The sequence below is a fragment of the Camelus bactrianus genome, chromosome 5 (assembly GCF_048773025.1).
Source record: "Camelus bactrianus isolate YW-2024 breed Bactrian camel chromosome 5, ASM4877302v1, whole genome shotgun sequence".
NCBI classification, from domain to species: Eukaryota; Metazoa; Chordata; class Mammalia; order Artiodactyla; family Camelidae; genus Camelus; species Camelus bactrianus.
The window spans coordinates 101,918,114-101,990,202 of NC_133543.1; the positions used below are offsets into that span (position 1 = coordinate 101,918,114).

Consider the following 72,089-nt stretch of genomic DNA (forward strand, 5'->3'; position numbering starts at 1 on the left):
TTAAACTTCACCTTTTGGAGGAAGAAGTGGTAAAGAATTTGTGGATGTACTTAAAAACTATCACATATACACGTATTCGTTTTTCAACAAGCACATCTATATGGAAGTGCATGGACTGAGAAACCAAGCAGACCTGCTTTGATTCCAAGTTTCCCTTCATATTTGTCTTAGGATCTTAAACAAGGCTATTATCTTCCCTATATTTCCATTTTTATCTGTAAATAGCAAATGAGGATACCTCATCCCAAGAAACACTAGAGATTAGATGAAATTTTGCATGGGATACATGCTTAATACAATGTGTCTGCTCTTATGTGAGGCAGACTGGGTGCCTCCAGCCTCACCTCCCTCCACCGTGCTGGGCACCGTGGACTCCAGCCACGCGGAATGGCTCTGTGCTCCCTCAGACAGGGGCTGCTCCCACACACACTTCTGCCTGCAGCGCCCTGCCTCCTTAATAATTATTCTTGCTGTTATTAATAATCAAAATTACTATCCTGTATAATCCCACGAAGAACTTTAAACATCAAAAGAGCTTATATATTCAATAGTACTAGCACAGAAAACCAAAACAAAAAAGGGGAAACTTCCTGTTTCCAGTTTCCTGCAGAGACAGGTTTTGGTGGAGAATTGTTGTTCCTGGATATGTGTTCTCAGCTCTGGGAGGCTGAGCTGGTCACTGACTTCTCCTGACACTATTGGATCTGGCTCTGGTTCTGCACCTGGAAAGGGATTGTTCTGAAGATGAAATCTATGGACACATGCAAATCTGCAGAAGATGCAGGTATAAAGGTACGTGAAGAAGTCCTCAGGGTAAAGCGGGTGACTCCTGAGCCACCCTGAGAAAGGGAATGAGAGTAAAAGATGCTGGGTCTTACAAATAGAAGGCTACTGAATTCCTTTTGATACCTGTGTGATGACAAAGAAGAGAGGAGCCGTGAGGTGGCAATTCTGATGCCAATTCCAGGGTGGGTTTTATCTGCACACCACCAAGCCATTCTCCAGCACTGGCTGGGGGTCCTACTGTTTAACTCAATTCTGACACTACCTGGGGATGACATCAGATCCCACAGGTTAAGAGCTCAGTCTCACAAGACATACCGCCCCCCAACTTCAGACACCAGTCTCAAGTACAAGTTGTCAACTGTGCTTCTGACCCACTGCTGTAGATTGGAGCTTCCCACCACACCCTCCTCGGGTTTGATTAACTTGTTACAGCAGCTCACAGAACTCGGGGAAACATCTTATTTACTAGATTGCTGATTTATTATAAAAGGATATAATTCAGGAAGAGCCAGCTGGTGGAGGTGTGGAGGACAAGGTATGAGGAAGCAGTGAGAAACTTCTGTGACCTCTCCTAGAGCCACTCTCCGGGAGGTTTCATTACACAGGCATGACTGATCAAATCATTGGCTATTGGCAGTTGAACTCAACCTCCAGCCCCTCGCCCCTCCCCAGAGAGCTGGAAGTTCCAACCCTCTAAACTACAGGGTTGGCTCTCCTGGCAATGAGCCCCATCATTAGTGGTGACCTAGGGGCTTTCCAAAAGTTACCTCATTAACATAACAAAAAGTTATAGGAGCTCTGTGCCCAGATCTGGATAAAGACCAAATACATATTTCTTGCTAGAAGTCACAACATCATAGAGTCTTATCTTTAAGGAGTCCAACAGGAAAACAAATACGAGAATCTCCACTTGCAACTCACACCCTATTATAGCCTTAAAATTTCAACATGATTACGAAATTTCCATACAGCCTTTCCTCTCCAGACTAACAGTCAAAAAGTCAGGCATTAGGGACCCTTTTATGTGAACGGAGTCTCTTTTACTTGATTATAATTATTTCTATTATCGTCTCATACCATGTTGCATTTTAAAGAATACATATTTTTTGCCTAGTGATTCACTTTTCTGCATACGTATTTGTGTGGTAATTTCCTTACTTACTCTTCCCCTCCCACGGTTTCTAGTGGTAAAATCCTACCAGTAATTTCACCACAGAGGAGCAGCCCCTTCCAGAAAGCTTCCTCCAGCACCTCTGTCCTGACAGAGTGACTCCCATCCACTATTTACATAATCAAACAAGCAACAGCTCCTCACGGACACCAGGCCCATGGGCAGAAACGTGACAAGGAAACACGGGCCACTGCAGGTTACTGACCCCAGACGTTGCCCCTTCTCCATTGAGAGGATGACACAGGCCGTCTCTGACTTCCAGCAACACCTCCATTCTAATGCGTGTCGTGCCCTTGACTGGGAACTTGGGACCTATCGACAGAGGGATTTGCTGTGGCTTTGCACAAAATCTCGGCAGCCTACTTTGCTCAATGTAGTCTCATTTCTGTAAGGATTGGGCAGAGTGGAGGGAAAGCCAATAATCACATCATCGTGCAGCTGCCGTTACAGGGAAATTCCTGCACCACGAGCACCGCTCACGCCCAGGCCTTGGAAGGCGCAGGGCTTCAGTGCCATTTGGAGGCAACCGGAGGCCCCTTTGCTGGGAGCTGTGGATGCGTGAGGCCACAGAGTTTATCAGCAGTAGAGGCAGAGAACTCAACCTCAAGCAGTGGCTCCAGACTGCCCCATCCCACAGCCACCGCGAGACCCAGGTGGGCGTCTTTCTGAAGGCACCCAGAGCCCAGTCCCGCCTCGTGATTCTGCTCCACGCAGTCTCTCTAAGGTGGCCCTGTGTGCTCCCCAGCTGTGAATAACCCTTCCAATCCGCCTCAGGTTGGGGAGGGCTGGGATGCAGAGCTCAGGGGTGGACAAGTTCCTGCTTTTTGGGGGGTACCAGGCTGACACTTGGTCCAGAAAGGCTTGGAAAATAAGTGCCTTCGAAATACAGTGGTTAAGCATAATCCACAGAAGTGGTGGTGGGGAGGATGTGTGCTCCAGAATGGCACAAGGGAATTTTTACATAATAGCAACCATATGTCCTAAAAGAATGGGAATGGTTTTCCCTTTTTTTTGCACAAGGACCTTGGAAATGGCTTCAGGAAATTAGCTTCAACCCCCTGATTAAGTTAAACTAAACGTGTCAGAAAGGCAGATGAAGTGAAAATGTGCCTTCGAGCGTCCTGTAGCTTCTGACATTCCTGCTCATTAACCACATTAAATTGAGAGACATATTGTACATAGACAAAGAAAACATCAGAGCGTCCTGGGTGAAATTAAATCCTTCAAAGATCAGGTTGTTCATTTTTCATAGAGGAGCTCTCTAGGTAGACCTGAAATTCAATCTCATGCTGACTGAATTATTTGAAAGAAAAGTACCCACAAAAAAGAATACACATTGTTTACTGGCATTTGATCTTAATTTTCAGTATTGCGGGGTATATTATTAAACCACCGATCTGCTCACCTTACAGAAGCGTCACGTGAAGGCTGGTTTCCAGCATCATTTTCAACACTCACTAATAAGAACTGTAATTGTGTCTTTTAAAATCCCCCTCCTCCTGAAACCTTGACCTTGAAATGAGTAACAACGACCGTGTTGACTTCAGACCCCTGCCATCACGTGACTGCTACACACACTTCCAACTTCCTGAGCATTTCTTTGTCAATTGGCATCAGATAATGGGCACTTAAAGTGAAGCCATTTCCTCTCCATTTTCTTACCTCATTACTCTGATGAGTGTGGAGTGACACCACTTGAACTTTACTTTATGATCAGGGTCAAGGAAATACTGGCATGCTCGTGTGACATCTCTTCCCTCTGTCCTTTCTTTCCAAACCGTAGACTCAGTGCTGAGCGATTCCTAAGACGCTTTTTCACGGGACAGGAAAAATCTTTCTTCTCAAAGAGGACAAAAGCAATTCTGGAGAGGCAGGGCCGTGACTCCAAGCACACTGTTGAAGAGTGACATCAGAATCTGATGGTTCTGGGGCAACTGGCAACCTGAGATTGCACAGACAGCCCTGAACCCTCAAGTCTCAAAATGGAGTGATAATTTGTTTTTTGAAGGCTCTGTGGGAATCTGAGCAGGCATCTCATCAGCAGACACACCGTGTAGAAGGGACTTCCCTGGAGGCCGAATTATGCTTTAAAGAGAGCCCTCCCTTACAATGATGGGGAAAGACTTGTGTTTGGGGAGCTGCCTTTTTTTGTTGGGGGCGGGCAGGAGGTATCTTAAAGACATGAGATGATTTACGGAGTGCTGCTGACCTTCCTCAATCAGAAACTTGGACGTACGCTCCGTGTGTCTATGAAGGGGTCTGTTTCCATCTTTGCTGACTCTTCCCTGGGTGCAGCTCCCGTAAGGGAGAGCCCCGCCCCCCAACCCTCCTACAGCCTCTCTGAAACCCAAGGACCTCCCTCCTCTGTCTGTGTTGATTCATCTGTTTCTCTGCTGTCATGAGACACATATTCCCTCTTTTGTGACATTAAACGTTGGGTTATTGAACTTCTCTGCTACCTCCTTGGGGTAAAAAATGAGTGCTTACATCCGAGATGGGCGTATATTTAAACACGAGCACTGAGCTACCAGAACAGCCACAGCAAACAAAAACAAGCCTGATGCTCTTTCCAGGGTAAGTGATGGAGAGAAACTCGCTGGCAAATCAAAACCGACTGTTTTCCAACTCATTCCAAACTCATTCAGTTTCCACTTAATGACAATTTTATTTGTGAACGTAATGTAGACAGTTAGATATTTTCCCTCTGGTAATGACTTAAAATTTGAAGATAAGTGGTATGTTCTGTTTTCATAATAGTATTTTGACTGATATTTTAAGCAAAAATGTCACATTTCTCAACCCTTCCTCACTATCCAGGTAACTTTGAGATTATAGCATTCTTGGTAGCACAGATTTTCCCTTCGTCCTCTCCAATTATAATCTTTGATACTATGTTTCAGACTTAAACAGTCGTTTCTAAGTTGGTATTAATTCTGTCTGGGCATTCTTGCTGCATAACCATGAAGGGAGAATTGTCTTGGGTAGGTCCCCTGAGCAGTGCCCTCAGTAACTATTTGGTGCTGAGGATTATTCAGTTCACCTGTCCGTGGAAAAGGCGTTCCCAAGTTCATCTTTGCATTGTCCCCGACTCTCACTATTGACTCATCACCGTGGCCTGGTAGAGTTTCTGATGTTTGGACAGTGATTTGTGGATTAGAGAGAAGTCACATGGATGGCCACCTTCTGTCTTGATTGCCAAGTGGTTGATTATTCTAATTTTGCACTGGAGGAAACCAAAGCTCAGTGAAAAGTGGTGTCTTGCCCAAGTGCATGCAGCTAAGTAAGACAGAACTAGAATGCACGGCTCTGTGTCAGTCTGGGCTCCTTCCAGGGGGCCACCCAGGACTCTGTATCTTGATGACATTTACGGTGGGATGACCACTTATACCTTTGAAGCCCTCCCAGAGCCTGGCTGATGCTTGGTTAAGTGTTACTGAAGGACCTTAAGAAAGGGCGAGAAGAAGACGGTGACATACATGTGAGACTACCATCACACTGTTAATTAAGACAGGCACTGGAGACTCCCGGTGTCGGGGTTCTCAACAGGGATAATACTGGGCTTCCAGAACTTTCTTCCTCTCACCGTGAGAAAGATTGTCAAAAATATGCTCATGGGTCCTTAAGCTTATTCTAGTCAGTTATGCAAGAACTTTGAACCCTGGCTATTAACAACTGATGTCCAAAGAATGACCTAAGCACCAGAAATCTAAGTACATTTTTCAATTTCTGTTCTCTCAAGAATAAGGAAGTAATGATTTATAATTGTCCAACAACATTCTTTTCTCCAAACTGAAAAGCCCTAAGTTTGTTTTTCACTCATAAAATGAAGACAAACATGATTACACCATTTATCTTGTTTTCCAAACACTTGACCATTCTGTTGGCCCCTCTGTGAGCTGGTTTTACAACAGCATCCTTAAATTTTGGAGACTAAAACATGGACATGGTTTCATAATGATGGCTAATAAACATGCCAAATACCATAATCTACAACATTGTTTTCATGTTAATGTGTGGTGCTCCTTTACTCCTTCTTTCCATAACACTAGTCCATAACACTGACTCATACTTCGTTACTGGTCAGGAGCTAACTCCAGATCTTTCTCAAGGGTAAACATGTTGGATGTGTTCCTCTCTTGATTCTTGATTTCTCCTCTAGTGGGTCACACTCTGTCATATCCTCATTGCATCGCTTCCTGATTGCAGTAGCACAACCACAGAGCAGCCTGGGCAAAGCCATTTCATTTTCCTTTGGATATTTTTGTGCACGATGCTCCAGGTAGTACGTGCAAAGAGCTGCTATGACAACTGTGGTGAGCCCGGTATTCTCTGGAGACAAAGTGTGACTGTCAAGAGGGCTCAGGAATGTACCCTGGAGCTGGCACCTGCAGCAGAGGGGGCGTGGGGGTATGAGGCAGGGCTGGCTCATCCTGTCGCCCAGCTTGTCTCCTTTGCCAGGTCACTTCCTGGCAGAGCAGGAACTTCTGAAGGGTTCTGCATAAGTGGAGGTCTCCTAGGCATGGACAGGGTGAGATCTGCCATTCACTTCCTCCCTAGATTGTTTGGCTTTCCATATCCTGTAATTGTGAGCTGGCAAATTTAACATTCTGTATTTTGGATGGTGGGAGCAAAGAACCCTATTTGGCCCAGAAAGATCCCACACTAGTCCATGTTATGCTTTTCCATATTTGTTCATTCATTCAGTTGTTCCTCCAACACGCTTTTGGAACTCCTGCTGCATGTGAAGCGTTATGCGAGGCTCCAGGCATGCAGAGAATCCTGCCTTGAGGAGCTCGTGGTCGGCGTGTTCCCCAGCAAGCTCTTCTACACTATAAAATGGAGCCAAGGCTAGAACCCCTCCCATAGGGTTGTTACGACAATTAAATCAATGTTTCTGTGAAGAACCTAGCACAATCACACTCAGGCAGAATCATCTGAAGTTCAGTAACCCGTCCTTACCCAGAATCACATATCTTGATCTTTTATTATTGAAAACAGAGCAAAAATAAAACTTTCTACCTATTTAATCTGGGTTGACTATTCCGCAAAAGATGACATTTTATCCCTGGTTGCTGTGATGATTAGATGAAGCTTTGAATTACAATGAGGTAGTGAAGATGCGAGTGTGTCTCTACAGACAGACCAGAGTCAACCCCACAGATGTGGCGTGTTGGGGGACACAGGCCCTCTCTATGGGTACGAGGACTCCATCATTTTCTGTGTCTCTCTGGGTCCAGGTTAATCAAGTAGAGGGGTGCTGTTGTTAGTGTTCCTGTTGTTTTGGTTTTTAATAATAAAAGACTCAGGTAAATGGTGGAAGGTCAGCAAGGCTCCCTAAAATGCAGACAATTTCTTCCTGAACCCACATTTTGAAGTTAGCAGGCCTTACTCTCTGCTCATAAAGCCACACTGAAAGCCATGTGCAGAAAGGAAAATTGTTGAAAAAGAGAATGTGGACACAGTTGTGAAACTTTTTTTTCCAAAATGGGGATCTGGGCATGAAAAAGAAAACATTGGGCCAGTCATGCATCCTGAGATCAGTCAGGACACATGGGACCTTCACCTCCTGCCAGTGTGGGGCGGCCGGCGTGGCCAGAGGTGTCCCTGAGCATCTGGCCCTTGGCAGCTGTCAGTGGGCCACTGTGAAATCAGATCCAAAGCCCAGGGCCGTTCTGGGAACAGGTGCCCATGCGGCACATGTTAACTACGTTTTGTGAGGGACGTGTGATCCCAGTGACTAGGTGGTCTGAAAGATGGAATTACTCTGGGGCCCTCAGAAATCAAAACGTCTGTCCACGTGGTCCCTCATTCTTCCTCCCTCCCTCCTCTCTCTCCTTTTCCCCTTCCTCCCTCTCTTCCTTCCTTCTTTTCATGCTTCATCTTCTTCTTCTTTTTTTTACATTCACTGGTTTACTCTTTTCATCCATTCACTGTAACATTCAGAGAAGATCCTTAAGCACTTACTATACCCATTGGGATACGAAAGACAATTTATCATCTCTCCAGCTAGAATTGGGGAGGATATTACAGGATTGTACAAAAAAAAAAAAACAAAAAACAGAAAGAAAGAAAAACCCGTGTATGTGCTTGTGCGCACGTGTGCTCACACGCAAGAAAAAATTGCTTAGTTGGAAGGGAAGGGATATATTCAGCTCGGTTGAAAGCAAGGATCAAAGGTCTCATAACTTGAAGCTGATAATGAGATACTGAAATCAACACGAAAAGAAAAACACCTTAACGGCAGGTCGATGTCTGCATTCTTTGTAAAGTGAGAGATTCTCTCTCTCAAGCAGGTCGACTCTATTCTCATGTCATAGGTTTACCTGCCAAGTGGGGCATTTTCAGTGCAATATCTATTCATAGATAGACGTGCATATGATGTTTCCAAATAATTTGAACCGTGCTTTTTATATGCACACCTGTCACTAGTCTAGAAATGGCTGATAGCAGACCCCGTGCAGAATTTAAGAGTAGACTTCCAGTGGTTCAGTATTTCCCCCAAATGCTCCAGAAAGTTTTGACCTTGAGGCTTTATTACAAACCCACGGCGTATAACCCACTGTTCTACATCACAGCCACTTTGCGACAAATAAGGGATGTTTCCAGGCATCCCCCCCGCCCCCGTCTCTTAACCTCAGCTCGTGGTCCCTGTAGATTTTTCATGCCAACCATGCTTGCCGCTGAAACCCGTCAAAGGGGCGGGCACTGGCGGTGGGGCTGTCTGAGCCTCGGCGGACGGATCTAACCCACGAGCAACTGTGGCCACCCAGGGCAAAACAGCAGTCGAGGGGCTGACTGCATAAACGAACTCAGAATGGAGACCTGTGACAGCCCCTTTAATTAGTGACGTTCAATCCCCCCCCCCCCCCCCCCCCCCATTTTCTGAGAACGTACTGGGTACCTGGAGGAGTTGCCTCAGGAATGCACTGACAGCTCATAAAAGGTGACCCTTCCTGTGACTCTCCTGCCTCTTCAAACAAACAAGTCTTCCGCTGGGACTGGCCCGAGTCTCCCGTCCTGCCCTTTGAACCTGTTACTGTGCACTTTTGCCTCGGAGGATGTCAGGCCAGGTTTCAGATTTCACAGGGCACGCACTGCCTTTTACTTTGGGGGAAAAAAAAACAAAAAACAAAAGCTCAAACATCAGACCTCTGTGTGAGACAAAGCAGGAGAACCACGGAGCCTGCTGTCTCCGGGCGGAGACGTCGGCGGAGCACGCGCTCGCGATGGACCGGACGCCGCGCGCAGGGATGCTGCTGGGTTTGGAGGCTGCAGGTGTCCGTGGAGGGGCGCGTGCGCACATGCCTTCAAAGGGGGCGAGAGGGCCGGCCGCGCCATCCCCCACTCTGCTGGTTCCTCCCTCCGCGCCATTCATGGGGAGATGCTATTTGCTACTATTGTGTTAACCAGCCAGGGGCTTCATTAGAAGAGTCAGATATTGACTGAGTTTATTAAGCCTTGAACGTGTTTGAGGATAGCGAGAGAGTGTCTTTTCTTGGGGTTGCTGCCCAGTAAAAACAAGCTGCAGTTAAAGCCTCCAGAAGCTGCCATCACTGAGAGAGACAGCCAGCCCCCGGGATGGAAGGAGGCAGGAGAAGCCCGGGGGGCCCTGGGGCAGGCAGAGACGGAGCAAGGCCAGAGGGAGACCCGGGGTCCCACCTGGAGGAAGCCCCCAGGAGAAAACGCTTTCTGACCACGGAGGTTCCTGTACAGAGACTCAGGCTCCAGCACAGCGAAGGGATGCATGGAGCTTCTTCCGACAGCTCTATTTTAGGAATTACTATGAGAAAGAAATACTAGCAGGACCTATAACAGGCATAACATTCCTAATTGTCCCTGAAAGCTCGTAGGCTAGAATGAATATTCTACAGTGTCTCAGAGCACAAAGCAGTGTCTTCCCTCCCCAGTCAAAATGCTTCCAGACACAGAGCAAGCGAATAGTTGCACGTGATGCCCTAGCCCGAAGCTGTCGCAAAAGGCTGCGGAAGCGGGTCCAGACAGCCTGGCCAGGAGCAGACCGACACCTGCACACCATCGAGGAGGCCCCTGCCCAGCCGAGGGCAGACCAGGTCTGCCAGCCCCGTCCCATCTTGTCTCCCGGTCACCTGGAGAGGAGACATCGAGGATGCAGAGACTAATGATGTGTCTTGAGCGGGGGCCTTGACCCGCTGTCCAGGCGGGTTTGCAGGGTCTCGGGCTGGAAGAACGCGGCTGCGGTCTGGCTCCCTTGCTGGGTCAGTGAGACCCACAGAGTCTGCGATCTGACCCAGGCGGCCCTGGGCTGAGCCCTCTGGTTTTCTTCTTTCCTTCTCAGGTGCAGTCCTGGAGGCCCCGGGGTCATCTTGCTGGCCCTCGTGGTACCATCTGAGGACAGCACAGGCTCACGAGGGCACCCCTCCCCTCCTTTGCAGCCTCCAGCTCTACACGATGAAGAACCAGCAGAGAGTTCTCTGCCCACCTCTCAAGACGGCAAAACCAGATGTTCAGCTAATTCAGTGGAAAAGGAATTCATCAAATCTGTCTTTTTGCTTCATGCAGATCAACCACTCAATTCACTTATCTATTTTGGTAGAAATTCACATAACATGATAACTGAGAAATGTCTTTTATCTGCTCTTTCATTAGGGGCTTTTAGCTCATCAGGATGGTGTTTGCGGAACCTGACAAAGTGATAAATTTTGCTTATTTTAATCCTTTCCTTTTTTCCACCAGAGGCTAATTGTTTGGTGTTCTTTGTTAAACTAACACTTTTGATGGGTTAAGAACCACTAAGGCCACTTAAACAAACAGACCATTCGTTCAGGTAAGAACAGAAAATTAACTTGCTGCATTGGGGCTGGTGTGTTAGTTGATTGACATTGAAAATGACATGTGGATTCATTTGGAGATTTTTTTAAATACCCACCCCACTGACAACTGTTCACATTCTTTTTTAGGTAGAAGAAATCGATTCTTTGGTATTTAATCTTCCTGAATTATGAAAGTAAGACCTCTAGAGTAATATTTTACCATCTTGCAAACGCACTGCTGACTCTCACTGATACAGTAGAATATAACACAATATTGACTTCATGTAATGTTTGCCATAAGTGAGCTCAATCTGTCTCTGTGTTTATCTTGCCCCATTTTGTTTCACAGGTTTAAAATCTAGATTAGACAAGCTTCATAAAACCCTTCAGGAAATATTTCATTTGTTTCTGTGCTCTATAAGTGTTATGTCATGGAACTTCTGAGTTTGCTTTAGCAATAATTTTATACTAAGAAAGGAGAATAATAATTTATGTTCAGAACAGTAAGTATAGGAGCAAAGTTAGAATAGTTTGGAATGAGGCGGTACTTGCTATGGGCTGGGCTTTTCAGAAGCCAAGTCTGCTGCAGGATTTGGAGCACAGGGTGTTTGTTACGGACTAAGAAATATGAAAGGAATGTGGGGGAGCTAAACTGAATAGAATGAACGGTACTGCGGGCCATTCGCTCAAACCTTGGCCAATCTGGCCTCATTCTTCCAGCAAGGATCTCAGTTAGTTACTGTACATCCTCATTTTTTTTCCCTTAACTCTTTTGCCTATTTTGAGACATTTGAAATCCCGTCTAAATTTTAAAACAGGCCACTGATTTAAAAACAAACCTGCTGATAAGTTGATTTGGATTTTTTCATAGCTGTAGAGTAGTCTGAGAGAATAGATGTCAACAATATTGAGTCTTAACAATTCATCCACACGTTATCTATTTATTTAAGTCTTTGTTAATTCCAAAAGTATTTTGTAATTTTCACTATATACCTCTGACACACAGCTCGTTAAATTTATTCCTAAGAGTTTTGTATTTTTGAAGCTATTGTCATTCTTATTATTTTTAAACTGTTAATTTCTGGTTGTTTGTTGCTAGAGTACAGAAATACAGTTGATTGCTGTATATTGATCTTCTGTTGCTCCATCTGGCCAATGTCATTCAATAGTTCCAATAGCATCTTCTTTTTTGTATGTATAGATCTCTTAGGATTTTCTATTGAATTATTTTTCATTACATACATGATTGCAGTCTACTTCTTCCATTTTGTCCTAAAATATTTTTTTCTTGTCATATTGCACTGGCTAGCACTTTCCGTACAGTGTTGAATAGAGGTGGTGAGAGTGGTATTCTTGTGTTGTTCCCCATCTTAGAAGAAATACATTCAAATTCACCATTAATATGAAGTTAGCTATAGATTTATTGTAGATGCTCTTTATTGAGTTGAGGACATTTCATTTTATTCCTAGTGTGCTAAGAGTTCTAAAATATGAATGGGGTTTAACTATTGTCAAATGCTTTTCCTACATTTATTTAGATTATCATATGGTCCTCTGTTTTTTATTGAAGTCTAGTCAGTTTATAATGTGTCAATTTCTGGTGTACAGCATCGTGTTTCAGTCTTATATATGGTCCTTCTCTTTTATTCTATTAACATAGTAAATTTCTTTGATTTTCTTGTATTCCTGTAATAAACTTCATTGAGTCATCATTTAATCTTTTGTATATATTGCTGGGTATTATTTCCTAATATGTTGTTAAGGATTTTGCATCCATGTTCATGAGAGGTAATGGTCTGTGATTTTCTTTTCTTGTAATACTCGTTGCATTTTGGCATAAGGTTAACGCTGGCTTCATAATGAGTTTGGAACTTTTCCATTCCCTCTCTATTTTCTTAAAGAATTTGTGTGGGATTGTATTAATTCTTTCTTACATATTTCATAGAATTTATCAGTGAGCTCACATAAGCCTGGTATTTTCCTTGGGGGAAACATTTAAGTTTTAAATTAAATTCCTTTATTTGATATAGGACTATTGAGACTTTTCTATTTCTTCTTGCATTCATTTTGTTAATTTTGCCCTTCATGGAATTTGTCTTTTTCATGTAGGTTAGGTATTTGTTGTCATAAAATTATTCAAATATTCTCATATTGGCCTTTTAATGTCTGTAGGGTCTGAAGTGATGCTCCTTCTTTCATTTCTGATATTGAGAATTTGTATCTTTTTTTCTTTTATTTACTTGATCAGTCAAACTAGAAATCATCAAAACGTTTCAATAAGCCAATCTTGGTTTTATTAATTTCCTCTATTGTTTGGCTGTTTTCTATTTCATTGAGCGTCACTCCTATGTTTTTCCCCCTCTACTTCCTTCAGATTTAAATTATTCTTCTTCTAGCTTCTAGCTTGAAAGATTCTGTCATTAATTTTAAGCCTTTCTATAAGCACTTAAAGGTAAAAATTTTCTTCTGTAACTGCTTTATCTGAATCCTAAAAATTTTGCTATGCTGCATTTTCATTTTAACTTAGTTCAAAATAAGTTACAATTTTTTCTTTGACTTATATATTCTTTAGAAGTGTTTTGTTTCATTTCAAATATTTGAGGACTTTTCAGATACATTTCTGGTATTGATTTATAAGTTAATTCCATTGTGGTTGAAAAACAAACAAAATACTGTGATTTCAATTGTCTAAAATTTATTGAGATTTATTTTATAACCAAGCATAGTGACTGTTTTGGTGAATGTTTCGTGCGCATCAGAATAGCATGTGTATCCTGCAGTTTTGGACTATAGTGCTCCGTAAAGGTCAATTAGGTCAACTTGGCTAATAGTGTTTTCCAAGTCCAGGGTATTACAATCGATTTTCTATTTGCTTTATCATTTACTGAGAGAGAGAGAAATGTTAAAATCTTCAAATATAATTATGAATATGTCCATTCCTCCTTTAAGTTTGTATAGTTTTTGCTTCATCTATGTTGAAGTTCTGTTATTAGGTACATGCATATTACTATTGTATGTCATCATGATAAAGTGTGTCCTTTATCATTATCATTTATCATTATGAAATGACTCTCTTTAATTCTGGTAGTATCTCTTGTTTCAAATTCTCCATTTTCCAGCTCTTTTGTGATTAGTGTTGCATGGCAAATCTATTTCCATTTTTTCACTTCAAACTTATCTGTGTCTTTATATTTAAGGCTATTTTATTGTTGTAGATGGCATACAAGTGCATTGTGTTTTCTCATTCAATCTGAATGATCTGTTTTTCGGTTGATGTGTTTAGATCAATACTGTCAAAAAGAACTTTCTGTGATGATGGAAATGTTCCCCGTCTACACTGACTAAGACAGTGGCACTAGCCACAGGTAGCTGTTGAACACTGAAGATGTTTCTAGCTTGCCTGAGGGTTGAAATTTTTATCTTATTTTATTATAATTAATTAAATTTAAATAGCCACATGTAGCTAGTTACTGCCATATGAAACAATGCACGTTTGGACAATTTACATTCAAGGCCCTTATTAGATATATTTGGGCTAAGCGTATTTTACTTCTATTTGTTTTCTGTTTGCTAATCTGATGTGTTCCTTTTTTTCCTCTTTACCTGTCTTCTTTAAAATTAATTTTGTATTGTTTATGAAGCCATTTTATATCTACCATCATATTACCGGCTTTTACTACTTTGTTTCTTTGGTTGCTCTAGTATTTAAAATATGTCTTTTTTAACATTTCACAGTCTATTTTCAAGGAATATTATATCATTCAAATATAACATAAGAACTTTACATCTAACCTTCCACCTTTTTGTTGTTGTTGTCATACATGTTAACCTCTACATATATTACATACAATAACACAAATCAGTGTTACTATTTTTGCTTTAAATGGTCAATTGTTGGTGAAAGGAATTTTAAAACTAAAAAAATTATATTTTTGCACATATTTACAGTTTCTTGTAAAATCTTGTACATCATCCCTTGTGCAGATAGATACAAGTTTCCAGCTGAAATTATTTTCCTTTGGTTTGCAGAATTTCCTTTAACATTTCTTGTGGGGAAGTTCTGCTGATGACAAAGTCTCTGTTTTTGTTTGGCTGATAAAGTTCTAAGATAAAGTCTATAAAATTCTAAGCTGAAAGGTTTTTTCTGACTTGTGTAGATTTTCACCCCCTGCCCTGGTTTTGTTGAGATATAAGTGACATACAGGACAGCTCAAGTTGAAGGTGTACAGCATAATGATTTGACTTTCATATATTGTGAAATGGTTACCACAATAAATTTAGTTAATTTATCATCTTATATAGATAGAAAAAAGAAAAAGAAAAAAAAAAGGATTTTTTCCCCTTGTTATGAAAACTCTCAGGACTTACTCTCTTTACTTTAAAGTACACCGCAGGGCAGTGTTAACTATAGTCATCATGTTACCCGTCACATCCCTAGAACTTGTTTATCTTGTAACCGGAAGTTGGTACCTTTTTACTGCCTTCCTCCGATTCCCCCTCCCCACCTCGCTTCCCACCTCTGATAAACACAGCTCTGATCTCTTTTTCTATGAGTTTCTTCTTTTGTTTTTGTTTTTAGACTCCACATATAAGTGAGATCATACAGTATTTGTCTTTTCTCTGACTTATTTCACTTAACATAATGCCCTCAGTATAGTTGCTGACAAAATGCCTTTGTTTCTTTGTCTGTAATGTACTTTTTCTCTTGAACCTCTGGCTACTTTTAAGATTTTTCTCTTTATCACTGGTTTTCAGAAATTTTACAGTGATGTGCTTTGGTGTGGTTTTCTTTGTGTTTATTCAGAATAGGGCTTATTGGACTACTTGGATCTGTGGGTTAGTTTTAATCAAATTTAAAATACTTCTGCCCATTTCCTCAAATATTATTTCTGATCCTTCTCTCTCTCTTTTCTGACTCTGATTATTCCATGTTAGGTGGCTTAATATTGTCTCACAGATCACTCGGAATCTGGTTATGGTTTTTCATGCAGTTTTTTCTGTATGCTTTGTGATGGGTAGTTCTGTTGCCATGTCTTCACGTGCACTGATCTCTTGCAATGTTTAATATTCTCTTAACCCAAGCCAATGAAAATTTATATTTTAGGGATATTTATCTGTAGAAATTCCATTTAATTCTTTTTGTATTTTTTATTTCTTTCTTCCTTAAATTTGTGTTTTCCCTTCAACCATTGAGCATATTACATATATACATGTATATTTCAAAGCATATATACATACATGCTTTGAAATTACTTTCTTCTCATTTTACCATCTTCAAAATATTCAAAATATTGATAATCTGGTTTTGTTTTTATTGACAGAGCTCTCTCTTTATACGTGTTACATCTTCCTGCTTTGTAATGTGTCTAGTAATTTTAAAATAGACATCCAAACATTGTCTTTTTTTTTTTTTTTTTTTTTTTAGTTTAGGGTTTTTTGTTTCTTTGTTGTTTTTAAGACTGTTAGGCTGTGCTCTGGCAGACAATTAAGTTATTTGTGCACTCATTTGCTAGTTTTGAAGTGTGTATTTAATCTTTTTTAGCGTTTTCTTCCAGGGCTAGTTTGGCCCGCTGCTGTGGCACGGCCCTTCTAAGGTCTCTATTGAAGACCCTGTGTGTTTGACAAGGTCTCTCTTCTCTGGCTGGCGGCAAGTCAAAAGGTTTCTGGCTCTGCTGTCTGAGAAACCCTGGGGTTGTTTGACTTACAGGTTCCTGGTGCCTTTTCTGCACCTGGAGGCTCTTCTTCTAGCCACATAGAGCTGCACTCTGTGCGTGTGCAGAGTGGTGTTCATCCAGTGACTTGAGGGGACACCTAGCAGGATCCTCAGGTCTTTCTCTGCATGGTTTCCCCCTCTCCAGCACTCGGCCTTGCAAAGTCCTCAGTTCCCTCAAGCCAGTGGTATGGCCTTGCTCCGGTAGGGGTTCTTCTCTCCGCACTACAGTCTGTAATTTGCCTCCTGGAAGTAAGTCTAGCAAATTTTGCATCCATCTCGTTTGTTTCCTGTCTCTCAGGGACCACAGTCTTTCACTTCCTGTTCTCCAAAATCTGAAAACAGTTGCTTAATATAGTCTGTCCAGTTTCACTTGCTGAGGCAGGAGGACAAGTCCCAGCTTCAGTGCCCCTCTGACAGCCGGATGCTGCGTTTGGTTTTTAATAAATAATTATAATCATCACTCACAAACTTTGTTCCTAATTTTTAAAATGTACCTAATTTCTTATATGGTTTCTATGCCATGTAGACTCTGATCATATTCTGAGTGACATTCTAATACGATCTCATCTGTTTTCCAGAGGACATGAAAATTACTTCCAACTTTTTCAGGATTATTATAAACATTTGGGGCTTATCTGTCCTCCTGACGTCCCTGTACATATCGTAGCTAATAATCCACCCCAACTTTTTCCGATGTGGATTCTGCGAGATAGAATTCCATTCCGAAGTCCGACGGGGAAGGGCTCATGGCTGAGTAAGTCTGGGAAATACTGCATGCTAGGTCCTCTTCTTGGTGAGGCTTAAGGTGCACTGGCTTGTTAAAGGCTTGGGGACTTTCGCATAAAGAAATTTTATTTATCTTTTTTGTTGTTACCTTAATTTTTTTGAACATTTTATGTAATTTTATTGTTATTCTCTTAACACCGAAAGCATGACTAATTTCAGTTTCAAGCGACAGAGCCTGGATGCGTGTGTCCTGTCAGGCCTCTGGTCTGCTCTTCCACTGAGGCCTGAGCTGAGGATCTGGACTGTAGTCGACGGCCCTTGGCAATTGTTGCCCACTCCTCAAGTCCTCCAGCCCTAGCTCCCACTCCAAGAGCAGGGATGCAGACTCCATAGGGGTGTCACCTGAGGCCCGGGAGTTGGTAGGCTCCTAAGGGAAGGAGATTGGGATGATATCAGAGGCCATAACGTCCCATGGAGGCTCCAAGGGCCCTGGGGATGTAAAGTTGCTAGAAAACACAATGCTTTGAGAAATTCCGAAGGCTTTGCTTCCCGCAGACCCAGGAGAGGTGCTGGTGGGGCCTGGGGTTATAAGGCTTGGAGCCCTGGGTCTCTGCCTGACCCCCTTAGAATTGTAGAGGACAGCACTCTAGGTTATAGGCTTACTCCAAAGACAGAGTTGCCTTGGGCTTTTGTATCTGCTCAAAGTGAAGATGTGGGTCTGCTCAGTAAGAACCCTGTCTCCATGGGCAGGGCCTGCTCGTCCTTGCTTGTTCCAGGCCGCCTGGCCATTCAGTCACCCTCCACTTGGAAAACCACTCTTGTCCTGCACGGGAGATGTTTGGAAGGCCGATAGACGAAGACAGAGAGGTGAACAAGGCAGCTACAGCTGTCCTGAAGAGTTGGTGAGGGCCAGAACTAAGCCGCTGCAGATGGAAAGAAAGCCAACAGTTCAAGGAATTTTCATAGAAACTCAGCACCAGATCCAGCCCGTCTAACTCTTCCATTCCCCTCTAGTGGGCCTCAGTAAACTATCTGTCATTCATCAAAAGCACTGTGCCAGGGGAGGAGGGGGCAGCGGGTAGAGAATAGAGAGTGTGCTTAGCATGCACAGGTCCTGGGTTCAATCCCCAGTACCTCCAGTAAAAATAAATTAATAAATCAATAATTAAAAGAAAAAAGCATTGTGCTGTCCTGACTCCCCACCCTGGCTAATGCCATCCTTTCAGCCTTTGACCATCTCTTCTTCCATGAGGGCTTCCCTAAGGCTTATGCCGAGCCTGGCACTTCTGTTTCCTGGCCAACACACTTTTTTCCAAATCGGTGAATAAAACCCAAATGACTAAGTGAAAAAAGGCAGACAGAGAAAGATGACTACTGGATGACATCACTTACCTGCAGAATGTAAAAAATGCAACCAACTAATAAATAGAAGAAAAAGGAAGCAGACTCACAGACAGAGAACAAACCAGCGGTTACCAGCGGGGAGGGGGCGGGGCGGTATAGGGGAGACGGGGCAGGAGGTGCGAACTTCCGGGTGTGAGAGAGGCTCAAGTGTGCATGTACGACACGGAGAGTATCGCCAATATTTTGTAATAACTGTAAATGGAAAATAACCTTTCAAAATTGTATACAAATTTAAAATTTTTAATTTAAAGATTTTTAAAATAAATGTTAAAAAAAAAAGAGTACATGAACTCTACCTGCAGATGAACAGTCCATCCCCTGGCAGTGAGCTGGGTGTGGCCAGGGAGTCCTACTGACAGTGCAGTGAGTGACCACTTCATGCTCTGCCCTGCGCCATCCCATGTTTGCCTCTCTTGCCAACCTCATCAGTTTGTTCTGTCCCACAGCTCTGTGTCGGTAAGCCTCACACAGAGGCACTTAATAAATATTTGTTTCATGAATATGGCGGCAAGCAAATCAACCTCCAGCCAGCAGTTCAGAAATCAACTGATAACAAGGTTTCTCACCTGGAGATGACCAGCCGGTGGACTATTACGAGGCAGGCGGGGTGCTCTGTGACGAGCCCCTCCCCTGAGCCACTCCTCCCGTGCCCAGGGTGCTGGTGGGGGCACTTGGGGGAGGAGGCACAGTGCTGGGAGGCCGGTGGTGACCGCCAGGCTCGAGCTGTCCTGACGCCACATCACGGGCTCCGAGCCCTCTCATTTTACTGGCTCTGTAATAAATGTGTAAGGCACATGGTCGTAGTTTATGCTGCAGGGCTTAAAGTCATTTACCAGCCATGTCCACCCTCTTGGCCAATAAATGTTTTCCAAATCAATGAATAAAATTCAGTGAGGAAATGGGCCCTTTACCTAGCGGGACGCACAGCCTCCTGTTTGCAGCGACTGTGCCTGGAGGTGCCCGGATGTTTGGGGGGCAGCCCGGCTGTGCAGGACCCCAGCAGGGCTGACGCAGCTGCCTCCCCAGACCTGGCGCTGGCTCGGCCTGGATGGTCAGACAGGCATTTTTACTGCCTTTTCTTTTCTCCATGAAATTTTTAAGTTGTTTGCTGGAATTGGCTGCATTAATCAAGCAGTTGTTTCTCAGAGACATGGTTTATGTTTGCTGGAGCCAGGCAGGGATCCGCAGGCACTGTTTTCCCCTGCTGAAAGTAAACTCTGAGCCAGAGAGTGAAATGCCATTGGTTTTATTTCATCGCAAAGCCCCCGAGGACAAATTCTCATCCTTTCTGGATTTAGATTTGGTTTTGTGACAAAGTCGAAGCAATGAGACTGGAGGGAATTTTGGGACATGAGAAAGAAGACAGGAGAAAATTCTGAGTCTTTAAGGCATAAGGAGCAGCCAAGGAAAACCACCCACCTCCAGGCCCCATTCAGGGGCCAGCATACCTTCGTCTGCTCGGAGGGGCAGGCTTGTCCTCTTACGTGACTCATCGCCCCGCCAGAGTGCAAGGCGCTTGTGCTGAGCCAGGGGGCATGGTGACGCTGGGCGTGAGGACTGGGCGCTTTCCAGCCAGGCGCCCGGGACAGTGGTGGTTCCTCGTTCACATGGCTCCCAGGTACCACATTCAGCCCCACCGTGCGGGTAGTTTATCACAGCTCATTGCCGAAGGCCGTGTCTGTTTCATTTCAAGATGGTGCTCATTATTTCTCCAGAGAATTAGAAGTAATCTATGAACCCTGATTTTAAAAGGGGAACTAGGAAAAGCATAAACAAAAAAATAAAAGCATCTATAAGCAGGCAATTCAGACATAACTTCTGGCAACGTTTTGATTATTTTTCTTTTGTCTTTTTTTAGACCCTCCCTGGGACCTTGAATATTTTATGAGAACGTCATTTTTATGGATTCGCAGTATTCAGCATTACCGGTGTATCGTAAACTATCCAGCGATTCTTCCGTCATTGATTATTTAGGTGGTTGCTCTTTTTCTCACTATTATAAATAAGACTGCGTTGAGCATCCTGGTGCAAAAATCTAGGCCATATTTTTTTATTTTTACAGGGCACATTTTTGGAGGCAAGGCTATGGGAATCAAAGAATATCACCTCTTTCACAGCCTCAGTCCATAAAGCTAAATACTAAACTAGGCTACACAGTGTCCTAACAGCCTGTTAATTTACCAAGAAAAATCATCAGACTTACTGTGAAGACCTCCAGACTCTAGTCATTCGGTTCATTTTTCCTTGAAGCCTTCAACCAAATTTCTTGAAATAGGCATGAAGCAAAATGGAAAACTTTTCTGTGGATACAGAAAAGATCCATTCTTGTTTCTTCTATTTCATGAAACAACGTTTTTCAGTTTGCTGACCAGCATTGTGCTAGGATGCACTGCAAATGACAATGAGCTTCAGACTTCCAAGTAAGCAGGCAAGTCTCTTCCCAGCCCAGAGGCGACATCTGGGCAGCACACAACTTCTGAAAGCCTTTCCTGGAAAACAGCCTCGGATCCGTTTCCAGCACCAGGCACACAAAGCCCACTTCAAACTGCACTGGATAAAATAATCTGCGTGGTTTGTATTATGCTAACCTGAGGTTATCATTGACTCTACGGGGCTGTGGTTTTCCCTTAGGTCCAGTCTTCAGATAAATCAGACCCCGCCATCAGCAATGAACTTGTTAGCTTCAATTGAATAGGTTTTCTTTTTCGGTCTTGAAATTCCTATGTCTTTATGTAACTTCCCTGCTAACTATGACAAAAATAAATAAACACATTCCACCAGTGAGGAAAGAAAGGCAAGGCAGGCAAGGCGAGAACGTGACGTCTGCACCCTCCACGAAGGCTCCTGATTCAAGGCTGGAAAGGCAAGAACCACAGTGTCCTTCAAATCCAGTGGCATGCGGCGGCCTCTCCAGCCTGTGTTTTGGAAAAAGCATCTGAATGAAGGACTTTACAAATATCGGTATGCTAGTCACTGTGTTAGGACCATAGCCACGGTCGGCATGCCCTGAACTGAGCCAGGAAGTCTGGGGTGAAGGCGGCAGGAGCACCGCTGCCGGCTTTCTCTTGTTGGGCCTGATACCACCCCTTCTAAGCCCTGGATGATCACCTACTGTTCTGAGGCCCCTGGACAGAAAGCTTCAGCGCAGAGACCGCATTCAGGTTTCTGTCAGAGCACAGAACTCTTTTCGAGGGGGGTGAAGTAAGGCCAGGGAGTGGCCTGATTTCAAGGCATTTTTTTTCCATGCGTCCTGCCTGCCCCCGAGTTACAGTCTTGGAGAGGAAGGGGCGGGGGGGGGGACCCCCCGCTGAGCAGGCCGCACTTGAGGGGAACACGCTACCACTGACGGCGCTGGGAAGTGAGCCCTCCTTGTCCACTCGTCTTTCGTGTTGCTTGGAACACACAAGTGAGAAAACAGACCAAGTCCCCGGGCCTGGTGGTGCTTACGCTGTATGCGACAGCAAACAGGAAACATACACAATAAACAACATTTTTAAAATTATAACTGATTTTGTTGGTCACCAGGTGAGACGTGCAATGGGAAAAACAGAGCAAAGGGAGGAGAATTAGCCAACACACAGCAGGCCAGGCCGGCCTCACGGAGGGGTCATGGGACAAAGGCTGGGAAAGGACGGGGAACCTCCCCAGTGGCTCCCTGGGAGAAGAGGCGTTTCCGCAGAGGCCCGGACACAGGCCCCGGGGGTGTGAGTGGGGCCGTGGTGGGCCGCGAAGTAGGGGTCTTGCTCCAAGAGGGGACAGGCTACGGAGTCCCTGTAAGGACTTGGGATTTGCTCTGAGAGATGGGTAGCCACCTGGAGGTTTAGAGCTGAAAGGACCCACATGGCCAGTTCCAGCATCATTTTGGGGAGTCGCTGGGCCTCTGCTGGTGCCCAGCCTCTCCCTGGGAGCCTCAGATGCCTGAGCCCACCTGCTGCTGGAATTCCTGTTTGGAGCCAGAGACCCCAGACTCACTCCTGGGCCCACGTTCTGCCTGTTGGATCAGCCAAGGTGCAGTAACTCGGTGGACTGTTGAGTTTCAGAGAACTGCTGCCTTATTAAGAGAGCTTGGCAAAGGGCAGGGGGTTTTGGTGGTGGGGCTGGCTGTGGTCATTTGTCTAGAAGGCACCATGTGGTCCCTGCCTCCCTCTGAGCCTTGGTGGCCGGCTGGGGTGGGGGTAGCCAGACGTCACCAACTTCCAGGTTTAAAATTATATTCCCCGAACATGAGCTAATCTTCCCGTGAAAGGAAGAAAAACATTTTACTGCGCGTTGCTTTATACTTTCTTTTAAGGCACAAGGGCTTTTATCTCCAGTATGACTACAGATGAAATATCGCTCGCTTCGTGTTTCAAGATAATTCCCTTCCAGCAAATGTCCCCCAGGAATCAGACGTGGAAAGTGCACAGTGTCATAACTGCATTCTCCTCCTTTGTACAAACACGTCCCTCTGGGCTCCGTCTGATTGTCGGGTCCCAGCATGTAATGGTCACTGCTGGGCCCAAAGGTCTGGCTTTTAGTTTCCTAGACGGGCCGGCGAGGTTAACAAGTTAATAAAATCCTATTTATCAGAATCCCATTTCCTCTTCCCTGTGGCTCGGGGTCATAATTATTCTTTATGGACTCTCGGCGTTTCTTTAGATCTGATTTCCTGGAACTCCCCTCCTGTTTCCTGAGAGCCACGCCACAGAAGGAGAGCGAGGTCGGTCCCGTGGAAAGATGTCTGTTACTCATTTCCACCTGGGTGTGACGAGGCTCAGGCTGAAAGGCACATGCTTAAACAGTCAAGATTTTAATTTGTTCCTGGTTCCTTCTCCTCTCGGGCAGATGGAGGGCGGAAAGCTGGTGGTCCTTAGGGAGCCCCAGCCCCGCATCCACAAGTTAGTGGGAACCAGCTTCCGATCTCAGTCCGGCTCCAGACATTGACCTGAAAAACTGGAGCAATAACGTTTGAACCTCGTGCACATATGTAGGTAAACTACAGTCATTTATGCTACAGCATCTTGAAAACAGCTTGCAGACAACAACAAAGGTACAGACCGATGCGCATTGTCTGGGTTGTCTCGCTGCTACAGTTTCCCTCTGCGACACACCCGCCCCCCGCTCCAGGATAAGGAACCGGGGCTACATTAGCCAGACCTGCTCTTATTAGTGAGGATTCATTTATCAGATTCCCTGACTATGAGCCTGGGAGAGCCATCGTCTGACCCTGAGTTAATTAAATAGAGGAGAACTGAGGATGTCTGTCTCCGAGCAGGACCCAAGGTGAGACTCTGTGGTCCCTGGACTGGGGACGGGTCAGGCTGCAAAACTCTTAGGACAAGATCCCTGGGCCGTGGGGAGTGACTGAGGACGGATCCCCCAGGACCGGCCTCCTGTCTCTAAGGGAGTGGCCAGAGCCTAGCTCTCTGTCCTGGCAGGTTGCCAGTGCCTTGTGTCCATCAGCTCTGACTTTCCAGCTCTCTGTTTACTTGCCTGAATTTCCAGCTTTGGCCAAGGAGGCTTTGTCTATAAACAGACAAGGCTCAGGTGTGCAGGCGTGTGCATGTGCATGTGCACGTGTGGTCTTTTTTTAAAGGACTGAGAATCTTTTGAGCAAGTCAATGACTGGGGATTACATAGTCTTTTCCTTGGAACGGGAGATTCAATCTTGTAAAGAAATAAATCCCCCCAAATTACGCCCTATACCCCTTGAAATATGACACAGACCACCATGAGGATGCTTTGCAGTTTCATAGCGTGATGTTAAATCACACGTGGGGAAACAGTGTATGAGATGATCAGGGGATTTGAGAAAAAGAAGAGTGATGAGGGGCACCGTTATTTTAGAGAAAGCAGAGGACCTAGCCCTGAGCAGGGACAGACAGAATCACTGAGCTGAATTCCTAGGCCAGAAGGAGGCTGAAATACGTACAGGGCTGCAGCGCTGTCGCGCAAGAAAGCCAACATGTTGAGACCAGGCGAGGGCCGCGGGGGCTCTGCCAGGTCAGTCTCCGGGGGAAGCACGTCCCAGAGCAGCCCGGACGGCGCGATGCCACCGTGTGAACAGCACTGCGGTCGATTACAACTCTTCTGGGAGGAAAGATGAGAAAAGGACGGCGATGATTAAATCTTTGCCAGGGAGGATGGGGGTTCGCAGTTGGATGAGAGAAGGAGATTTTACTTTACTCAGCTTGGGGAAAAGTGACTTTCATATTTTGAGAACAAAAAGATATACGTCTTTATAGAGATAATCCAAACAGCATGAAAAATATATGAAAGAAAAAAGATGAGATTTGGTGAACGCTGGTCTAGAAATGCCACGGCAGACCCATCAGTCTACTAAAAGACAGATGGAGAGAAATCGTTGTACAGAATTGGGTCTTAGAATAAATGTTATTTATCAAACATGTACTATATTTAATTTTAAGGAACTGCTAAATTTCAAACAAATTCTCCGTTGCCGCTTCTCCATGAGAAAACAAATTGGTTTCTAAAAGACTCCTAGGAGGTTAAGGGGGAAAAATGGTAACAAGCAATTAATGGGTTAGACTCTGCATCATTTCAGTTGCACGTTTCAGTTTTTCACACTTCCTGTTAATTCACTGTAAAAGCTGACAGAGCAAGTGTGCCTACCTAGCTCCCTCCGCCCTGCCTCTCACCTGCCCACCGGATTTTAGTAGCTGTATCTGTCCATTTTAAAGTGTTATAGTATCCGCGGTCTGCCTCATAACAATAATTTGCAGAACTGCTTTGTCCCACCTCTGCGTTTGGACGTGTGCACTGTTTGCCGTGAGATCATGTTCCAGAGCTTTCCCATCTGGACTTGCTTATTCGGTTGTCCTGTTTGGTTAGCTGGGTTTTCCAGGAGCAGCTCATGGATGCTGTCAGCTCTTGAGTTCTTCATGTCCGAGTGTGTCCATGTGTTGCTTTTATTTTTGGAGGGCAATTTGATTGCAGGAAAAGAATCTGGGGACACCGCACTTTTCCTTGACAGTCCTGCAGGGTCCTCCACCATGGTGGGGGAGGGTTTCTGGAGCGGCAGGAGGGAGCCAACGTGAGTCCCTCCCCTGGAATAACATCACTTTAGCCCAGGATACTTATGTGATTCCCAAATGGTTCTTTGTTATTATATTAAGTGCATTAAACACACACACATAACGCACCTCGTTCGCAGACGCCACGCGCACACCGCATTACATAGCAGCACACGGTAAAGCCTGCGTCCTGTGATTCTTCTTGTTTTCTTTGTTCTTAAAATTCAGTAACATCAGCGGGTAATGTCTGTTTATCTATCAGCATCGTTTTTTCCCCTGAAACATAGTGTGTGTCTGTCTGATATGCAGATTCAGAAATACTTTTATTTAAGTCACCCTTAAAAATGTCCCTGCGTATTCTGTGTGTGCTAACATTCGTTCTGCGCACTTGCTCATGATGCCCCCTCCTCCTTTCTGTCTCGTTCTGTACAGACTCTTAGGCCTGTTCGTTATGTTCCTGTCCGTATCTGCAGCATCTGTGTTGTATGTCTTCTAGTATGACTTTTAATTAGTTTTAATTACTTCCTTAATTTGAAGGAATTATGAGAATAATGTGTGCATAATGAAAACAAACACATTTAATACCAAAGTATGTACAGAAAAAGTTAATTTTCTTCTCTTGTAGATATCCAGACCCTCTGTCTGCCATTTCCAGATTTTTGTGTATCCTTCTGGAAATAGTCTTCACAAATAGCACATAATCTACACAAAAAGACAGGGAACTATAGAATTTTTTTAATTATTTCATGTCAATACATATAAGTCAACTGTACAGCTTTTCATGATTGCATATTTCTTTTGCTATAAATACCGTAAATTATTTATGAACATTCACACTTTCCTACTTTTCCACCTTTTGTATTTTATTTTTAAAATGCCATTTATTGCAATTATCTTCACACACATGGGCGAGACTATCTAAGATAAAATTCTGGAAGTGGCATATTGCTATTTAAGATGCCACATGCCACAGTGGGGACACTTGGCAATGTCTGGAGACACTTTTGGCTGGCACAGCTAAGAGATGGGGTCTCCTGGCATCTGGTGAGTGGAGACCAGAGATGCTGCTGAACATCCTGCAATGCACAGGCTAATTCCCCACAACAAGGGGTTATCTGGCCAGCACGTCAGGAGTTCTGGATCTGAGAGACCCTATGCTATAGAATATCAGCCATCAACGTATATATCTAAGCTCGGGAAAGATGGAGACAGGGCCCAATCAACTGAAAGGGGACAAAGGAAAACCAGTGTCCGGTTAGGGATAAATGAACTATAAAGAGCATATAACAACGTACGAATAAGGCATAATTAAGGGGAAACTGAGGACAGAACGTTCACAAAGGGAAATAAATATGTTAGAAATAGCAAGGAATAGAAATAACACAGCAGTAAACTGAGCAACAGTGTAGGGACCAGGCATTATAAAATAATAATTAATAATAATAATAATAATAATAATAATAATAATAATAATAATAATAATAATTAATAATAATAAATTCTGTAGTAACTAAAATTTATTACCTTGAATCCCATGGAAGTGTCATTTTGTAGATGAAAAACTCAAGTGACAATTTCATGAGTCAGCCTAATATTAATTACGTGCTCGTTGATAAGGAGTGAGCTAAACATTATAAACAAGTTCTCTAATTTGTTCTTTAAAACAGTTTGACAAGCTAATTCTCAGAATGCAGATTGTTACTTGTGCTCTGAAAAATTAAGCGCCTTGTCTAAGATCAAAGAGAAATTACACGCACCACCAGAACTGAGTCCTAGTTTTTCTGTTGTCAAACCCCATACTCCACCTTTCTGATTATGAGGCTAATGCCTACACAGAATAGAGAAACAGCAACAACAAGAAGAGATTAATACAATTTAAAAGACTGTCTTTTAATCTTCAGGGAAGATACAGTTCAGGGAACTATATTCAATACATTGTAGTAACCTATAATGAAAAGGAATATGAAAAGGAATTTACGTATGTAAAAAAAAGAAGATTATCAAAGAAAAAGACAGGCAACGGACATCCAACATGTGGACAGTGGGTGCCTCTGACGTAGAAAACATAATAAATTAAACAGAGAAGCATATTCAGAGATATCAGAGAAGAAATCATTCTCCAAGTTAAGGGAAGAACTCAACCTGCTACTTAAAAGATCCCATCACATTCCTGGAAAATTTAAGTAGAGAAAACAGATCCTGAAATACATCCTGGTAAAATTATTTAATTCTAAAGATGGAATACCACCATCTTTCAGACTGAGAAAATACAGTTAGCCGAAAGGAGAAGGGAAAATCAAGCACTACTGCCCTCAGACTGCCCCCCAACACAACTGCGTTACAGAAGCAAAGGTCATGGATTTTTGAGGGAAATTGTGTGCCGTCACTTTTGTACCTAACGGAGTTGTTCGTCACGTACAAGGTCAACAAAAAGTCATTGTCAAAAATGCAGTCAACTCCTCCTGGTAAGCCATAGTTGAAATGATTGAAAATGAGGAACTCAGAACAAAGGGAAGATATTACGAAAGGGCCAGTAGTGAGCATTTAAACACAGAACTAAAGATTTAAAAAAAAAAAAAGATAAACAACTACAGTGATTATGTTTATGACACTATAAAAGTCAATATTTTGAAAGAAAAGGTTATAATAGTAAAAAATTTTAAATATTCTGTAATATGGAGAGACTAAACTTCTTGTGCTTGTTAATTAAAGGAGTGGGTTGAAATGTATTACACTGATTTTCATGGCAGAAAGGCCAGAAAGCATTTCATTTTTAAAATATCATTTCTGGAGTTGAAAAAAATGTAATGCTCTCTGTCCATATTATTTAAAGATATAAAATTAGTCACTAGAACTTAGGACAAATTATGTGGCTCCTAAGTCAGTCATCACAAGAGGAAAAAATATTGATTATAAAATGAAAGCTAAAAAAGGAACAGAAAGTATTTCATTCTGACTGAAAAGAGGTGGGGGGCATGGATAACTCAATATGTGAAAACCGATTAGCATAATTCACTATGCTGCCAGATTTATGAAGAAACCATATGGCCATCTAAGTAGATGCAGAAAACATTCAATTAAATTTAACACTCAAACGTGATCGAATAACAGCTCTTAGCCAACTAATAAGAAAAGGGAACATTCTTAACTTAATAAAAGGCATCAACAAAACAGAAATCACCCTATTTGAGAGGCGAAACATGAGAAGCATTTATTCTGAAGTGAAGAACAAGAAAGTATTGTCTATTATGATTGTTCCTAATTAACGTTGTACTGGAACCCTAGCAAGTATAATAAGACCAGGAAAAAAGGATCCCCTCCTTCCACACACCCCTCAAAACCCCAAACTAATACATATATTTATATAGAGAGAGATTGGAAAGGAAGAAACATAGTTATTATTTCCAGCAACCATGAATTAGAAAATGTAATTATAAAAGTTTCTGCCAAAAACAAGAAAAATTTACAAGAACCTGGGAATAAATCTAACAAAAGGCAAGCATGACTTTTACTGGGAAAATCATAACACAATTTAAAAATAGCTAAATAATAAAAAAAAAAAACCTGCGTTCTACATCTACAAGTCGGAAGACAACTTACAGAGGTATCAACTGCCTCTAACTTAATTTGTGAATTTCATGTAATTGCAGTCAAAATCCCATAAGGGTGTTAATGAAACTTGACATTAGCTTTTATCATAGAATAAGAATGACAATAAGAGAAGACGTTTTGAAGAAGGAAGAGTAAGGAATGGGGTGGGCAAGGGAGACTGTCTATTTCCCCCAACTTCATAACATCCTAGCATTTAGAACAGGGTGATATCCTCACAGAGGTGAGCAAACAGACCAAGGACGCTGAGCAAAGATCTTGGAAGCCGATCCACGTGTATTTGATTCCACCAAGAGGCTACCAAAGCTCCATGACAAAAAGGCATGGTGAAGGCACCAGATGATGCAGTGTTGGTGCTAGAACAGTCACCGGTCATACGGGGAGAATACAGTCAAGTATCATAGCCCATGACACGTACCCCATGACCAATCCCAGGTGGGGCAAAGAAATAAGTTCGAAAAGTAAAACTTGAAGTTTCGTAGGAGAAAAAATAGGACAGCAGCCGGTGCTGAAGATGTGGAGAGAAGACGACACTTCTGCTCTGCGGGCGTGTGTGAGGAGGTGTTGGGGTGAGGGTGGGGAGCGTTGTAAATGGGACAGTTTCTCCGGAAGTCAGTCTGCTTCTTCTAGCGAAGCTGATGATGGCTACAGCCCTGCCTCCCTGCAGCTCACTGACTCAGAATAGATCCCACAGAAAGCTGCACACATCAGGTGTTCAGCTGTAAAATGGAAGATGAGAAAAGACCTAAATGCCCACATGTGGGAAATGGATTAATCATGCCATATTCATTAAACAGAACCCTCCTGAGGCCTGAATGTGCCCATCTGGAGTAGAAAGGATGGGACAGATGCTTCCACTATATGAGCAACATTGCATCTTTTAAAAGAAATACTATCTGAGGCAGAAATAGAAAATGCAGTTAAACACATAAATTGCTATGATGATAATTTGGCACCAGTGCTCTTCTTGAGGATAAATTTGTCTGTTAAGAAAAATAGGCTTAATAAACTCCCGTAGATCCAGAAGGGAAAACCCAGACAGCATAGTTTGGAGAAAAAGACATCAGAAAGAGGATGCTGCTTATGATAAATCTATGATTAATTTAAGAGCGTCAGATGGTAGAAAATGTTTACTTAAAAGCCAAGGATTCTACTCTGTATGATACTAGAATGTGGATACTTGCCAATATACGTTTGCCCAAACCCATAGGACGTACAACACCCAGGCCGAACCCTGAGGTGAACTGTGGGCTCTGGGTGATGCTGATGTGTCCGTGCAGGTCCACCGGCTGTGACGGATGCTCCACTCTGGTGGGGGATGCTGGTGACGCTGGTGCTGTACGGGTGTGGGGGCAGAGGGTAGATGGGAAATCCCTGTACCTTCCACTCAGTTTTCCTATGAACCTAAAACTGCTCTAAAAGATAAGTCTAGTGGGAGGGTAGAGCTCAGTGGTAGAGCGTCTGCTTAGCATGCACGGGGTCCTGGGTTCAATCCCCAGCACCTCCATTAAAAATAAATAAATAAATAAACCTAATTACCTCTCCAACCTTAAAAAAAAAAAAAAGTCTAGTAAAAAAGCCAAAGATGTAACTTGTGATATAGTAAAAAAAAAAATAGTTGAGTATTTTAGTTTCAAGATTTTTAATGTGTGCACATTTTACAATGATCATTTATTCCTTTTGTAACTAAGAAAAATTATTAAAAAGTTTCATCTATTCGAGGAATCAAAGCAATGCAAATTACAACAAGGAAACACCATTTTACATAGATCAAACTGTGAGACATGTAATTAAAATGACAAGATCCCTTATTGGTAAGAGTTCGGGGAACAGACAGAATGTAAAGTAGTGCCGATTATCTAGAGGGCATCTCCGCCCTGGGAAACATTCAGACCCTTTAAACTGTAATTCCACTGTAAGTAAATTAACTCCAGCTAAGGTCAGAGACGTGCAAAATATTTACATAAGAGGGGGTGTGTTTTTTCTTACATTATAAAAGTAAAATATGGGAGACCTCTGTATACCTGACGATCAAAATTTATTTAAATAAAATAGGCTACACCCATATGAGAAAATAATACCTAATCACTAAGATAAATTTTTCAAACATATTTAATTTTATGGGGAAATGTTTGTGATATATTGGTAAGTTTAAAAAGTAAACTTCAAAACAGTACTACAGTTTGACCCTTATTTTTTGTGTATGTGGTTGTGTGTGTTATATACATATAGATGTATCTGGCTGCACAAATACACAGCTCTGTAAAAGGAGAGACAGAAAAGGAAGGAAAAAGAGAGCGAGAATAAGTGGATAGAAGGGAGAAGACCACAATGTTACCTGCACTAATTTCTGGGAAGTTTAACATAGTCCCTGTATTTCCCATCTTTGCACAGTGCACGTGTGTCCCTTTGATAGATTTTAAAATGCTAGGAAAAGCACCCCTGGCTTCTGGAGCCCAGCGCCTTGCTCACGTGACTGTGGTGGGTGGAATTAGATTCCTCCGGCCCAGTGTCTGTTCATTTACTCAGATGCCAGATGGCGGGGGTAATTTAGAATGCACCCCTTCTGAATCCAGCCTTTGTACTGCAGGGCGATTTACAAGCTTGGAGGAAAGGACAATGCTATTGTGGGGTGTGTGCAAGCAAATCAGGGAACTGGAAGCATTGTCTGGTAACAATTGTCAGATTCTTCAGCCCTGTGCACACGCATGGCCCCGATAAATCACCGTGCAGACCGCATCACGGGATGTTCAGGTTCCTCAGAACTCGCAGTGAGAAGCAAAGTGGAGTCCCACCAGGGCTTGAACTAAGCGTGAACTTCTGGGGGAGGAATGCCGGTTTTTGTTGTGAAAATAAAAGTGCTAATTTGATAAGGAGATTAAGGGAGTGGATGGCGGGGAAGGGAGGCCTCCTTGTTAAAAATTTACCATTGTTAATGGAATTCATGAATTACTCCCATCTGCTATTTCTGGTTATAAAAATAACAAGCCAAGAGGGAAAATTATGGGGGTCTTGTCGCTCTGGAATGTTACACTCTTTAAGGAATTGGACATGAGCTTTCATACTTATCAAAGGTTTATTCAAATATAAAGTTCAGTGTGTCTTTGTATACATATCCATGCAAGCGTCTATACCAATAACCTGGGACAGCGCACACAAAGAATTTCTGGAATAAAGTAAACACGACGTAAAGATACCTAATCTGCTTGCACGGAGAAGCGTTCCCGCTCACCTGATAAGTGTATTCTCAGCATTCTGCCGTCCGGAAGCTGACGGCATGTTTGCTGATGCTAATAATTCGTGTGCTAACTCTCCTGGTCACCTGTCCAGTCACATGTGATCACTTATCCTTAGCTGCCCTGGGGTTCTTGGGAGTCATATGACTTCAGAAGTGATACCCATTCTTTCCGGAAATTCAGGAAAGGAAGGACTAATTTGTTTGAGGCTATGAGTATAGTAAAAATGTCAGATAAGAAAAAATAATTTGAGCAGGTAAAGAAAAAACAACACAACTTTTTTTTTTCCACCCAACACATTTGAGCACCTGCTCTGATCCAGCCTCTGTCTCAGGCTCTGCAGTTAGAGATGTGGTTTACAGTCAGGACCTGTCCTCAAGAAGTTCAGTGTTAGTGGTTACAGGACTGAAATCAGCGAGGTGTGGAGAGACCAGATAAAGGAGGGGAATTCCCCAGTTCCCTCACGTGCAGAGCACAGACCTGCACCTACTTCCTCCAGGAGGACGATGGAGAAGCCCTGGTCTTGGGGTCACCAAACACACAGGAAGTCTTGGGTGATAGCATTTAAATGAAAGTCTTACTACTTAACAGTGAGACCCCCAGCTCTCTTCCCCAGGATAGCTTCCAAATGTTAGCAGCAACATATAAGCACCCCAAATAAGGATCTGTAGATACTGACACTGGAGACTCCTGAATAAAAGCCATTGACTTGCTTCTCTCGGCCTACAGGGAATCCCAGCAGTCAACAAACTCACTCATGCATCAGGACTTTCGAAGAGCTTGTCACTGCCCCACATTAAACACGAATGACAGACAAAGTCACAGATCTTTGAGGGGTGCCTCAAACTTGGAAGCGTGAAAGTCAATCAAACAAAGGCATGAACAAAAGGAGGCTAGAGGAAACAGTGTAGATACCAGAAGAAAATTTCCTAACAAATGAAAAGTGTTCTTGAGCTATACAGAGATATTGCATTCATAATACAAGAACAGAATATTTTTAGAAAATGATGAAAGCCTCTGGGAAATTAAAAACATCAAACAAAACTAAAAAAATCAAACTGAAGGATGGAGTTCCATTCTCTGATGAAGAGACTGAAAAAACAAAGAGATAGAAAATATTAGGAAAAAAACAAGGCATGGAAGATTAATCTAGGAATTCTAACATGTTACCAATAAGAGTTTCAGACAGAACAGATTAAGCAGTGCAATTATCAAAGAAACAACATAAGAAAAACCCACAGGTCTTTTTAGAAACAAGTATTCAGACTGAAGGAACAGTCACTTAAAAATGACCCAAACCAACAGATGCCATCATGAAATGTTGATACATCAAGACAAAGAGAAGAACTTGAAAGAACTTGAAAGCTTCTGGAGTCCAGACAGAAAGACAGGTGGCCTGAAAAAGGATTATGCTATTGACCTCAGATCTCTCAACAGCACCAATGCTTGAAGACAGTGAAATAGTGCTTTTGAATTTCTGTGGGAAAATGACTTTCAATAGAAAATTCTATGCCTGGCCACACTATCAAATGTGCAAATGGAATAAAGTCATTTTAGAGAAGCAAGAGATAAAAGCACTAGTTTCATATTCACCTTTTCTTAGTAAGCTATGTAAGAATGTGCTCCAGCACAATGAAGGGGTAAACAAAACAAAAAAAGAATAAATAGGATCCAGGAAAAGACATACATACATACTAGTATGTTTTTATGGTGGTCAAAAACTAGAAACCTAAATGTCCATCATGGGCAGCACGGACAAATATATTTCAGTACACACAGATACAGACTCACACACACACACGTACACTATGCTATAGAGCAAGGAAAGGGACGTCACAAGCGTGATATTGAGTGAGAAAAAGTCAGTCATAAAAAGACTGTAGGTTCCATTTACACTAAGTTTAAAATCGGCAAAGCAAAACCAAACGGGGGTGGGAGAATTCAGGAGAGTGGCCTCCTCTGAGGGGAAAGTGGGTAGTGACGGGTGACGGACAGGATGCATGAGCGGGCCGTCTGGGAGGCTGGTTTGTTTTCTTTCTTGGTCTGAGGAATAGGTAAAGTGTGTGCTCATTTTGTAACACTTCATCCAGTTGTGTACACTTTTGCTTTGCTTACTTTACTGGATGAATTTTATACTGTAATTAAGAAGTTTATTCAAAGCAATCCTTTGAAATAAATTTTCAACTTGAAATATGAAACACTTACTCCGCATGATCTAGAACTACTGTTCGACTATCTTTTGCTTTCCATTAGATCTACGAATTTTGCCCTCAAAGAGGTGCCCTCATTGGTGCCTCCCACCAGACCTCCGTCTGGGTAGTGAGGCACCACCACACGAGCTGGCCTTGGTTGGGTGCATGGGGAAGGGGGGGCTTATTCAGTCAGGTGGGGAAGAGCTCACAGTGACCTCAGACCCAGAAGCCTCACAGCCCCTGGTCCCCTCACTGGCTCTGAGAACCCCAACAAAACACCTGGTATTCTGAAGCCCAATTCCCTCCTCTACAAAGTAGAGTTACCAGGCACCACAGTGAATTGTGTGAAGGTCACATGACCTGGTGTGCGTGACGATGCTTCAGAAACCACAGACATCCACACACCTGGGCATTGTAAACGCAGCCTCCAGCGACAGAAGTTGCTCTTGTGATCCCTGTTTGTTTTGTTTTTGTTTAATCTTTTTCTTTTTGTTGAAGTATAGTTGATTTACAATTTTGTGTTCGTTTCTGGTGTATAACATGGTGATTTATATATATATATATATATACATGCTTACACACACACACTCTTCTTCATATTCTTTCTCATTATAGGTTGTTACAAGATATTGAACGTAGTAGTTCCCTGTGCTATACAGTAGGTCCTTGTTGTTTATCCCTGTTCTTGTTTCCTCTGATGGCACTGGACTTTGACCTCTGCCTCTTTTGTTTCACAAGGGTGTTTCCAGACCTGAACACAGTTCACAACGGAGCCCCGGGGAAGGAGGTGAGCTCAGGCATCAGGAGGTGGTCCTGAGCTGGTTGTAATGGAGACATTTAAGTCCTCCCATCAGCTGTTTTCTACCAGTTGTGGAAATTCAGGGTCCTATTTCTATTTCCCAAATATATATAGTGTAGAATTCTTGTTTTGTTTTGTTTTGTTTTGTTTTAGGTAAAGAAAATGAAGGGAGTACTTGGTTCTCCAGGCAAGCTCTCAGGGTACAGAGCTGAATAAAGATCTTCTAAATGTATCTATCACGGTTTAGAGATGTAGAGCTTTCTTACTTACTCAGACCCATTCCAAATCCCAAATCGTATGGAGAGGAAAATGTGAAAACAGCTGTGAAAGGCCAGCGTGAGCCCCTCCCGACCCACACGCCTCCCAAGCTCCCGGAAGAGTCCATGCACACTCCAGGCTCCATCCACCCTCCGGCAGATCCCGTACCAGTGACCGGCACACACGTGACTTTATGTCTGGCTTTTGTCTAAACCACTGTATTATATATCATTCTATGATGATCACACAGAGTCATAATGATTCTAATTGTTTTGGGAGAAAAACATTATCAAAGTTTTAAAGGAATTTTTGAAGATAGGAATAAATCACCCAAGGCTGCGTTCGAGCATCTCCCTCCTTGACCTAAATACCTCCGAGGGCTTCACTTTGCTCTGGAGTGAGACCAGGCTCAGCGCCTGTCTCGAATCGAACACACACCTGCAGTCCATCCCTCTGCCTCGGCAGGAACTCTTTTTTTTTTTTTTTTTTTGCTTTTGGCTCAGAGAAGCACAGCCTCCCTTCCCCAGCCTGGCACATTCTTCAGGCTCAGCTCCGGTACCGTGGCTCTAGGGGGCCACCCTGACTCCTCCCAGAGAGACATGAGGACCACCGGTACCATGTGCTCTCACGGAAGCTGGACTTTTCTCCCTGCACACATCGCGAGGAGTAGTTCTCCAGTTACCTGTGGCGTTACCAGCTTCACGTTTCCTCTGCCAGCAGATCACACGACTTGGATCCCAGGCACCCTGGCTGCTTCCGGGAGACATTCGATACAAGCTTGCTAAGTGGAGAATCAGCCCGTTACCCCCGTATGAGAACATTTTGAGAGAAAGAGAGGGAGAGAGAGAGGAATCTCTGTAATTCTTGCAAACCTGCTGGATGGTCAGGCCCCGTAAGAAGGCTGCTCTCTTGTTCTCTCTGCATCCCCTGGCCCGCACACCCTGCCTCACCCTTATCCTACGCGCATGATTGCCACCCCCCCAACCCCCTCGCCCCGCACTAAGTGGGAAGTTTAATCAGTTTAATCAGTAACCACCTGCATGCCCAGCCTGCCCGCCTCCCCCAGCTGATTGTCCTTGCCCTCAGACCAGAACAGCTCCGGTATGTCCCACCATCAGCAGGAAAACAGCCCTCGCCCCAGCCACTCCCCCCACCCCCCACCCCCACAACCAAGGAGCCCTTCTGACGTCATGCCCCCGTTACTGGTGGCCTCCTCCTCTGTGTCGCCAAGATTACTGCTGCGTCCTGCCCACCTTCGGGCATACGTGCTGGGGTGTCGCTCCAGGACCTCTGCCTCTGACTTGCAGGATTCCCTGTCCGGTAAATCACTGAGGTCTCTGTCGCTGACTCTGAGTCTTCTCTGTCCAGCGGCCGGACAGTTGAAAGGATTGCGGGACCATGGGGTGCAGCCCAACGCCTGCAATTAGTATAGTCATCGTTTTCTGTCAAAGTACCTTTTTAAAATAAAAACGCCCAGGAAGATACGTAGGTTATCACCTAATGTCCCCCCATCAACGGGTAGAAGGTTTGTGGAGGTCAAGCACTTGCAAAATCACGAGGAGCCCGCCTGGCGGGGACAGGGAGCTGCGGGAGGAGGAGAGGGAGGGGCCACAGGCCCCTTGCGTGGCTCCCTCGTGACCAAACTCGGCCCAGATGTGCGCTCCAGGGGGTGGCCTGCCTTCTCAGACCCCGTGGGACCTCACAGCTCAGAGGCTGCTGGCAGTGTCTGCAGATGAACCGATTTCCCTTAATTTCCCTCAAAACAAAAACCACAGTATATTTTCAGTTGAATGGGGGAACAAATCATAAACATCTTTCTTGCATCAAGTGTTTCACAGCCATTTGAAGAGCTCGCATTTAAGGGTAAATTTTTTCATGGATACAGGGGTTTAAAAGAGAAGCAGTGAGCAGGCATCCATAAACTTGGGAAATGTGTCCTTTCTGATCTTCCATGTAGAACTCGAGCTCGTTAACCTTATCTTAAAGCTGAGCAAGCCCTCGTTTTATCCCAGCCTTCCTTGGGGGGCCTCTCTGCCTCCCCCAGCCTGTCTCCCTCCCCTCCCTCCAGCACCCCTCCCTTGCCGCTCACATCCCCTCTCTTGTCACCACTCTTCCCCAGCCCCAATCTCCTCTTCTGAAGACCAGAGAGATGATCACGAGAACGGCAATCCGTGTTTATCCCTTTGGCGTCTGTCATCGGTGACTTCGGACTGACCCGGAAGACCCGGGGAACCACCGCAGGGGCCATGTGAAGCGTGTGTGGTCTCCCTAATACGCCTGAAAACAAAAGGAAAACGCCTTGACCTACTCAAGGGGGCGTTTGAAACAGAAGCTGAAGCTGATCCGAGTGTGTCTAGGGGAACATCCGTTTGGGAGACTTCGGGGACGAGCGCTCGGTTTGGGACTGGGATTTCAGAACCGTGTGTTCTTGCTCCCTGACATTCTGGTTTCACATTTTCCTCCATAGGCTTCATTTTAATAGAATGTTTTTCACTTGCTTTTAAAGTGCCCTTGTCTTTGTTCCCGCAGGAAGAACACAGCAAACAGAAATCAGATCCTTTTACTGCATGGAAGGCGCACCATGTTAGGTCCACCCCAGGCGTTCTGAAGCCCAGTGACTCCAGGCATCAGTGCAACTAGACAGAAATGACAAAAATAAAATATAACCCGAGTGCGGAGCCACGTTTGTGCACTCAACACCAAAGAATGGGTTTAATGGCTCTTTTCCCAGGCCGTGGCCGACTGTTTGAATTGGATACATGGACTGGTTGGTTTGGCATCAAGCAGACAGTCTTGAATATCAGATTGAGTTTGTGTAATCAACCGGATGACCATTTCACCTCTGCGCCCCTCTCCACAATGCCTTTTCTTCTCCAGCTCTTCTCTCCGTTCGAAGTGGGAGGGGTGTCATGGCCGGAACATGAATGTTGGCATCAGAAGACCTCGTGTGAGGACCAGCTGGGCGGTTCCCCAGGGGTGTGACCCTGAGCAAGGCCTGAATTCTTTGCAAAGTGGGGACAATGTCTCCCCGATGACCACATAGAGTTGTCACTGGAATCGGCTTGTGAGTCTGAAGCGGCACCTGCAGAGGCAGGAATTACTCTCCAATAAGAAATCCAAAGACAACTCCTCAATTTCCATTTCTTCCCTGCCGTCTACGCCTCGGATTGATTAGACCTGCTTTAGGTAAGGGGCCAAGTCTTGCTCATTTTTCCCCACTGAAAACATCTGTATCTGCTTTCTGAATTCAGTCATTCACTCGGTCAGTTCATTGAGAACAATCGTCTGTTTGACAGGAAGACAAGCAGCCCCAGCTTCACATGTCTCAGCCCTTACAGCTGTCAGGGGCTTTCTTCTTTCTCTCTTTGTTTACTTGCTTGTCATCTTTCTCCCTCAGCTAGATGACAAAGTCACCAGGCAAGTGCCCAGAATACAGTAGGCACCCAGTAAACACCGCACCAGGCGATTAATTGGCAAAGTCTTTCATTTTTGACTCACACGTTCAGAAGCAGGTGAGAGCCTTTGCAGTGCCCCGGGTGTGACCCACTTCCAGTGCTGGTCTGCTCATCCAAACTCAGCTCTGATTCACATGTTTGGGGAGCACAGCCCAAGGCCCGTCACAGGTGTTCCTAACTTAACAGAAGGGGAGCTATCCCAGTGACTCATATTGTTCCTGAGACACTGTCTTTCTAAGAAAACGTTCATTGACGTGTAGTTGATCCACACCGTTGTGTTACAGGTGTACAGTGTAGTGACTCAATTATACTTTTACATATGTATACTTTTTCATATTCTTTTTCATTATAGGTTATGACAAGCTGTTGAATACACTTCCCTGTGCTCTGCAGTCGGTCCTTGTTGTTTATCTGTTTTATATATAGTAGTTTGTATCTGTAAATCTCGAACTCCCACTTGATCCGTCCACCCTACCTTTCCCCTCTGGTAGCCGTAAGTCTGTTTTCTGTGTCTGTGAGTCTGTTTCTGTTTGGTAAATAAGTTCATTTGTGTCATTTTTTTTTTAGATTCCACATATAAGTGATGTCATACAATATTTGTCTTTCTCTGTAACCAGACACCTTCTTTACACAGGTTTGTTGCAGGAAAATACTATCTGGACTTAAGATGACGATTGACAAAAGAAGAGATTAAAAAAGTGGAACAATGAGATCGTCCTTTCTTACATCCAGCTGGCGCAGGCTGTGGAGGAATATACCACTGAGTGTTAGCAGAACAGAAGGAAGGCCGGGCGCACAGCCGACAGGAGTGTTAATTGGTATAACGTTATGACGTTAGGTAACGTGAGGACTTGTGGCAAAATCCACTGAGAACTGTACGTTTTGACTTTGCACGTCCACTTGTGGACATTTATTCCCAGGAATCATCGAATACAATCATAATGTGCAAAAGTATGTTCATGGAAGAGAGGATTATGACTTATGGTTGAGTGAGGACTGCATTTACTAAATGACAGGCATGTTTTATCCTTCATCGAAACGACTCTGCAGGGAGGGTACAGCTCAGCGGTAGAGCGCGTGCTTAGCTTAGCAGGCACGCGGTCCTGGGCTCCGTCCCTAGTACCTCCATTAAAACAAACAAACAAATAAACAAACCTAGTTACCCCCCAATTTTAAAAAAATTTTTAAACATTTAAAAAACAAAGAAACAAACACTGGATTCCAGGCCTATTGCATTCACAGAATAGCCTTCCAGTGGTTCTGAAACATTGATTCACTCTAAACTGGTGGGATCATGAACAATGTTTTCCTTTGTTTACTTTTTTTGTGGGGGGTACTTTTTATAGTAAACATCTTTTACGGGCAAAATAACAATCAGTGTATCACGGACGTAGAAAATAAACTTGTGGTTACCAAAGGGGGAAGGAGGGGTGGGATAAATTATGAGTTTGAGATTAGCAGATACCAACTACTATATATAAAATAGATACACAACAAGGTCCTGCTGTAGAGCACAGGGGACTGTATTCAGTATCTCGTAATAAACTAAAATGGAAAAGAATCTGAGAAAGATAACTATACGTATGTGTAACTCAATCACTACACTGTACGCCAGAAACTAATACCACATTGTAAATCAGCTCTACTTCAATAAAAAAAAAAATGAGTGTATGAAAGGAATTGGATCTTCCAAGACTCAAAATTAGCCTTTGCCGCAGGCGTCATTGGCAAACTCTAAATGACTTCAGGACACACAATGGCAGACACTAAATAAAGGAGATTAAATATTTACACGCTGTGGAGGCCAGTGGAGAAAGCACCCACACGACGGGGCCACTGGGGGAAGTTTATGTTTACATAGGATGAGGCTGAAGGAAATTGTTTCGGAAGTCAGGGAGGCGAGAGGAAGAGATAGTTGACTGAAAGCGGGTTGTATGTGAAGATGTAGCGTGGAGCTGGTTTACTGTGAGGATTTCCTGCGGCTTATCTGAGCCCTACTGCTCTCTCCCACCGATGGCGATTGCCAGGGCCGTGCGCCGGGCCTTCCCTGCCTGACTTCTCTCTTAATACCTACCAAGATCTGGAAAGAACACTCAGGTGGGAGACGCCTGGCAGCAAGCTCTCAGACGTGAGGCCCACACAGAGCCCTGTCCGATGCTACGCCGCTGGGGACAGACTCTGCTCACTGGTCGCAGCACTTCGGGCAGCTCAGATGTGTAGCCAGAGGTTACTGAAAACTTAGAAACGGAGAACATTGGTTGAAAATATCCCTCCACTTAAAAAACAAAGCACAGCAAAAAGCAACTTGTTAGTATTTCTGTTCAGTTAAAGACTTCTCTTCTCATCTAAAACAGCTTGCACATGGTACCCAGGACGTAGCAGACACCCAGCCCAAGGCGGTGGAGTGGATGGACGGAGCGTGCAGACGAGTGCACTTGTCAAGGGTCATCAGTGTTTTCCACACTGTTCTTATCTCTCCGGAGAAGTAATAGAGTGGATCATGACACAGCAGCCTCTGAAAATTGGACCCACGTTTTTAAAGTTCCTGTACTGTCTGAGGCCCTGTCGGAGGCTACGTTCTTGGAGGAAATGAGAACACACATGCAGGATATCTGATAATATTTTTAATATTAAAATAAAAAAAGGACGTGAACCACAATTCAGGCACTAGAGAAGTCAGTGCGGGCTGGAAGGTGCAGAGATTTTGTAAAAGAGGTAATCTTGGGGTGGACCTCAAAGGATTAGCAGACCTGGGGGAGCTCCCAGGATGGGGGAGCCCCCGGGAGACAGAAGGCGGGGGCAGGGCTGGAGGGCAGATGGGGGGGGTGCTGTGCTCAAGGAATGAACAGGTGATTGCAGACATTCTGTTGAGAGGAGCAGAGCCTAATCAGAATTTGACTGATGATGTGGGAGTAAGAAATGTCCCATTTCTTTATTTCTATAACTCAGATAAATCTCTCTCAGCCCCGGGGTTGGCAAGAATTTGAAAGCTTGTCATCTAGCCCATGCTGCTCTCGTCCCTGAGGTTGGTTTGCTGTCTATGTCACATGTCTTTGGTGACCCGAGTTCGGGTGGCCCAGTTCAGGGTGGTGGCTGCCTTCCTCCCAGACCCAGCACCAGCTTCCCCTCCCCCACCCTCCCCACCTGACATGGCTTAACCTGCCTCCGTGGGCCTCGGTGAGATGTGTGTCTGCTCTCCAGACGCCCCTGGAGCTGTGACACCCCAGAAGCCAGGGCTGAATTGCCTGCTCCTTCTGCCCCTTCTCGGTCAACTCAGCTTTCACCCCTCTCTCCTCGTAGTTCCTAAAGTAGGCCACCATCTTCCCCACCCAAGGCTCTGTGCGTTTGCTCTGGGCAAGGTGGTCCTTCTCTTGGCCTGGCCAACGCCTGCTCATGCTCTGATTGCCACCTTCTTGGAACTCTTTCTGGATCCACTGTCCTGAACGCACCATGTCTTGTACCTCCCTCTCTATCCTTCATTGAATTACACATCCGCACACGTTCCCTCTGTCTCGTTTGTCACAAGAACTCCAAAGGCCAAGAACTGTTCTCGAGTCAGCCCCTCCCCAGGTGTATCCCAGCCCCCGGTCAGAACTAAGCAAGGAGCAGTTACCCTGTGTTATCAAGTCAGAGAGCAGAACCCACCTCGTGGGCTGTGGAGACGAGTAAGTAAAATAATGTTACTAGAGGACTTGGGGGGCCTAGATGGAACCCAGACAGGCTAGTTGGGAGCAGACTGTGCTGACAGCCCGTGTTTGCTGAGTGTTTACCACAGTCAGGCGCTCTTCCAAATACCTGCCGTTCTGTGTCACCCCTCGTAGCACTCACGCTATGAGGTAGCATCCACTGGAAGTTAGGAAGCAGACACACAGGCTGAGTCACAGTCCAAGGCCACCATCTCGAGTGGCGCAGCCTCCTCTTGGCCCTTCTGCCTCCCACGTCTTAGGCCGGAGAGGCCTGGCAGTCACTTGGCAGGGTGATGGTGGAGGACGGGGCAGAGCGGGGCCTCAGGAGGAGGGGAAGCCCCTCTCCCGGGGCAGCAGGGAAGGCAGGCTCTCAATAGGAAGACTCAGAAGATGGAAGACAGTCTTCTGGTCCAGGAGCTTGTTTTCTTTGTGAAGTTAGAGCTGATGTCTGCTCTGCGTGAGGTAGGGAGGGGCTGGGGTGGCCGGGAGGTTTGAGGAAATGATGGTGATAAGAATTTCAATTATAATAACAGCTAATACTTATGTGGAGAGTGACCACACATCCTGTTTTCCCAGGACCATTCCGTTCATGCCTATGGTCTCAGAGTAACCGGAGCATCTCCTTTCACTCCCGTCTCATCCTGATTCGTGCCGTTAGAGCATCTGCCTCTTGTCCTGCCCTTGTCACTAACTCCACATGTACATGTCACTTCATCTGCCTGTCAACCATCAGCAGTTTGCAGTGACCTATGAGGGGTGAGATCGGTCACCAAGCAGTGGCACAGGCCCTCTCAAGGTTGCAGATGGTGACCTTCGGTGGCCCCAGAGTAACCGCAGTCCACAGTGAAACTTTCATCCCGTCCTAGCCTATAGGGTGGACTGGGGTGCGGGTGACGGGGCCCTGAAGCAGGTAGCCAGACCCCAGATGATGAGGATCTAGAAAGTTAAAGGAAAGAGTCCATTTAGAGACATCCCCTGCCCTCCCCCGCCCTCCCTAGCCCTCCCAAGCCCTCCCCTGCCCTCCCCTGCTGACTTGGCAGAAGCTGGTCCAAATGGCTGCAAATGGAATCAGCAAACAGAACCATGATTTGCAATATTTTTTTCCATATTTGTATCGTCAGCTGCCCTGATCAGAGGGGTAAGAAGTGATGGCGTGAGCAGGCTTCACTTCCAGTCTCCCATGAACTTCAGCAAAGGCCAGTAGCTTCATCATGACAGAGTTGTGTGGGATCCACAGCAGAGACAGTTTATCATTTTTCCCTCAAGAACAATGACTCTGACAGGGATGAGGTTGAATAAACATTTATTTATCTCCTGTTTTCATAGGGCAGATGGAGAAGTAGTTTTAGGCTCAGGGAAAAGAAATTATTTTAAAAGCTAAGTCGGGGATACTGTTACCGGTTCCCGCTCAGCGCTGTGTCATTAACCAGATGGTCCCCGTCTCCTTTCAATTTCCTCCGCGGAACATCTGGGAAGACCGAGTGGGAACTGGGTTTAGAGCGCTACCCTAGGGTTGTTCTGTGTGTGGGTCTTGAGGCTGTTTCCTCACTCAGCTGTTCTCTGCAGAGACCCTGTTCGGGCTGGAATCCGTGTCTGCACAATGAAAACGACTTGCCATTTAAGGATGAGCATAATTGTTCATTTTGCGGCCCCTACCATTCATTTTTTGTTCAGTTTCTAGACCCGAAGACATTTCATTCTGTAAATACGGCTTATTTACGCTGCTCTGTGCATTTGGATGCATTTGTGCTGCATTGCTGGAGAGCAGGGGCCATCGTTTTCCCTCCACCGCTGAAAATAAATGCCCCTGACACGTGGCAGCAGGCAGGGAGAGGGCCATGCTTTTACAGCATCCCTAGAGTGTTCTCGTGTCCTTTGCAGCAAAATACAAACCCTGCCTCCCAAATGTAAAGCTGCAAAGGGGAATGGTTTTCATTAAGATGGAATCCCTGTTTGTCTTTGGAAGAGAAATGCTCCCTTTTGCCAATTCCTCCTTTAGGGCACTAAGTGTGTGGGTAACACCTTCCTTCTGAGCCGCCTCCAGAAGCCCCCGCTTCCTCCTCCATCACGGATCGGCTCCTGCACTTTGTATTCATTTGCTTTTACTTCTTAACCCAGCTGCAAACGTGTCCCGTCGGAGCCCAAAGGCTTCAGAAACCAGATCAGACAGATCTGAGGACCCCACAGACACAGCCTTAGGCTGGTAAGTGTCCCCTCGGGAGAGACCACCGTTCCCAAACGGAGAGAAAACACCCTCCGTCCTCTCCTCATGGGCCATGACCTCCTTTCCTAGTGGGAAACTGCGGAGAGGTTGGACCAGATTCCTGTTTACGGCCTGACATGAACCGGTTAACCTCTTCCTTCCCAGGATTGGTTCTCACCTCTGTGTCCTCATGAGGGTTTTGTTTTTATTTTATCATATTTTATTTTATCTTTTTTATTTTATTTAATCTTATTTTATTTTTTTGTTTCATTTTATCTTATCGTATTTCCTTGTGTTAAGAACACTTAACATAAGATCTACTCTCAACAGATGCTAAGTGTACAACAGAGTATCATTTTCTGTCAACTTGATCCTGTAGAGCAGATCTCCAGGAATTGTTCCTCTTGCGTAACTGAAATTGTATCTCCATGTTTAGCAAACCCCCTTCCCCTCCCCCCAGTCCCTGGCAGCCACCCCTCTTCCCTTTGCGGCTGTGAGCTTGGCTATTTTCAGTACTTGGTGTAAGTCAGATCCTGCAGTGCCCGTCCTGCCGGGTCTGGCGTATTTCACGGAGCATCGTGTCCTCCAGGTCCATCCACGTGGTTGAATATGGCAGGGTTTCCTCCTTTTTAAAGCCCATGGTACATACAGAACACAGGCCTTTGTGTCCATGCATTCACCAACGGAGGCCAATAGGAATTTGGAAAGACGCTCGAGGCCTCCCACCTGTTGGGATGGCTAACATCAAAAAACATGAGACGGTGCTGGCGAGGATGCTGAGACTGGAACCCTGCTGGTGAGGGTGCACGATGGTACAGCCTCTATGGCAAGAAGCGTGGAGTTTACTAAAATATTACAACTAGAACCACCATCTGATGCAGCATTCCCACCTCTGAGTGTTTATCTAAATGGACCGAAATCAGGATCTCAGAGAGGTATTAGCATTGCCCATGTCTTGGAGCACTGCTCACAAGAGCCGAGGTGGGTACATCTGGAAGAGGTGTGAGCCCCCGAGCTGTGGTGCTGAGTGCCTCTGAGTGGTGAGCTTCTCAGCCCTCCTCCTGCCCGCTTGGTCCCTCCCTGGCTCTGCTTGTAAGGGACGGGCTCACGCTGGGCTGAAGGCATCTGCTTCCCAGCTGGCCTGTCCTCCCCCTGCAGGGCTTTGGCCTCGACCAGTGCCTGCACATTGCAGCCAAACATGATTGTGTGAAGACTGCTTGCTCCTGCAAAGCTGGTGCTTAATGATGCAGAACTCTCCATTTCCTGCCCTTAATTTGTCATCACGTCCCTTAACATCCTCCAGGACCCCACTGACTGACACTGAACGCGATCTCCACCCCAGCCGCTCGAAACCCAACCTGCCATCACAGTTCTCTCCTCTGTGCCTCTCACCCACGGTCCGCCCCTCTCCTCTGCACCTGTACCGCTGTCAGGAACCCCATCCGTCTTCTCCTTTATCCCTTCCTCTCCTAGCATCCCATGGCCCCCACATCTTTGAACTTCTACAGAATTTGCCTCTGTAACAAGTTGCTTGCTATTTAATTCCATTCTGTCACATGACTCCTGTTGATCCTGGCTGTGAACTGTGCACTCCTTGAAGGTAGAAGCTGTCTTTGTTACTGTGCTGATTCCCGGTGTAGACCCAGAGGACGTATTCTGCAGAAAAGGGTTTCCAAACTGAGGCCGTTGGAGCACCACCAGACTTGTACACTTTTTTTACATCTACATTTTCCCAAACTGATCATTTTTTTTCACTTAAGTGAATTCATCGCTAAGGGTGCTTTTTAATCATCTCCCGAAATGGAAAACTGGTATCACTTGCCATCAGTAGAAGTTGGCTGTAAAACAGATTCCATGTAGATAGAGTGATGCTATCAGACTCCACTCCCACATCTGAAACCTGTTCTCTCTCAAAAGGAAAGGGGGGCCGGAAGTTGGGGATGTGATCAGGACGTACCAGAAATGAACCGGAACCCTTGATGGATCCGGAGAGAGCTGAAAAGGGAACAGTTTGCTCGCTCTGTGAGTCACAGGTGTGGGATCCAGTGTGCGGTTCCCACCTAAAGTGGCCGTTCAGCCCACACTCGGGACTCCCTGGTACCAATGATAATAACTGCTATTTATTGTGTGATCTTCCCGTAACAGGTGCTAAGTGTTGGCTCATCCAAGCTGTCCAGAAGTTCCCTGAAGAAGGTCCTAGCATTACCCCTTTTCCAGATGAGGAAACCCAGGCACAGAGGGATAAAGTAGCTCGCCTAAGACCGCAAAGTAGTCAGTGGTCGAGTCAGGGTCCACTCAGGATGACAGCAGCCTTTCTAAATTGTGGGACAGAGAGGATTTAATGTAGGGGCTTCACAGGATGGAAGCTGGAGCTGGTGCACAGTGGAAGGAGGCTCCACAGCTCTGGGAGAAGCTGCCCGAACAAAGAGGGGGCGGGGCAACAAGCCAGGGGAAGGACAGAGGCGTGGGTGACGTGGACTCCCAGCACCCAGACCCTGTGACATGGAGCCAAGAGGGGCAGAGGCAGAGAGGGGGTGCCTCTGAGACCCCAGGGTCTGATCTGCCTCTTCTGACCTGCGGACCACCTCACAGTAGTTGACGGTTGGATTTCAGATGAGACACTAATCTGCGTTCCTCTGCATTTCAACAAGGGCTGGATTCTCCGTTCTTCCAAGCCACAGGGACGTTTGCTGGGCTCCCTGGAGTTACCTGGTCCTGCCTGAAGATCATCTTTCCCCCTCCCTTTTAAGTTCATTGAAAATGTCCCAGACTGGGAAAGGTGAGAAGGACATGGAATGTTTTTTTGGCTTGAGAATGAGTCTGACGTCCACAGGGCCCGTGGGCAAGGGCCACCTGCACGCCAATCCCTGTCCGCATTCCTAGGAAGAGGCTGGGGTCCTAGGGGACAATGGGGACATTTAAGAGTCTGGGTTCCAGCACTGGACCCTCCGCCTTGGCCACGGCTGCCAGCTCTGCAGGAGCACAGAGCAGAGAGCTGCCAGACCACACACGGGACAGACTGCATATCAGGGGCCCTTCTGCCCTTGGGAGTGGGCAACAGGCAAACCTAGAAATACGGCGGTGGTGGAGGGCAGGCAGTCACAAGGAGAGACCCAGTTCTCTCCAGTCTGGTGGGTGGAACGTGTGGAATCAGCTTCAGATTAATCTGAGGATAATGAAGACATGCTATTCCTTGCATGCCTGAGCACATGGATGAAAATTCTCTGCTGCCCCGTGATGTGGAAAACGAGGGGACGCTATGAGGTCAGCCCCCTCAGCCTCTGCCAGCCTGAGTTCCTGTGGCCAGAAGTTGATGAATATGTGTTAGAGGAACACCCTGTGACACTCCGGGAAAAAAGCAAGCCACCACTTTGGCCTCGCATCAGCGTGACACGAAACTGCCACGGGGCCCACCCTACAGTGGTCCTTCACCCACGGGAGGACCGCGGCCCTGGGGAAAGCTGCTCCCCACTGAGGCGCCGGCAGCTCGGGCGGTGGCAAGGGTCCAGAGCAGGGTGGGTCGGGGGTTTGCCCCTGGTCACAGGAGAGCTGCCCCTTGAAGGTCCCAGATGGGCAGGGCCGAAGCACCAGCATCCTCTGGGCACCAGCAGCAACGGCACTCCGGGTCCGCCCCCAGCTGGGGAGGGGCAGGACCTTTGGAGTCACTTCGATCATTGAAAACAGATTAGCAGTTTTTGTCCCTCGTCATTTCTTTGCAACTTGAGGCCATAGGCAGTTCCCCACATCGGTGTCTTCTTTTATTTAGCTTGCATTGAAGTTCAGCAAACCAAGGAAAAGATTCATGTTTCTTGCACTGAAAATTCCAAGCTGTTCTGTTTCTAGAGGAGCCATCATCAGAAAACAGTAGGGTCTCCTGAGAATCGCCTTCCGGCTTCCGGGGGAGAGAATCATGTTGTCAGCTTATATCACATTGAATAGATGCTTTTCTAGGTCACAGGCTACAGCTGCACTGAAGCTGATTTCCTCCTAAGCTTTCTTAGAAGGGTCTTGGCCATGAAGTCCAGCAGCGCTTATCTGGGAAGGTGACAGGGATCCGTGCAGGGCCCCTTAAGTCCCTGAGGGAGATTTTTAGCCCGGGTGGCCCGTGCCTGGTGACCACCCCGGGCAGCAGCTTCCCGAGCACAGACTGGCTTTCCCAGCCCCTGCCCTGGACCGGAGTCCTTAGCTCCCTCTGAGCTAAAGCTGCTGCTCAGAAATAAGCGGATGCCATCCAAGTTTAGGTTTTAACGCGGCCTGTCATCAGTTGACCTCATTCCTGGGACCTGTGGGTGATTTCCTAGAAATAGCAAATTCTTGGGAATGCTGGGTAATGGGTCTTACAAAAGAGAACCAAAGAAACTGATGGCGTCTCAGGCCTCCCTAAGGAAACGAGCTGGGAACGGAGCCGGGGGTCTGTCACTAGGTCCCTAGCAGCAGGTGGACTTTCCTGAGATGTTAGCCTTAGCCTTCGTTAAGTCCTGTGGACAAAAATCTGTGCTTTGCGTTTTAAAAGTGACATGGGCTTTTGTGGTGGGGTGGGGGGGGGAAGCAAAGCCAATGTGTCTGGGAGGAATTACTCAGAACTGTCTCGCAGGCTTTGAGGAACAAAAGAGGAGCATTTGCAATTGGAACGGAAGCCTCTGAAAGGGTGTCTTTTAGCCTCAGAGATGTGAGGGGCTGACACACTCTGGGTCTGTCCCCATCTGCATTTTAACAGCCATTTTCAGGCCGGGCCATTGTGCACCGGACAGGCATGACCCCGGTGCACACGAGCAAACGGGGCAGCTGGAAACTCTGTCCGTTGTTGGCAGGTGTTTCTGGGGGACATCGGACATTTCAATCCTCTCCTTTCAGTCCTCTTTGGTATGGAAGCATCCCCTTCTCTTTTGAAAGAACTTAGTCTGTTAATTCACTCCTGCAAATGGGGAAGTGGAATTCCAAACGACTTGCCTATTTGTGAAATATTTAGAACACGTAACTGGAATCGAAGGAGAGCTGTTGTCTACTTACCTAAAGGGAGGGCAGAGAAACCGAGGCACGGGAACACTTTTACAAACTATAGAAAGCACTGCAAAGGCGACACGCGGATGTTAGCGATGTTGTCACGGTCCCCGCGTGGAGGGCCCCGACGGCACTCCGGAAGGATCGGAGTTGTCAGGAGTCAATTTCCATTTGAAAGACAGGAACTGTGGAAAGAAATTTCAGTAAAGTACTGGGATTTACCAGCCAGAAAATCCCATTTCATCAATGGTTCTCTTGCACAGATATCACACAAGTGTTAAAAATATCTAAAGCTTAGACACAGGGGGGAAGAACATCACCGTGAGGGCTTCCAACGTTGTGCGAGAATCACATCCAACAATTTAACAAACCCATGCGAGGGGCGTCCCAAGCTCTAGAAGAAAGCTTTTCTTTACATTTGGTTGAACACTGACGCGGGTTTGGGGGGGGGGGGGAACAATGCAGATGAAGGATAAGGTGCAAATGATTTCTGTCCCGTATAATCGAAGATAATCAAGCCCTAGTTTTTCTTGATTTGGTTTTTTGGGTTTCTTTTCTTTTCTTTTTTTTTTTTTTCTGCTCTGTAAACAATGACCAGTTTTGTTTCTAACTTGGCAGGTTTATTCAACATTCTTTTCCCTATTGATTGTATCTACTAGTCGCTGCCTTTAAATCGGCTTTCGTTCTCTGGTTCCCTAATTCATGAGTTAGATAAATCTCCAAAATAGGCTCGCTGTGCATGTGTGCGAGTTATGTTTTATAAGCTTCAGAAAAGAGTACTCTGAAAGCTGCACGGTAGAGTTCTTAGAAAATCGCGATGGTCTCTGTGCTAGGTTTGTAACAACAGATTCTGACCAGAGGAGGAGGGAGCTCTCACTGTGTCCCACAGGTAAGCAGGTCAGCGGAGGGAATTTCAAAAAGCCGCTGCTGGTTTGGGGGGAACTGCCTCATGGTAGAGTGTCCATTACAGCATCAATGTTACACGTCCCATTTCACATCAGAAAAGTATTTTATGGGTAGCAGCTGGAAGAAATATTATTTCCACTTGGAATGGGAGTGAAATCATAGCTGGTCCTTTTGAGCTGTTCATGGCATCATCAGTTAGTCATGGTCTCCACTGTCCCCTCCTCGTAAAGTCATGTTATTCTAGAAGGAAAAGCAAACGGTAAAAAGGCAGAGAGGACAACAAAGAACCTTCCTTCAGCTCTTTTCTGCATGGAACAATTGACATATCTTTTCCCCAGGAAAACTCAGCTTGTTTATAGCGGCAGATGCGGCAGGGGCGCGCCGGGGGCGTGATGCTTCAGGAAGGGAAGCGCAGCTGGCGTCCCTGGGCCTCAGACACGGCCCCGGAGCGTCCCCGGGCCGCCTCGCCTGTGCGCCGCCGCGGCCGTATTTACACGGTCAGAGAAAGTCAGGGCGCCGCCACGTCCACAGGGCCCTCCTCGCTGCTGACTTTCGTTGGGAGATATCTGGGGGGTTTCTATGCAAAGTGTTAGCTACCCCCACGTTTAGGGGTCTTGTGATAAATACTATTTATTTTCCCTCTGAATTCTCCTGGAAGACAGCGCGAAGGCTAGTGAGCTACCGTCTCCCTGCAGGGACGCAGTTCCTCAGACCAGCCTCGCGGTCGAGACCAGCGATTGTACTGTGAACCGCAGAGCCGACCAAAAGGTGTGTCAAGATGAAAGGCCACTTCGGGGAATTTCTGTTGGTCCAGTTGCATCTTTTGAACGAGGCAACGCCTCTGGGAAAACCCTTGTTAAAACAGAATGTGTTATTTGGGAGCTATAGCTTATTAGCGAATTAGTGCTTATGAATTTCCTATTAGGGAGCAACGACACAGAGGCGAGAATCTGAGGTGGGAAGCGAGTTCACAAGACTTCCAGGGGCTGACTTCCAGGCCGCCGGGGAAGCGCTGTGCTGTGTTGTGTTTGGAGCTGGGGTGGGGGTTAAGGGCAGGGCTGAGCAAGGGCTAGCAGGACAACTGAAAAAACGAGAGAAGGAAGTCTCTATTCACCAGTTTCACCCTAAGATCCCAAGGTTCACGTAACATTTTGTCATGTCTGTAATCACTAATGGTTACATCACGCACACACATGCACACACACAAGAGGCCCATGCAGCTTCAAAATGGTCATCATGAGAGGGGCTTTGAAGTCAAAAAGTCCAGATTTAAATGTAATTTCCTGTGCTCCACATCAGGTCCTTGTTGTTTATCTATTGTATGTACAGTCATGTGTGTCTGTTAATCCCACCCCCTAATTTATCCCTCCCCGCCCTCTCCCCTTTGGTAACTGCAGTTTGTTTTCTATGTCTGTGAGTTTCCCTTTGGTTTGTAATAACATATAGTGGAAAAGAATCTGCAAAGAAAATATATGTGTGAATACATATAACTGAATCACTTGGCTGTACACCTGAAACCAACATTGTAAGTCAACTACACTTCAATAAACTTTTTTTTTAAGTCCAGATTTGAACCTCAGCTTTGCCTCTTCTTTGCTGTGTGACCTCAGATAATTTACCAAACTTCTGGAGTCTCAGTGTCTTCATCTGTCAAATGGAGACAATAAACTGACTATACCTCAATAAAAATCTATTTTTAAAAAATGGAGACAATAACCCTTTGTGAGGATTGCCTGTGCCTGGCATGTGACAAGTGGGCAGTAAATCTTGGCAACTGGCATTTGATTGAGAAGACGTCCAGCTATTCCTTGGGCGATGCAAGCTGGCATTTCAGGTGGGCTCACGGTCTTGAGCTTTTACACGAAGAATCTTGGCCCACCCAGTGCTTCCGCTAGGAAGAGGACATTACCACGGACACTGGACAATGGCACGTTTCCACAGAAGTGAGGCACTAACGCAGTGCCCGGCACAGAGCGGCTCGGTCACTACTTGCTCCATCCCTCGGCATTTCACTTTATCCTCCACTGTAACGCCTGCTGTGGGTGTTAAACAGCCCTTGGAAGATGCTAATTATCTTGAAACAGAGACAAAAATTCATGAGATGCCCACGGAGCTGAGGGCCCCATGTACTAGTTCAGGGCCACGGCTCACAAAGGCTGTCTGCATAAGTCAAGTAACATCTTCCTTGGGCAGAACTTGAAACATGGGACCTAGGTGCCCTGGTTCATAAGCCAGAATGCAGCCAAATAGGGAAAATGTCTCTCTGATGCCAGGTGGAAAATAAACGTTGCCCTCAACGGATTGGATAGATTGCCTTTTTCCTCTGCCTAAGCTATTACCTGAACAAATAAACCAAAAGCACCTCTCCAGCTGGCATTAAATGTATAAAGAACATAGAAAGAATCACAAGTCTTGTTAACTGTTGCTATTTAAATCCTCACATATTTGGCCTTTGTTTAAAAAGGTTTTAAAGGAGACAAGAGAAGCAACAAATGTATACTTCGCACGAATTGCGGGGGCGCCCTCCTCCCCTCAGGTCCCAGCTGCTTTGGGGCCGAGGGGGTCTCACTAAGGCCCTGAGCAACTAACCTTCTCAGGGACACTGAGAACGGGGTCCTTCCTGGTCCAGAACTTGTTGCCCCTGGAGACAGACTCAGGTATGAGAGATGCCTTCCTGGCCGTGTAACTAAGGTGTTCCCTTCCTGGCCGTCTTTGAAGGGTGTCACCCCTTCCTCTGCAACCATTAAAATTTCCAAGCTTTTGCCACCAACGCTGCTTTCAATTTGGCCCCACTAGTGGCCACCAAGTGTGATCCTGGCACCTCCTTCAAAGCAGCTGTCCACGGCACTCTTTGCCAAGGGTCTGGGGAGGAGGGCTGGGGAGATGTCCTCCCTCTACTGGCATTGCGTCTTGGTCAAATCTTTGTGCTCTGTGAGTCCTTAGATACAGAAATTGGTCAGACACCACTTGAAAGATGTCAAGCACTGGAGCTGTTTCCTTGGCCTGACCAAGGTGAGCTTGGTTCTTTGAGTCGCTCTCCCTCCGTCCAGAAAACTGCCCAGGACCAGGGCCATCTGGGGGGACCCTGGAGTGCTCAGTACATCATCAGATGGGCCTGAGCTTGGACAAAATGTCACGATTCAGAACTTCCTGAGGAGGCAAAGAAGATCAGCATCTTTTATGAATAAAGCTTGAACTTCAGATAAGATCACAATCGTTGGCTGCACCCCTTCCAGGAGAGCAAAAGTCCTTCAGAAAAAGTCCTTCACTTTGCACTGTGTGGGGGAAATACCTTCAGAAAAGCTTAGTTCATTCAAACTTACAAAACAGCCACCGGGTCACTACAGATTTGACTACAGGTGGAACATTTGGGGTAAAATTAAGGAAAAGTACGTGAATCTCTGCGCAAAAGGCCAAGGGCGGCTCTCCTTTTCCAGCAGGACAGGCCTCCTTCACGTTCCTTCTGTCACCTTTGTCACCTCATGCCTGTCAGCAGGATTATCATGACGGTGGTGGGCTGATAACTTAGGACCAAAGTTAAACGGAAGTCAGTGTGACTCTATCAGTGGTCACCGATTTAACATATCTTAATCACTATTGCTGTTTTATTTATTTAATGTGCTGTGTTTTTGTTTTATTTTAAAATTAAACTTTTTAATTTTTGAAACACATTTTTATAAACCTTTCATCGGTTCAGTGGTAACATAGCTCTTCTAATTGTCTACATGGAACCTACCATTTCACAATCAATGACTCTCATGAGTAGTGTTTTAAGAAACCAAACCCTCCACATTTGGGACCAAAAAAAATGCTGTATGTGCACATGGTACCATAAAATATGCTCAGCAAAACAGATCTAGGGCCTATGACTATGAACAACTTTAAATACTTGCTGAGAAACTATTTAAGAAAATGCATCTTTAATTAAAAGAAATGTTAGAGAATTACTGGAAAAGGTTCAAATTTGAAAAGCAGTGTGCTTAGCAATCACCTGCTGTTAATTTGCACTATACGGCTGTATTGCCCAGAGACATTCTGATAGTTAATAAATAAGATTATCAAGTGCAGGGACCGTTTTAGCCCCTAAAGCTTTTACAGCTTGTATTGAGCCCTCGCACGGTAGGCATCTCAGTTATTCCAAGACTAATAACCACTCCTCTTGTAAAACAGCCACCAGGTTTGAATCATAAATTTGGATTTGGAATTAAAAGGCATAATTTGAACCACGGTTTTGTCCTCTAAGAGCAAATTACGTATTAAATATTTTTCGTCAAAGGGGCAACACAATTCTCCTGCTATCCTTGGCTTTGAGGTGTGAGACACATGGTTTCACACGGAGTTAGGACTTGGAGCACTCACAGGCTTTCATTTTAGTGGTGTTTATGGGAATGGGATCTATAAATTAGACAGAAATTTAGACAAAGACAGTTCGTGCTTAATCTAAGGAAGGAAGGACTCCTTGACCATCCTTTGCCGAGAGGTAATTTTCACTTAAAACAACAGCAAACTTTAAAAACATGTTAGTGTTTGGACACATTCTGATAAAATAACAGCTAACACAGACACAGCATGTGCGCCAAGCCCTGTTCTAAGTATGCTGCGCACATGAGCTCAAGTAACCCCCACCTCGACTTCACAAAACAGGCGTCACCAGCGTCCCCGCACCGGGAGGACGGCGCGCTGCCCGCCCCGCACTGTCTGTACGCACCGCGTGTCTGCAGCTGATGGCCTCGGTCGTTTGCCTTCCTAAGAAAGGCAACCTCGGTAATTGCACGTAGAGACACCTGAGTTTTAAAAAGTGTGATTTTGCCCTGAAATACTGGATGGGTATTTTGGGGAGTCTGCAGTCAGTGCTTTCTGCCGAATGAGACGCTCACTCGCTGGTGTGTCTGCTTCCATTTATGTTTCCAAATTACAGGGATTCATTCTCTACTGAACAGTTGAGTTTTAAATTAAGCCTGCTGAAAATAGGGGCCCGAATTGGATTGGCCACAAGTATTTCAAAAGTATTTTTTTCTCTCCTTCTTTTGTTTTTAGTTTATTTTAAAATAGAAGCATAGAAAAGTGACAGGCCAAGGTATCATTTTGCTCTAAATATCCCTTCTTTTCTGTTTTTTAAAGTGTGTGTAGTCCTTGTTTAATGATTTTATTTATTTATTTACTTATTTATCTATTTATAATTAGCCAAACATTATGTTATTCACTTATTATTATTTTCCTTTCCAAAAGAATGTTTTCCAAAGCTCACATCATTCTGATGCTTAAGACATTTCTTACTTCTTTTAGATTTAAAGGCAGAATATTTTCAGCCCACAATTCTTAAGAAGTGAGTTGTATTGTTTCTCAGTAAGATTAACCTTACTAAGGCCAGCTCAAAGAATGGTAAGATTATTAAAGAAATTCACCAAAAGACTTTCTAATATTTTTAAGCTCTTGACATGATTTCGCACATGTATTTGCAATTTGCAGATCTCCTTCCACAGAATCTCCAATTCTGATTGCCACTCAAATTCATGTCCCTGAAATAATAATAGCAACAATAACAAAAGGCACCTGCTGGAGGCCAAGGACAGGTTTAAGCACGTTCACACGTTTAGCTCGTTTTGTCTCACAATAACTCCAAGAGGAATGTCATTTTCAGAAGTACAGAACGATTAAGCAAGTTGCTCGGCTCATACTGCTAATAATACTAGATCACAGAGGCATAAAGATATTTTTGTCCTTGTCATTTTTATCATAATACTCTTTTTTGAGGATCTTTTCTAACTATCCCGGTGCTATGACGAAAGAGTCTGGGGAATACTTACGTGGTAGATAAAAGGGGTCAATGGCTGAGACTGCAGACCCAGGATGGAGAGACTGGGAGGGATGCAGACTTCTAGGGGCACCGAGGCATGAGATACAGAACACGTGTAGAAGGGAGTTCTTGCGGGAGACAACACATCTTTCATGAATGGGAGCATGAAGCAAAGATGCCAGCTCAGCTGCCGATGCAGACATAGTCTGCAGGAGCGGGGAGAAAGCTGGGAGAGTTCTGAGGCTCCAGTGGTGCCGCTTAGGCCAGGATGGTACCTGTGAAGCCAGGACGGTCTTTTCAAAGTGGAGGGACGAAGGATGGGGAAATCAGAGTTTGGGAAAATTGTAAAGGTTCAAGAGAGCTGCCCGAGCCCTCCACAGCCTGTGAGAAGGCGCTGGCCAGCACCACGCGGAGAGCTGACCACCCAGCCCTGACGTGCTGGTTGATTCTGGAGGCTTCAGCACATGTAGAGAAGAGGGCCTCGTGGCTAGGCTTTGCCGGAAGAGCAGATAGAAGGACAAAGACAGGGAGGGAAGACCTTGAGGGTCTGGGCAGGAACCTGAGTGGGTGACAGCTCAAGGTCTGGGCTGCGTATCAGAACCTTGGAAGTGAATTTCAAAACAAAGTTTACTTGAAAAAAAGAACAGTGGTGGCGAGAAGGGGAGGAAGTGAATTGAGAGAAGACCAAAGGATCAGCTTCTCACGAGTTTCGCTGCGTCTTCAACAAGTGGCAGGGCGGTTAGAGGAGGAGGCAGCTGGGCTGACGGACTGAGGGCGGGTTGCGGCGTTGTGGTCGGAGACGTCCTCGGGCAGGGGAAGTCAAGCTTTGAGAAGGGGACAAATCCTAGGGACAAGTCCAAGACAGTGCCCCGAGACCACCTGCCTGAGGTTGAGCGGAAAAAAGATGTCCTCGTCGGGCTGAGGAGCTGAAAGGACAAGGGCCATCTGGTCAAGCCCAGGGGACGCTAAAGGCATGCAGACGGCAGAGAGCCTCGGCGCAGAGAGGGACACAGGCACCTGGCGCGGGCGCTGTCTGTGACCGTGGACCACCGACCCAGGCTGCGCGACGACGAGCCCCGAAGAGGAGGCAGAAGGCGGCGGCCGAGAGGGCGGCCTGAGGGCGGCTGCGGGAGAGCGGGTCCTAGCGCCAGGCCCCTGGGGACAGCCGGGGAGGACGGGCGCGGTGAGCCTGCGTGGCCCAGGCGTCGGGCCTGCAGCCGGGAACAGCAGGGTTCTTGCTCAGTGAGACTTACGGAGCCGCGAGTCACGGAAAGTGTGTTTCGCTTGTCAGAATAAGTGAAAAAATACATTTTATTGGGTGTTATTTTTAGCTTTATAAGACCAGATGTTGCAGCTGTGCGTGGCCTCCCAGGCGCATATTTCCTGGAAACGTCACCATCTCCGTTTCCCTTACAGTCTGCAAATACCAAGTTTGGCCTCTGGTATCCAGAATCAGCTGTCCTATGACCTCCCTTATTTGGAAACTGGAAAAGAATACGGAGGCAAGACAAGAGGCTTCCGAGCAGCTGGGACGGGCGCCGCGGAGCTCAGGGACCTTACCCGCTGCGCGCGCTCACAGCCCGCTTGGATTGAAGGCGATATTCTACCACAGATCAGTTGCTTCGGGCCCTACCCCGGAGCAGCATGGCAGGTTCTGCTGCTGAACACCAAAGGGCGGATTGGAAATAATAAATTAGAAGGTCTAAGTCACAAAGGGGCGGGGGAAACACAAGAGGCTGCCGCATTCTAGAATCTTCCGGGACAGCTGAGGAAGGACACAGGAAACCCAGGAAACGACGGACGTGTGCTTTGTGGCCATGACTCTGCTGTAACTCCTTAAAACTCTGCTGTAATAAACAGTCCACCTCATCTGAATTGGGGGCCTCCAAGGCATGGCCCCCGGACCCTCCAAGCCCACTCCTCCCTCCTTGGCTGTCAGTTCCCCTGAGTGCCCTTGGGTTCCTCCCATGGATGCCAGGAACTGGGCCACTTCCCTCCAGCTGCTACCTTGCCGTCTCCCCGCTTCCTGAGCTAGCTGCTAACTAAGAGGACCTCTGTTTTCCAAGGGTTCTCACCAGGGTTTGGGGCCAGAAACAAAAAAGAAGTACAAAATAGATATATGGGGTAGTTTCAAAGACCAAGAAGCTCCCCAAGTAGTCATTTTCTGGTTAATAAATATTTGTTGAGTAAGTTAATGGTCTGTTTAGGGTGAGCTCAGACTTCATCCCTGCTCCCAGCCCTGCCCCTGAGCCAGCGGTCCCAGCCGGCCTCTGGAAGTCATGGTGTTTTATTTCTATCAGATGCTTTTGGACATTTGAGATGGAGGGAAAGACTCGTAGCTGAAGCACCGACCCCTGAAATAAGGGTGTGGGCTCTGGGACACTACCACACACGTACATTCGCCTGTGTCCCCCCACCAAACCTTTGGCTCCTCCCTCTCCTCAGCCCACAGACCTGAAAATTCGTTCCTGGGGGCTGATTAGAGGTCTCTGAACTGGCTGCTAAATTAAGAGAAGCATTTGTTGAACTAGGGAATTCCTAGAGTCTCCTGACTTGGTCCATTTTAATTATTACCTGGTAATAAGAAATCAAATAATTATTAAATGTATTTTAGGAAAAAAATTGTAAGACTATTAACCTTTTACAAGTAGAGGTGGTTTATGGCATGGTCTCCAGCTGTGGAAAGTGGACTTTCGTGGCCCCCAGATCCCAGCCCCGCCCAGAATCCGTGGACGGCAACGTCCTTCTCAGCGGCTCCTTCCCTCCATCCCAGACCCATCAGGGCTGTGAGACGTCTTTTCTCAATAAGTCCACAGCTATGTGGGTGGCTGGTGATGACAGAGGGGTTCCGCGGGGCATAAGAACGAGTTCCTGTCTTGAAGTAACTTAAAATCTAGCTACAGAGACAGGATAGAATCTTCTGGGGGTGCAGAGCAGACTTCGCACACTGCTGACACCTTCACTTCAGCTCAGCTCCCCAGTCGTTCAGTGAACAAACCTTGATTCAGCACTGATCATGTGCCAGAAACACGTTAAATACTAGAGATACAGAGATGAACTCTGCAGTCCTTAAATCTGAGAATCCCACTGTCCAGGAGGTGAGACAGACACTGACAACAGTTCAGATGCAATGAATGAGGGTTGTAGGGGGAGGCTTGGATTTCCGGTCTGGGCAGCTCGGTGGCTGGTGGTGCCTTTACCTGAGCCAGGGAACAGAAGAGAAGAGGGCTGGGGTGGAAGGTAACGGGTCCAGTTTGGGGCATGATGACCAACCAGAGTGCAGTTTTTTTTAAGTTGAAGTGTGTTTGATTTACAATATTATATTAGTTTCAGACGTGCAACATGGTGAGTTCCATTTTTATAGATCACACTCCGTTTAAAGTTACTATAAAATACGTAGTAGCATCTGCACATCTTGAAAGACAAGCATCATGTACCATCACTTACATGTGGGATCTTAAAAAGGACACAAATGAACTTATTTATGAAGCAGAAACAGACTCATAGACACAGAAAACAAATTTATGGTTACCAAAGGGGAAAGGGAGAAGGGAGATAAATTAGGAGTTTGGGATTTGCAGATACACACTAGTATATATAATATAGATAAACAATTTTTTTCTTGTATAGCACGGGAACTACATTTGATACCCTGTAGTGAATAATGAAAGAGAATATGAAAAGGAACACATGTATGTGCCTGTAGGACTGAAACATTATGCTGCACACCAGAACTTGACACAACATTGTAAACTAACTACACTTCAATAAAAAAAAAAAAAGACCTTTGTTTTAGGCTAAAAAAATAAAGTTATTGCAAAATGATACTTATATTTTCCTGTGCTGTACAACACATCCTTGTTGCTCATTTACTTTATACACAGTAGTTTGTACCTCTTAATCTGTCTTGCCCATCTCCCTTTCCTTCTCCCCAGTGGTAACCACTAACTTGTTCTCTGTATCTGTGGATCTGTTTCTGTTTTGTTGTATTCATTCATTTTATTTTTTAGATCCCACACATTGGGGAAATATACAGTACTTGTCTTTCTCTGTCTGACTTATTTCACTAAGCATAATACCCCCTAGGTCCAACCACCTTGTTGCAAATGACAGAATTTCATTCTTTTTGTGGCTGAGTAATATTCCACATCTTCTTTATCCACTCATCTGTTGATGGACACTTAGGTTGCTTCCATCTCTTGACTATCGTGACTAATGCTGCAATGAACATTGGGGTGCATGTATCTTTTCAAATTAGTGTTTTCATTTTCTTAGGTTATATGCCCAGGAGTGAGATTATTGGCTCATATGGTAACTCTTATTTTTAGCTTTTAAAGGAATCTCCATATTGTTTTCCATAGTGGCTGCACCAATTTACATTCCCACCAACAGTGCACAAGGGTCCCATTTCTCCACATCCACACCAACTTTTGTTATTTGTAGACTTTTTGATGACAGCCATTCTGACAGGTGCAGGGTGACATCTCATTGTGGTTTGGATTTGCATTTCTCTGATGATTCACAATGTTGAGCATCTTTTCATGTGCGTGTCAGCCATCTGGATGTCTCCTGGATGTGCAGTTCCTTTTGCCTTTAGCCTCACAGACTCCACTTTTTTCCAAAGTCACTCATGTCAGCACGTCTTTTCCCCTCAGCCCTTCAGTGGGGGCATTTCGTACATCTGTGATGCAGTTTGATTCTTCTGTCACGGTCTGCATTCCATCCTGGAGTCCCCTGGCTTCCTTCAAGGTTTTCACAGCTTCTCTACCTTTCTCAGGTTCCCTCAGCTGCTGGGCGGGGGAGTGGACTGCAAGGAGTGGAGTTGAGGCAGGAAGACAGACAAGAGCACACGGCACCCAGGTGAGACGGTTTGGACCTGGGTGGCTGTCGTGGTGATGAAAACACGTAGATGATATAAACTGAGACATAGGTGCACGGACGTGAGTTATATTTTTGCAGCAAGTATAAAGATGTTCCAGAGGGATCATAACTCCCTGTTAAAGTCTGTCCTAAAACCAGAAGGCTCGCCCTCCTCCATCCCAGCCCCCAGGGGAGTGTTAGGCTGGGTGGGGACCTTTAAGCATGACATCACCACATCCCGGAGAGTTCTGCTTAATAGCAAGAGCACTTTATTGCTCACGTGGATGGCATCTTCCAGTGCAGACGGGTCGTGTCATCTAATCATCCTGCGTGCCATAATAAACACAGTCGGCCGGGCTGTTTTAAACTGTCATGAGGCGAGGGAGGTGTCACTCACCTCAGCCATCTGCTCGGCAGCAGGAACAGCTGAGCTGGGTCTGGCCGAGGGGACGGTGTATACACTTTCTGCTTCTCTGATAGATTTGTTTGGGGAAAATGTTCTAGTGATTAATGAGCCATTTCCTTACTGATACACCACACGTGGCACCCTTAACAAATGACTCCGGGGCAGCCTTGGCGAAGCCCCGCCCTGACCGTATCCGGGAGAGGTCAAGCCCCCGGGTGGACAGCCCTGGGGAAATGCCTGACTGTGCAGGCTGGAGGGCAAGGTGGGCGTGGCAGGGGGCACAGGGACCCACAGAGGGGCTCGGCTGGGGAACCCAGGCTGCAGGACCCAGAGTTTCCTCCTGTTCCATCCAGTAATGTTCCTCTTGATGGTCCCTGCAGACGCGAGCTCTTTGGGTAAGTCAATATTCCTCCAACTGGTGACAGTGTATTTTGTGTCTTGGATCCACTCGCTGGCTTTACGAGAGATGTGATGGTCCCCTTGCAGTGCCTGGGGACTCTGTCCTGTGATTTGGGACAAGAAGACACAATTGACAACCCTGAGTACACTGTCCATGGACTCTCTATTGTCACACAGCATCCAGGATTCCCCTCGAGTTCTTATTGTGAAGGTCAGTGTCCCACTGGGACAGTCCCCAAAGAGGTCTCTGCTCAGGTGGGGCTCACAGCCCCAGGTGATCCCACCTACTTACACCCCAAGGAGGGGTGTCAGTGAGCCACACTGGGGCCTCACCCAGCTCACTTCTCTTAACTTCAGTCTCTGCAGAGTCCCAAGGGTCACCTCACACCCCAGGGTGTAATGCAGGTTCCCAGGACTGGAGGAGAAGCTGCCCTTCCCTGCTGAAGGGAGAGGAATGGTTGCAAGGTCTCAGAGCCCCGAGCGGCTAGGAGATGCTTGCGCTCAGAGGACACTCACTCCAGCTCTGCCCTGACTCCTGTTTCTACTTGGTCCTTCCCCTCCCTCCTCCTGGCGTCTCCTATGCAACCTTCAAGTCTCAGCACAGACGCCACCTTCACCGGGGAGACATGCAGACCCCTCCCCAGGGAGACATCTTTCTGTCAGCGCCTGCGACATTCTGTGCTCACCCTAAACATGGGATTGCCATGTTCAGAACAGCCCTTGTGGGGACGTCCTCACTCCTAAGAGTGTGGGATTCCTGAAGACAGGGGTTAGGTCTTCACATTGCTGGAGACTCTCGCAAAATACACACTCAACAAGTGTCCAGGGAAGGAGGCTGAGGATGAGGGAGTGAGACTGACCACGGGGTGACCTGCCTGGGGATGCTCTAAAGCACACAGGAAGGGAACCAGAATTTAGGAAGCGCCTCCAAAGCTTTTCAACCTGCTGGTCATGAACTTGACTTACAAGGTGGTGGCCATCATTCGTGGAATAGAATGGGGTGGAACACAGGACAAAGTAAGAGAAATTGTATGTCTATGGTAGGCATAAGTGTTGTCTCACACACACACACCCAGGATGCACCAAAACTCATCGTTGGGACAGACTCCCGTGTTCAGTTTTGGCTTCAGCCTTGACCTTCAGGCTGAAGTGCTTGTTTCAGCATCGCTTTTGGCTCCTGCAGTCTTGTGTGGGTCAAGGGTTGGGTGATGCTCTAAGTTGCTATTCTATCTAAGCTATTTAACTTTAAGGGGCAAATCATAACATTCAGATTTATCATTAATATATGAATATTCACTTTCAAACATGGACACCCATTCTAGATGTAACCCAGAGCGAAAGTCTCCTTACTCACTGTATATTTTAAAAGTCTACCAGTCCACGAGCATATAAATGCATAGTTCACGCTGCATGAGTAACACACTGTGATAAATGATTATTTGAAGCCTATTAATTTTATACACAAAAGTTACTAAAATTCTCCATATGGTTAAATAAGGAAATAGATTGGAAGGTGTTGGCTAGAAAGAGGATGCACTTTAAGTAATATTAAGAATAGCATTGTAAAGCCTTTTGGGCCAGAAATAGTGACAAAGATTTAAGCAGTAAGCAGACAGGGAGACAGAAGCTCTGTCATGTTCTCCTCTTTGTGAGATGGTCTGGGTGGTAGCATTCATAGCAGCAAACAAAACCAGTAACTCTAGCTATGTGTTGTTTTTGAATTCCATTAGGCCATGGGTCTCTTAAGAAAAAGAAACCCTCTTTGAGAATTCTTCACATCTTACATAAATGAATGAAAAGCAGAACGCCAGCATTCACGGTCTCGAAATGTCATGAGAAGGCAAAACTTCAGAAGCACGACCTGCATCGGGCTACAGAATTAATCCAGACACAACAGACAGTGTGAGAATGTGAAGGAAGTGGTCCCGGGCACCGCTGTTGACGGGGTCCGCGCAGGAGCACCGTATTCTCGGGGACCTCGTTTTTCTCTGTTTCACTTTGCAGACGTGCAGGAGGCGAGCAGGAGGGGGACTGGCCGCCCAGGAAGTCCTTGTTCCTGGCGGTCCTGCCTGCCTTTACCATTCTAGTCTCTAAAATTTCAATGGAAGTCTAATAATAAATCAACATTTTAAATCCAAGTTTAAATACATTTGAATTTTGTTCTTTTTTTATCAGTAAAACCTAGATGCTTTGATATGCGTTTTAGTCAACTCTTGATTTTCACATCTGAGCATTTGCATTTGGCCACTATATGTATTCAGGGCACCTCGAATGTCCATGTGTGTGCACGTGTGTCCGTGTGTGTGCATGTGTGCCTGTGCGTGTGTGCCAGTGTATGCATGTGGGCTTCTGCTATCTGAGGTTCAGATGCCCCCCAGTCCCAGCCCACACCTGGCCAGCACGCCCACCACAGGACTGAGGGGCTCTTCTTCAGGGCCCTGGGCTGGGACTGATACGGGCTGGATCTGAGGATCGACCTCAGGGAGGTGAGGGTCCCGGGGATGGCACCCTTCCAACTGTCTCAAATGATTGCTCAGACGACGCTGAGAGACACCCTCATGCTCCTTCACTGACCCCTTGAGGATCCATTGATGACCCAGAGGTCCAGGCTTGGCCCCTGGAGTCTCGCATGTGGATCGACACCGCGGCTGCTCCCCGTGGGGAGTCTCGTCCCAGCTGAGTGACTCTGGGGAAGGGGTGTGGAATCCGCGGGTCTGAAGGTGGCTCTGTACAGTCCACAGAGGCATTTAGGGGGTCCCAGGAACATCCCCAAACTGGGGGCACAATTTTGTGTGATGTGTGCACATTTTTTTTAAGCTTTCATAACTTCTATCTTATTTTCAAAGAGGTCAGTGACCGAGAAATGATGAGAGGCCCATGTCTCTGGGAGTTTAACCAAACTTCTGATTCACCAGCTTGAATCCTGGACTGCCTTTGTGATTGTAGGAAAAGCTGATTCTTCATTTAGTTGGCTGCCCTCCAAGATAAAACGGTGTCATCGCGGAGGAACAGAGCTCCAGGCTGACGGCCTGGGTGGGGGTCACTCCCTGGAAGGGATTAGCCAGGGGCAGGGGGCTCCAGCCTGCCCCAGGGGCCCAGGGCCTGGACAGTTCCTGGCCCAGCTGTAGGAGTGGGCTCGTGGCCGGGAGCAAAGCCAATGAAGGATGAGTGTTTGGGCTCAGAATCTTGGCCATCTTACCAGAAGGCAAGGCCAGAAAAGGCCTGGTCACTCGGGATGTGACCTTCATTTGCTAGTCACGTTGCCTTGTAAACAGCCATCGCTCAGCCCCAGGAGGAAAGCTGGGCTGTCAGGACTGGGTTCGCGCCCGCCTCGCTGGCCTCATCTTGCGAGGGGTAAAGGAGGTCAGGGCGAGCTCTGCGCCAAAACCCAGCCTCACCATCAGACCATGGAGAGGCCACAGTCAGACCACGGTGAGGCTTCGGTACGTGGGGCTGTGCACACTACAGTTAGACAATGCAGCTCAGCTGGACCAAAGGGCAGGGGTGTAAACGAGGTCCTGCAGACGGTGAATTCAAAGATTTCTTAATCCAGTCCGTCTGCGCCGACTGTTCAGATGACGACCCCGTGGGTTCAAATTGGGTAAATGCACATGCTACCATTTTCTTGGTAACTTCAGTCTCTGGGACATATATTTTCTCTCCTGTTCACTCCAAACCTGTTCTCTCTGTGGTCCTCACTGACGCTGAGCAGATTCCTCGTGGTCACTTCTGGCCCCTCCCTCTTTAGGGTCCCTCTCTGCTCCCAGTTCGTTGACCCTCATCTGCCTACTCCATGTCGACGCTTGTCAGTCAAGACCCCATCGTTACAAATGAGAGGACCAGACTATGACCTCTACAGTAAAACAGCGTCGGGGGCGGGGAGTCGAGGTAGCACGCGCTAATGGGCGGCTTCCTCGGGCTCAGGCCTCACGATCAGCAGGTCTGAGCGCATTCTGACCTTGCGCCGCTCAGCTGGGTGCTCAAAGGTCAGGGAGAATCTAACTTGTCTGGTTTGGACCGTGTTCCCCCGTTGACAGTGTTGGATGCATTTGGAGTGCTGGTGGAAATAGAAAACGGTGGGTCTTCAAAGGAAGACAAGGTCCTGGTACCAGGATGAGGGGGGATGGATGCTGCACAGGCAGAAACACGTGTGTCCATCACAATGCCTCAGACAAGACACACACAGTGAAAAGACAGAGTGCGCTTCCCAGGGGGCAGGGCACGTCTGAATGTAGCCGCACTTCTCTGTGGAGTGTCACACATTCAGGCTGATAACACAGCTTCCCTGGAATCAGCTCAGGCTAACCCCTCCTGGCAGGACGGAGCAAGGCTGATGGATTTTGTTTGTGCGAACTGACCATTTGGTAATCTTGCAGCCACCCTCCGCCTATTGTCCCGCAGGATACAAGATAAGATGTGCACACATCAGGAAGGGCGCGTCTGAAACAGCGTGTCGCTTCAGCAAGGAGTTAGCCGGAGAGGGGCCAGGATCTCCAGCAGAAGCTCCGGGGATCAGTATCTCTTCGAGGCCCAGCAAGACAAAGCCAAGCCGTCCTGACACAGAAGTGGGCAAACTGGCTCAGGAAGGAGCTAGGCAAGAGTGGGAGGTCTGCCTGTCTGTCATGGGGCTGCCACTAACCGGCTGGCGTCCTGAGAAATCAGTGGGTAGATGCGCATGGCTGTGTATAAAGTAGATAAACAAGGACTAGTGTACAGCACAGGGAACTACATTCAATTTCTTGTAGTGAGCCACAATGGAAAAGAAACTGAAAATGTGTATGTGTATGTATCTGTGTAACTGAATCGCGTTGCTGTGCTCCTGAAACTAACAGTGTCAATCAGTGACACTTCAACAAAAAATAAGAGTTAAAAAAAAAAAAAGAAATCAGTTAATCTCCCTGAGCCTCAGTTTTCTCATCTTTAAACAAGGCTGATTGTTAAGGTAACAATCCAGAATCTTCTCTGAATCCACAGCCAAATGGCCAAGGCTGGACGACGTGCAAAGCCATCTGTAACTCCATCCCAGGACTTGTCTCCCTGTGCTTGACTCTGTGTGTGTGTGTGTGTGTGTGTGTCCCGGAGCACCTGGTCATCTCCTCCAGGGCAGGGATCCTGTGCATATCTGTGTCCAGTTCACCTAGAACGGTGGCTGGTGTACGATGTGCTCGTACTGGATATTTACTGAATGAATGAACGGGTGAGTGAGAGAGTGAGGACGACTCACTGGCCAGACTTCCTACCTTAGAGGATGCCACGGCCATCGAGCATCAGGGCGCCCTCTGTCGCATAGAGCATCCCTAAGGAATGAGACCCCTAGCTCAGGGGTGCTGGGGCGGCATCCCTAATCCGCCACGGCTGTGTGTTTCAGGAAACTTCTCTCTCTCTGGAGCCCACTGATAAAAGGAAATCCTGACCCACATGGAGAGGTCGGGTCTGCTGGGGCCCTCACGGCTCCGGAAGTCACCGAGCGGGGGAATTAGATCAGGGTGAAACTCACCCCAGGTTGGGGGTTGGGTGAGGCTCCAGTGCAAGAACCCTCACGCAGGAGCCCCGGCGGCGCAGCGAACGCAGGCTACGCTCTTTACTCTCCTGTGTGGTGGCATGGGAAGGGGTGGCCTGCTTTCAAGAAGAGTGTGGAGCCAGCACTTCCTAGCCATGTGGCGCTCACTTAACGGCCCTGAGGAAGGACAAGTCTTTCTCCGTGAAGTCCCCCGGGGATTTGAGGGCCAAGTCCAGGCAGATCCCACGCTCTGGAGTGAAGTACTGTCTTCTCCCCTGCCAGCCCCCAGGTCTGGGCTATGATTTCAGTCTTAAGGGAGCAAAAATCTCTGAAAGCAGCATCTTTCACTATAGTCGAGAGGCGAAAGCAACCTAAGCATCCACAGACGGACGAAGGGATAAACACGGTGTGGTCCAGCCACACAACGGAGTATCATTCAGCCCCAAAAAGGAAGGCGATTCTGACACGTGCTCACACTTGGATGAACCTCAAGAGCATTCTGCTGAGTGAGACAAGCCAGCCACAAACAGACAAATATTGCGTGCTTCCACTTAGATGAGGCTCCCAGAGTGGCCAGATTCAGAGAGACAGGAAGTGGAACAGGGATGGCCGGGGGCTGGGGGAGGGGGGTGGGCAGTTGCTCTTGCTTAACGGGCACAGAGTTTCAGTTTGGCAAGATGAAAACGTTCCTGAGTTGGGTTGCACAACCATGTGACTATACCTAATATTGGCAAATTGTCCATTTAAAAATGATCAAGGTGGTTAAGAGAAACAGAGAGAGAGAGCTTGCCCGGATGCCATCACCCACACAAGGAGCTTAGATATTTCAAATAGAAGCAACACAGAATCCAAATGTCAGCTCTGGTGATGAAGGAAGACACCACAGCAACAAAGGAACTCAAATTAATCCACAGACGTGAGTTAGGGGCCTCCCTGCCTCTCAAGAAGCAGGTGTAATTGGCTCAGTCTCCCACCAAAGCCCTGGTCCTTGGCAGCCCCAAGCCCTGGTCACAGTCCCCGCCCTCCCGAGGACTCCCCACAGCCTGTGCATCCTGCACAGCACAGAGCTGAGCACCGCACTTCTCTGAGCCCCACAGAGCACCATGACACTCAGAGAAAGCAATTCAGAAGCACCTGGGGCCTGGGAAGCGGGAATGTGACACCATGGGCATCATGCTGGCCACCCTGTCACCAACAAGCTTTCCTGGCATCTCCACCTGCTCCACATTCCCCATCCTTTCCCAAAAGCAGTAAGTGCCTTCTTTGGAACCGCGGGTCAGCTTCCTCCCTCCTCTGAGGCTTCAGCTCCAGGGTCAGGAGGCCTCCAGTGGTTCAACTTAAGGCCACGGTAAGAAGAAAATGTTCCAAAGAGTGTTGGCTCTCTGCTCACGTGGAGTCCTAGTGCCTGCTGCCAAGACAACACAAAATGGTCCACATCGTGGCTGGGTTTCTGTGGAATAATAAGGTTGCTGGGGAAATGAGCTAGCTGTCCAGGGACAGGGGGAAGGTGTACATTTAGATCCACATCTTACATCCAAGCAGCAGGATAAGTGTCAGACAGATAAAGGAGTCAAGTGGAAAAGACATCCAGAGAGGCCAATATTTGATCTAGGCTACAAAGATTAAAAGTAATGGCAGAAATAGCAAAAGAAAAGTGGACAGGGTTAACGACATTAAAATATAAAACTCCTAAACAAATGGGCAAGGTTTAAAGGCCTGGGAACAAATCTACATCATATGGGACTGGCTTCTACCTTTCCTAGAAATAGCTCAAACAAGCCAGTGAGAAGGGCAGTAATGCCTTTATATAAAAGAAAGCAGTGCTTGGACACCCTGCTCTCTGCAGAGGAAAGAAAAATGGTCACCACAGAGTGTCCCAATTCTCTTTTCAAAGGACATCCCGTTCGACAGCAAGATGTGACTCATTGTCTGTACAACTGTCAAAAGACTTTCATGACAGCCCTCAATGCTGACAAACTGTCGTGACACAGGGAGAATGCAATCATCTCAGTTTTCATGGAATTTTATGTTTCAGCAAATCTTCTGAAAAGCAATTCGATGATAATGAGGAATGGCCTTGAAGTGTTCACTTGGGGCAACCTTCCAGGACTCTGCTGTGGATACACGCACTGACACACTGATGCACGGGTGCACTGAAGTACGTTCCCAGCTTTTTATCAGTTGTATCTGCAAGTATGAAAACCTGGCAAGAATTTGGCTGCTTAGTGACATTCGGATGGCCACGCGAATTGATATATTCATACAATGGAATACCACGCAGACACTAAAAATTATGTTTTGGTGGATTTAAACGACAATTTAGTCAACAATAATTTTAAAAGCAATGTTAAAATATTCTGTATGTATTAAGATACTCATTTATAAATAAACATACATATACACTTATAATATCTTTAGTAAAAGACTGGAAATCTGGCCAATAGGCTCATGAAAAGAGGCTCAATATTGTTAATTATCAGAGAAACACAAATCAAAACCACAATGAGGTATCACCTCGCACCAGTCAGAATGGCCATCATTAAAAAGTCCACAAATGATAAAATCCTGGAGAGGGTGTGGAGAAAAGAGAACCCTCCCACACTGTTGGTGGGAATGTAATTTGGTGCAGCCATGATGGAAAACAGTATGGACATTCCTTCAAAAATTAGAAATAGGCTTACCATGTGATCCAGCAATCCCAGTCCTGGGCATGTATCTGTAGAAAACTCTAATTCAAAAATATACAGGCACCCCAATGTTCAGAGCAACACTATTTACAATAGCCAAGACATGGAAACAACCTAAATGTCCATCAGCAGATGATTAGATAAAGAAACTGTGGTATATATACACAATGGAATACTATTCAGCAATAAAAGAATAAAACCATGCCATTTGCAGCAACATGGATGGACCTAGAGATTATCAAACTAAGTGAAGTAAGTCAGAGAAAGACAAATATCACATGATACCACTTAAGTGGGGAATCCTAAAAATGACACAGATGAGCTATTTACAAAACAGAAGCAGACTCACAGACATAGAAAACAAACTTATGGTTACTGGGGGGAGGGATAAATTAGGAGTTTGGGATTAGCAGACAAACTTCTATGTATAAAATAGACAAACAACAAGGATCTACTGTAGAGCAAAGGGAACTGTATTCAATAGTTTGTAACATAAAGAAAAAAGAACATGAAAAGAAATATATATTATGTCTAACTGAATCACTATGCCACACACCAGAGATGCATACAACACTGTAAATCAACTCCACTTCAATAAAAAAAAAATTTAAAGAAACTGGAAATCTGCTGAGTCAATTAGATATCCACTTGAGAAAAAACACACTGTACAAAAATCACTTCCAGATTTAAATGTGAATTTACCTTAAATAGACTTAAATGTTAAAGTAAAAGCAATGAAGAAGGTAGAAAAAAAAGACTATTTTCATGAACATGGCAGAACGTTAAAACGCCGAGCCATGAAGGGGAAAACAGACTAGCACGATGTTTTAACGGTAATGAAGAGAGTAGAAATCCAAGCTGCGGAGTGGAAGGCAGGTTTGCAGTACGTATCCTTAGAAAAGAATTCATAATCAGAATGCGTAAAAAACTTCCACAAGTTAGTAAGAAGAAAAATGAATGGCTTCGTAGAAAAATGAGCAAAAGAGTTGAAAGGGACCTTCGCAAAGGAGGCTCTTCCAAATGGCCAAGAAACATGAAAAGAATGGCTCAACTGGCAAAAATGAGAACAAAGAAAGCGTTGGCAAAAGCCACCAGCACGCCGGTGCCCTGCTGGCGGGGAGGGCAGTGGGAGAACCGGCCAAAGTCGGGGACAGGTGCACACAAACTGTGCTGCTCACACCGGCAGCGAGAGCAAACCGCACACGATGGTGCGGGTCCGGCTCAGCAACACAGTGTTGAGCACAAGCTCCAGCCCCAGAAGAGAACATTTCGTGTGATCCCGTTGGAGTAAAGTTTGAAAATGGGCAAATCTGATCCGAGCTGCCCGCTGTCATCCCTGGAGTGGGGGCCGGGGGCGGGGGCGGGGGCCCTCCGCACTTGGGGAGACGTGGTGCCAGCCGCGTGGCTTGTTCAGCCTGAGAAAACTGCCCAAGCTGCACTCTCAGGACCTGCCTGCTTGTTGTGTGGGTGTCACATCTGAACTTTTGTTTTTA

At 45.9% G+C, this 72,089-nt stretch overlaps 1 long non-coding RNA gene across 5 annotated transcripts; it reads right to left on the reverse strand.

Annotated features, from left to right (window-relative positions):
• Positions 1 to 13,419: 13,419 nt before the first annotated feature.
• LOC123614875 (uncharacterized) lies at positions 13,420 to 36,654 on the reverse strand. Of its 5 annotated transcripts, none has more exons than XR_012507216.1 (5): positions 36,379 to 36,641; positions 24,501 to 24,658; positions 20,793 to 23,521; positions 19,156 to 20,346; positions 13,420 to 18,108 (listed from the first exon to the last, which is right to left on the reverse strand). It is a non-coding gene; the product is annotated as an uncharacterized LOC123614875 (long non-coding RNA). The 5 variants fall into 5 exon arrangements; XR_012507217.1 differs by having other exon boundaries at positions 19,156 to 19,361; positions 19,501 to 23,521; XR_012507218.1 differs by having other exon boundaries at positions 19,156 to 23,521; positions 36,569 to 36,654.
• Positions 36,655 to 72,089: the final 35,435 nt, after the last annotated feature.